The 72,089-nt window shown below is 43.7% G+C and overlaps 2 protein-coding genes across 2 annotated transcripts; both read right to left on the bottom strand.

The window, feature by feature from the left end:
- Nucleotides 1-48,838: 48,838 nt before the first annotated feature.
- Nucleotides 48,839-51,274, bottom strand: KCNA5 (potassium voltage-gated channel subfamily A member 5). Its single transcript, XM_059846171.1, has one exon. It carries the CDS (start codon nt 51,272-51,274, stop codon nt 49,391-49,393), a length of 1,884 nt encoding a protein of 627 aa, XP_059702154.1. The 3' UTR covers nt 48,839-49,390.
- Nucleotides 51,275-58,028: 6,754 nt separating this feature from the next.
- On the bottom strand, nt 58,029-65,892 carry LOC132328082 (elongation of very long chain fatty acids protein 4-like). Its single transcript, XM_059847864.1, has 7 exons — nt 65,835-65,892; nt 64,159-64,346; nt 62,933-63,013; nt 62,160-62,216; nt 60,935-61,049; nt 59,853-59,980; nt 58,029-58,556 (listed from the first exon to the last, which is right to left on the bottom strand). Exons 1-7 carry the CDS (start codon nt 65,890-65,892, stop codon nt 58,386-58,388), a joined length of 798 nt encoding a protein of 265 aa, XP_059703847.1. The 3' UTR covers nt 58,029-58,385.
- Nucleotides 65,893-72,089: the final 6,197 nt, after the last annotated feature.

The following is a 72,089-nucleotide window of genomic DNA, read 5'->3' as shown; positions in this document are numbered from 1 at the left end:
CTTCAAATATTCAGGATAAAAAAAAATGCTCTGGAATGTTCAGCAGTGACTTTCTGATGTTGTATTTAACCTGCTTTACTCAGGTAATTAAGACAAGAAAATGGCATGCAATATAAGAAGAAGAGCAAAGCAAAGAAATTTAACAGTCCACAAACAATCCAGAGGCTGGAAATTATTTAGCTGGAGTATTTGCTGGATGTACATGTTACACTGGAAGAAAATGAGACCCAGAAAAATGTTCTGCGATCAAAAAGGAAGAAATTCAGATAACAAACCTTCAGTTATAGTTTTCAGAGCAGATATCAATTCCTGCCTTTGCAGACTTGTCTGTTAGATTTCCTCCCAATTTTTTTATTCTACCCTCTATGTATGGAGAACACTCCCAGTCATAATGTGTAAATAGCATTCTACGTCTTTCTTGGTATATCTCTTTAAAGCTTACTCTCTGCTTTCTCCTTTCTAGATGAAAGACAGACAGCTGGTGTTCCATGGCTGCTGCTCCTTATACTACTCTCAATCAGTTCACAGCTCCCATGCGGTCCTCCTGGAAGCTCATCTCTCCCTGGACACACAGAGAGCTCTGGGGCAAGCAATATATATTATCATATCAGAGCACCGAGCCTCACGTGATCGAGCTTGGATGTCTGACAAATCTAGGTGCTGTCAGATAAACAAGGAAATAATTTGACACAGCTTTAGTCACTGCCATTTGTTCTGGATTGCAAGGCAGGATGTATTCTATTACCATCTGTATGGCAGTTGTCTAGGTGTTAAGTGGGCAATTTCCCCTTATCTCTCTCCCTGAGAGATCACAATCACTCCTCCCTCAGCAGGGGGCTCCTCCCTCAGCAGGGGGCATCCCGTGATAAGAGGCTATTGAATGTCACTGCATGGCTGATGAGAACTGTAACATCCCATTGTGAGATGCTCTGCCCAGAGGGAGGAGCCGAGCATTGCTATCCAGATATAATCAGGAGATTCTGACACACCAGCACAGCTTCTCCACTGGATTCACCAGAGGAACAGCAGCTGCTTCTACTTCCACGGATCTGCGGAGGAAGAATCACCCTTTTTCTACAGGACCCCCTGCTCCAACAGAACCACACCTGACACCTCAGGAGGACTGCAGCCACTTTTCCAATTGGACTGCTGCCAGCACCCTGACCAACAGGGTGTCAGGTTGAGTTCTGACTCTGTCATTTTAGTGTACTGCATTGTTTTTATTTTATCATTTTATGGTTTTTTCCCCCTTTCCCTATTAAAGAACTGTTATTTCCTGCTCCCGTACTTTTTTGCCTGAGAGCCCCTTAATTTAAAATTCATAGCAATTTGGAGGGGTGGGGAGGGTTTGCATTCTCCATTTCAGGGGAAGCTCCTGCCTTCTTTAGCAGGCACCTGTCTTATCCAAACCAAGACACCATTAAATCATCTGAAGGTGTTTGGTTTTGAAGAGCTCAGCAGCACAGTTCTGCCATTGTCATCTTCTATTTTTATTTGCACAAAGTACTCTGCATTGCTACATCGGAGGCACAGATGTTGTGCTGCTGCTTTTGGTGGAGTCAGCCCCCACAAATCCAAGAGCAGGTACTGGCAAATCTGAGTTTTATTCACTTGTTTGTAGGCTGGGATCTTGAATGGAAGCTTGAAAATACATGCACACAGCAGAAGAAAAAGAGGCAGCCAGTGTTATGAAGGCCAGACTTTGAGCTAGGACCAGGAAATCAAATCCTGGCAGAAAGTATAATGTTTGTAAGTCTTGGTTTAAAAGGTTTTCCTCAAAGCCACCTTTGCAGCATCCTGATTTTGTGGCATGCAGCTTCAGCCTGACCTTTTCCCTTACTTGGCTCAGAATCGTGTTTGCCAAGGGAGCATTTGCCCTGCATCCATTCGTGTTCATTATGAGCCACTCATCAGCTCCTGAGCAGTGGCTGCAATCAGCTAATGGTCTGGCTAGGGGACAACTTGCTCAGAGACAGGAGCATCCCCTTGCCTTAACATTTCTCAAGAGCTCTCTCCAAGTTTCCCACTTGGGAAGAGTACTGCTTCAAAGGAGACCGAGGTTCAGAGGCCCTCATCAGCCAGTTGTCTTTTTGCCTGCTGGCATCAGTGGCCAATTCACTGCTGAGCAAAAGAGCAGTTTCCCAGCTGTTGTGTATGTGTCCTGAGGGAGCAACAGATGCTCCCACTCACCTTACTGGGAACTGAAGGCACCATCCACCAAAAAAGATTTACAGATGTGACTCAGCCTCTCTCCAGGAAAATCCAAAACTGTCTGGTCACACTTAGAGGAGAATCACAGCACACTTCAGAGCATAGTGTCAGACCTCATTTTATACAATGACCCATGATCAGTCTCTAGTCAAAATTCAAACTGTGAACCTCAGAAATTATCCCCTCTCTGTATCTTTGGCTAACTAAGGGGTTAGAGGAAAAGGGCTGCCAGTCTCCAATCCATAACACTGATATTATACTTGGAGCACCTTTTAGTGAGTGCAGGGCATTCAAAACAGCTGTCATTTAGAAATTTACAGTCATGATTCAGTGCAGTGTTTAAAAAAACAGGCCCTTTAACCATTAGGTGCCTATTGAGAAATGGAAAGTATTGGTTCTGTTGGCATTTTGCTCATAAGAAGAACCACTTTGCAGAGTAATGAAATCCCTCCCATGTGCTATTGCCAAGGCTTTTAAAAACACTTCCAGGGCTACTTATTTTTTATATTAAGCAACTTGTGTAACCTTACTGTGGACAAACTGAATCTTACACTGACTCTGTGCAGAGGATGACTTTGTCCCTCAGCAAAAAGCCAAACAAGCACAGAGGGTAGGAATATCGTTGTCATACCTAAGGATTCAGAACACAGGGTTGATGTGGCCATAGGAGATGCAGAAGCACCCACAGTATCACTGGATGGGAGTTCCTAGTAGGATTATTTTTTATTCAAAACCCAGAATTAAACAAGGAAGGCTTTCTGAGAGCACAGAGGACACAAGTGGTAACTCCTCCGACCTGAGAGTAAAATGTGCCATTTGGCTTGAGATGAAATTTGCAGAAAGAGGACTGAGGGACACTGTGCTCACACACCATGTTAGAAACAGAAAATGTTCTCATTTATCATGTCTGTGGTTGGACTTGCTCAATCCTGTGCTGGTTGACAATTTCCAGCTCTTGTAGATTCTCTTAGCAGTGTTTTTCAGCTCAATTCAACACCTTCTCTTTATAGATTATTTTACCATTTTGTCCTCCTTATCTCTTCCTTTTAGATTTCCTTTTCACCCTCTCAAAAGCAGCACATTTATCATGACACTTACATGATTTTTTCTGCCAGTGTACTCTGCTCACTTTCTGTTGCTGCCATTCACACAACCTAGTTTGGGAGCCCAACCTTCCCAGTGTCCTCTGCAGAGACAGGGAGAATAAAGGCACCCCAGAAACATAATTCAAACCCCCTGAGAACAGAACTGCCCCTACATGTACCTGTCTCTCCCAGTAGTGACTGAAGAGGGGTCTAAAGGCACCAGACCTTCTCTAGGGAGCAACAGAAACAGAGCTGCTCTGTGAAGGACAAAAAAATGAGGATGACCACAAGATGGGCAGATGCAGCACCCACCTGGCCAGAGCACTGTCCCCCAGGGCCTGAGGAGAGCAAGCAGAATGGGTGATGGCAACACGCTCATTTGACAGTGCAAACAAATCAAGCCCAAAATCAGCCCTGAAAATTCACTCAGCATGATAGGGCTGGGTGCTGGAGCACCTATAACTTAGCCAAAGCCACAGGTGGGTGCTCAGGCTTGGGCTCAGAAAGGTCCTGGGGCAATGAGCAGAAGGTGCATGTGGGGAGACTGCAGCTCAGGGCAGTGAAAGCCAACGTGGTACTCAGGGCCACAGTAACTGAACAGCACTGTCAGGGGCCCAGAGGTAGGTCCTGTATAAGCCAGCCTCATTTGCTATCTTGTGTGCTGCACTGGAGCTTCCTGGGTAGATGGCACTTGTTCTGAAAGCACACAAGTGCCAGAGCCCAGGAGCATCGCCCTGCAGCCGGGGTTCATCTGGGTGTGGCTGTGTAGTGGCTGTGCCTCTGCTCTGCCTCATGTCCTCGGTGTCCCAGCCACTGTCTGCACCTGCTGCTTTGATCTCAGACCTGCCTTGCTGCTGCAAAGCTGTGGGGGGTCACAGGATCACTAAGATTAGAAAAGAGCTCAAGGATCAATGAGTCCAACCTATCACCAAACACTGTGTCCCCCAGCCCAGAGCACTGAGTGCAATGTAAAGTCATTTCTTGAACACTTCCAGGGATGGGAGCTCCACATCCTCCCTGGACAGCCCATTCCAGTGTCTAACAGCCCTTTCAGGGAAAAAATTCTATCTGATGTCCAGCCTGAAACTCTCCTGGCACAGTTTGAGGCCATTTCCTCTCATCCTGTCCCTGTTCCCTGGGAGCAGAGCCTGACCCCCCCAGCTGTCCCCTCCTGTCAGGGAGTTGTGCAGACCCAGAAGGTTCCCCCTGAGCCTCCTTTTCTCCAGGCTGAGCCCCCCACCTCCATCAAGGTGCTCCAGCCCCTTTCCCAGCTCTGTTCCATTCTCTGGATATGCTCCATCCCCTCAATGTCCATTTTGCAGCAAGGGGTCCAGAAGTGGACACAGGATTTGAGGTGTGGCCCAAGCAGTGCCAGCCCAGGGGACAGTCACTGCCCTGGCCCTGCTGCCACATGGCTTGCACAGCCCAGGTCTCATTGGCCTCTTGGCTATCTGGACATGGCTGGCTTATGTTCAGCTGGTTGTCAACCAGTGCCCAAAATCCAGTGCCAATCAGTGGACTCTTGCCTGACCGAAGAACCTTGGGTCATTCCAGGTCCTCTCTGATGTTTGGATCTCTGGGGCTGTGCACTCAATGAGAGTGCTACTCCCATCTGCCTTACCCTTGCTGCCCACTGATAGAGGGGAGAAAAATAAAAAAGATTTCTGGAATTCTGGAAATACCAAGCAAAGGTAATTTTGCTGGGGTTTTGTCACCCTGTCCCTGATCTTGACATCCATCTGTTCACATGGACACTCACAGACCTGCACACATCATCAACACATTTCCACGACGCTGCACACAATAATGTCAAACAAGTGAGTGTGAGGGTAGGAGCCAGGATCCTGTTTTATGGAAAACAGGAATCCTGGAGGAATAACTGAACTCCTGCATGGGAGAGGTTGTCCTGCTGCTTCACAAGGAGAATCACAGTCTAAAGATAAAATTCATTCCCTCTGCTCTTTCTTTAAAAAATTATGTTTTGCTCACAAACCAAAGAAGTACTTAATGGAGGATAATAGTGTTTCTCTTTTTTTTTTAATTACACAAGCTTAAATTACTACATACCCAGATAGAGTGGGTATTAGAAATGAAAGAACTCAGATTCCAGTAAAGTCTTCATTAAATTTGGCCCTCTCAGCTTCTTTCTGAAATGGATAGCAAAAATTACAGAAGCTAAAAGAGCCCAGGTGATAAAGAGAGGCATTGGCACAGATCATAAACCAACTGAAAATGGTCCCTTCAAACTCACTGAGAGGTGACTGCCAAGGGATAAAAATCAGACCATTGGTCACCCTTTTGTGACATTTTAAATTGGCTACTTGCATCAATTTCATTGACTTTCTTTTTGGGTGCCATCCCCCCTACTGATTCACAAAGTCTCATTAATTCAGGGAATTAAGTTTGGCTGCAAAAAGAGCCACCTCAGAAACAGATTAGTCATGAGAATTGGCAGGAAATAACCACAGAAAGGAACAACCCAATAAAAGGCAAAGGAAAATGACATTGCACACTGACTCTGGGTGTACAAAATGATGAAAATCTAATGGAGTGACTGTTGGCCACATGGGAGCCTTAACTCCCATGTGACCATTAACTTTTGCATGCACATTTGAGAAGGAAAGATTTATTTTTACACAGTTTTAGTCATTGACATTTCTTTAATTTTTATTATAAAAATGAGGAAGAACAGAGAAAAGGCTCCTAATATAGATACTTTTCTATTAAAACCTGTCCATCAAGATCTTCCATCCTGCCAACTGCTACTTTTCTAGAAATTAGTCCTAATGATTTTCCTAGCAGTAAAGGAATTCACTTCAAAATATGTACATACAAAAGCATATGTAGTTAAAATATTTATAATCAATATATTGTCATAATTATTGCATATAATAAATATATACCAATAATATAATGTGTATAAATATATGATATGCAAAATCCCCAGAGAGAATGGATAGAATTATTTTCCTTCGTTTTGAATTCCAAGATTTCACATTTCATAATATAGATATTAGATAATTATGATAAAGAGTTGGTCAAATGCCAACAAATTTCCTTTTCATTTCTTTGGGAAATATTTAAAATCCCAACTAGGACAACAAGCAAAGAAACTTTGCATTAAGTAATGTATTTTAGCTAAAACTAAGATCAACTTTTCAACAGAATCCAGAAATTAAAATAATGTCACCTAAATGATGAAAAACAAATAAAAAGCAAAAAGGCAAAAGAGAAATATGTTTCTTTCCCTTTCAGCTCAGTAAGACCAACCATGGGGTGTTCCAGAACTACACAAGGAGAAGATGAACCCACATGTGTCTTTGCTTTTATTTGAGGAAAACTCAAGAGAAAGTTACTTTCTGTCAGCAGAGGTGATTTTCCCAGGCTTTATTCCTCCACAGACTCTGAAACACCCTAAATCTGGCTGCAAATTCAGAAGAGAATTACACAAGCTTTCTTGGAAAGACCACCAGACTTTGGGACTTGCTAAGAGTGGACACTAGAATTCCAAAAATAAAACCCATTGATAAAACTTCCAAATCCTACCCAGTGTTTGGGTGGGAAATGAAGCTTCTTTGTCATGCTGTTCCACAGGGTGTCGTGCCAAGCTCTTCCATCTTAATACCACTGGCAACTCCAAGGAAAATATGAGGATTACTGAGCAGGAATGACAAGTGGCATTCACAGGGCAGTGCCTCCTACTCCAGACACTGCTCACTTTGACTTTCACAAGTCTACTGGAGTTGTCCTTATCTACAGCAGCTAAGGCCTCTTAGGTGCTATTTAAATAGCAACAAAATCCCTTTTTTCACATTTTTCATTTATCCCAAGGAAAGAAATCACAGATGATTAAAAAAATCCAAAACAACAAAACACCGAAAACCACATGGAAATATGCTAGGAGTTTCCTCATCCTTGAAACTTGACAATAAGCGCATTTGAAACCCTTGAGTTGTTGATGGGAAGGAAAGAGTGGTTTAGCCAATATTTAAAAAAGTGTTTCAAATCTGAACAGAATAAAGAGGGTTTGTAGCCATGGTAACTTCCACAATAATTTATTAAAAAACTATAATATCCCTAAAGAGTTGTGACACGATGCAGCAACCATGTCACATTGTGTGGGCTGATGTTATGTCTTGAAAGCCTGAATGACTTGATGTGACCTGGCATGATGCTATGGATATTTGAAATTTTTCAAGGGAAATTCCAGTTCTAGTGGTAGGTAGAAGGAAACAAAATTTTCCAGGAGGCTGGAAAAGGACATAAACAAATGACAATGGTAGATCATTCCTTAAAATTTGTGCACTTGCAGAGTAATTTCACAGCATGGAAAGTGAAGGATAAAAGAACGTTGTGGCTGCACAGGAAAAACTTCTTATCCAACATGTGGTATCTCCACTGGGACTGCACAGCTCCTGTAGTAAGTAGGCAGTGTCTTATTTTTGGTAAACATAAAGACACCATTACTATAAAAGCATATTACAAATTCAAATGTAACCACTGGAAAGGGATTATACTTTGGATTCTTTTTACTATTTAGACAGTCACATTTGGAACTTTAGAGAACTCATTTAAAATGACAGCAAAAAATCTTTGTGCTTTGACATATTTTTTTCCTATTTTGAATGAAAATTAAGACTTGAAAATAATTTTTTGAGGATCTGATCATGAAAAAAAATATATTTTCTGCCATCGTTAGAGCTTCAGACAGTGGATCAGATTGTTCTATTAATGTTCAGACCAAGCACAATATGTGAGATCAGGTGATTGCCAGTTGAAAAAGCAGATAAAGTGCAGGACTGATCTGATTCCAGTAGGAGAGGGAGACGATTCCACGGGTTATTACACCCATGCATTGCAATGAGACATCTCTGACAGAGATGTAGTATTCCCAAAATAGCATTTGTCACCACATCAGAGCAGGCATTGGCTTGGCGCAGAACACTTTCTTTTATCTTAGTATTTTTTAAGTTGCCTGAGAACTATCCAGGAATGTGAGATAGTTCTCAGGCAACTAGTGAAGCCAGTGTATGTAGCAGGCGCAGGGCCGGCTACGGCTCCGTGGAGGGATGTTTAGAGATAGGTATTTGCTGAGTCATAGGAATTGAACCAGGAGTCCTCACTCTGGTCCTCCAGGCCTGCTTATCTCTCTGTGACCCCATAGGCTAGTTTCCCTAACCCTTACAAATGGTCAGTTTTCAATCCTCCCTAACCCTATAAAAGAGGCTGTCTTGGCCCATTTCTTTAGAAGAGCAGTTTCAAGACCCTTCGCGAGACCCTCAGAATAAACCATCGTGGAACACTCTTGGCCGCCTTCTCCTCTCTCTTTTCGTCTGCCTTCCAGAAGCCATGGCTAGCCACAGCCCCTACGAGCAAGCTAAGAGCTGAAATCACAAAAGAGCTGATTTTCACTAAGAGCTGACAATCACTAAGCTTGCTAGGGGTCACGGCTGTGCCGCAGTCTGGCCTAGGGCACCCCAGCTTCCAGAGGGCTGAGGTATCCAGCCCTAAGACTGCTTGCCTGGGGCGCTTACCCTTCGAGGGATCAGCTATCCGGCTAAGAAGCTAGCCCCGGTGGCTTCATTTTATTTTACACATGGGGAATTAATAAAACAGATTTTGGAAGCAGTCAGGGAGCCGGAAGAAATTTCAGTTGTACATGTGAAAGGTCATCAAGCAGGGATATAGTTTCGGATCCCAGGTAACAATTTGGTGGACAAAGAGGCCAAGAATGCAGCCCTACTAATGGTAAGTACCCTGGAGGTTGAAGAAAATGGAGTTCCGGAGTATCCTCCACAACCTTCCCAGAAAGAAATAGAAGAGTACGAGAAAATTGGGGGTAAATTAGAAGAAGGTAAGTGGAAATTACCGGATAGGAGGGAATTAGTGTCTAAAGGTTATACCAGGAGAATTCTAAGATGGTTGCATCAACAAACACACTGGGGGGCCCAGGCCTTTGCGGAACAATTTTTGAAGTTTTTTGGATGTAGAGTAATTTATGAATTGGCTAAACAAGAGGTACAAGGGTGCCTGATCTGCCAGAAAGTTAACCGAGCCAGGGCACGACAGGCAAATCCTGGGAAGCCAACCCATAGTGTACTGACCTTTTAAAAGAATTCAAGTTGATTTTACGGAGTTACCTGAGGTTGGGAGGTAAAAATTCCTGTTGGTAATAGTAGATAAACTGACCCATTGGGTGGAGGCTTTCCCGAGCTCAAAGGCAACAGCTCAAATGGTATCCAAAATACTTTTAGAAGAAATTGTGCCCAATATGGGGTGGTGAATAACACAGATTCAGCCAGGGAACACATTTTACTTCAAAAATTATTAAGCAATTAGTGGAGGCTTTAGGCATCCAATGGGAATACCACACCCCTTGGCATCCCCAGAGCTTGGGACAGGTTGAAAGGATGAATCAGACACTAAAAGCCCAGTTATCAAAATTGATGTTAGAAACTTGGATGTCCTGGCTGAAGCGCCTCCCTCTAGCCTTACTTAACATCAGGACTATGCCACACTCTGAGACAGGGCTCTCACCCTTTGAAATGCAATATAGAATGCCATATGAACATGATATGCTGGTGGGACACCCCAGGTTAGAGGATAGTCAAATCCATCCTTACTTGATAGCTATAAATAATAATTTACAAGAACTAAGGAAGGGTAGGATAGTAATACAGAGTGCCCCTCTAGGGTTTGCTATCCACAAAATATAACCGGGAGACAAAGTGCTTATAAAAGCTTGGAAAGAAGTTCCCCTCTCCCTTCACTGGGAAGGTCCTTTTTTGTCCTTCTGACATCAGACATGGCCATTTGAACAGTGGAAAAAGGCTGGACTCCCGTGTCTCGGGTCAAAAAGGTCGAACATCAGGAAGAGACTTCTGAGTGCAAGATCACCTCTTCCCCAGGGGACTTAAAGATAAAATTACGCTGACCAAGTAAATGACTGACGGAGATCTGATAAGTTGCATACTGCCTGGCTGTGAATGTTATCTGTTTGTGTACTTTAAACGCGAATACTGTCTTGAAGTTTATGTTATACATTGCAGAAAGGGACATTGGCCTAAAGGGTTGTGTACCAAGTGTCTAGAGGACGACCTCAATCTGACTAACTGCATCTTTATTCTCTCTACAAATTTGGGCATACTAGAATTGGACTCTCAAGATTGGTATTACATATATAAAATGGTACAAGGGGGAAACTAGACTCTAAGGTTGAGATCTTAGAGTTTGAGTGCTGGAAGTTGAACAAAGTACCTTGCAGCGCAGATGCAGTCAAAATATCAAGGTGGGGCACCTTTAAGAAGAGGTATGCGGCTTGGTCCGGGAGCGTGACCCTGCAAGAATACTCTTGCTGCCGAGAAGATAGTCTTCCTCATCACTGGTGGCAACCCAGGGGGCATAGGCAAAGGCAGAGGAGTACGCCTATGGGGAATCCTGATGGGCCTGAGTGTAGTTGTGTGCAGGACAGCCAGTCTGCGCACTGAGATCAGATCCCGTTTCGCACCAAAGTGCAGCACCCTGTGGACGAGTGTGGACAATGCACTCAGGTTGTCCCAGAGGGACAAGGAAAAGAGGGAATCTCAGCATACCCGACCCTAGACAACTGCAACAATGAGCAAAGCATATACTGCATTTTAAATGGCACTCAATTTAAATTATGCAAACTGGGCAGAAAAACAGTATGTTTTGATCCAAAAGCGAGAATTAAGGAAGGGCTGTCAAATGCATTCAAATAAAATGCACAAGATGGATGTGGGATGGCTATTGGTTCCTGTCTGTAACCAATGTAACCAGAGAGTGAGGTCGGGGGGAAAATGGAATCAATTTTTGTGGCATACTACCAGATTAACCAACTGTGTTACGATAATGCTCGGCTGGAAATGTGTGCTGGGCTGGAAATGGATAGAAAGATGTATTGGGTCAGGAAGAATCCAAAATATTAAAATAAGCTCTCCCTTGGTAACGAACCTGTCATCCTGGACCTCCTTGAAGCAAGTGATGACAGGGTCTGTTTGCAGTATGATAAGACTTTCTGTTTCACAAAAACCAAGGAGGGGATAGATCCTGAAAGTAAAATGAAGCAAGTAGCTCAGGAATTGAAGAGACAGAGTCGGAAATGAGGAGAAGGAGGGTAAAGCAAGAAAGACTAAAAACCTTAAGTGAACAACACAAGCAGCTCAAGAGGCAGTATGCCGGCTGGGGATTGCCTGCCCCAAAGCAAAATGTATTCATTGATCTTATCCAAGAAATTGCTACAGAGCTAGGACTGTCTAACTGCTGGATTTGTGGGGGACTGAAATCTGCCAAAAAATGGCCTTGGAATGGTGAGAGTTTAACTCCGGAGAAGCTTTTGAAATGGGATAATGCTCAGGTCTCCAGGACGGTACGGAGACCTGAGGGACGGGTAATGGATCAGACAGTAATTGGAACTATCTGTATCAGTTGAGTGGGAAAAGAATATACCGAAGTGGTATATAGATATACATGGATATACTCCATGTATATCTACCTTAGCGGTAAATTCAAGCAGTAGGAGTAGGGTCTGGCAATATCCTGCAGAGCCTCCTTCAGGATATTGGAGTTAGGGAAAAGGAACGAATTGTGAATGGAATGACAAAATAGGACTTTGTTGGGTCAAAAGCTCTGGAGCTAATCCCTATCAATCCTTGGAAGAATTGAGGGGATATTGGAAAGAACCAGAGAATGCAAGGATCAGATGGAAAGCCCCAAATGGATTTGTGGGAAGAAAGCCTACAGTGAACTACCCCAAAATTGGAAAGGATCCTGCACTTTAGGAATGATTCGGCCTGTATTTTTCACTCTCCCTAGAACTAAGAGCAGTTTGTTGGGGGGCTCCCCTGTACGAGACTCTGAACACGGAAAAGAGAAGCCTGAAAAAGAAACTTCCTGATGTAGGTGGCAGCCAAACATGGGGAGAAGAGGAGTGGCCCACGGAAAGAATAATAGAATATTATGGCCCTGCCACATGGGCCAAGGACAGAAACTGGGGATATAGGACCCCTATTTTTCTACTGAACAGACTGATTAGGTTGCAAGCAGTTGTGGAAATAGTATCAAATCACACCTTGTAGGCCCTTGAGTTATTGAGCAGACAGCATTCTCAAATGTGGGCTTTTGTTTATCAGAACAGAATAGCATTCGACTATTTGTTGGCTGAGGAACGGGGAAGTTTAATTAGTCCGTGTGTTGTATAGAAATTGATGACTATGGGAAAACTATCAGGGGTCTTGCAGCAGAAATCAAGAAGGTGGCTCATGTCCCAGTTCAAAAATGGAACTCTATCCTACAGGCATCTTGGTGGGATTGACTATTCGAAGGTGCCTGTTGGAAAAAGATGGTATTCTTTGTAATGTGTTCAGTAGCGGGGGTCATATTCTTACCCTGCCTAATACCTTGTTATATTAGGCTGATACACTCTGTGGTACAAGGCATGCAAATAGCATGCCTATGGACCCTGAGAGGGCTTCCAAGAACAGCAAGTTTCCAAAATAATGAATTTGGGGGAAGGTGAACAAGAAAGTAGAGCCGCAGAAGTCCTAGAAAAATTTGAAAAACATATAAAGAGTGATGGAATTTTTTACACAATATATCAAGAGGTACCACAATGAGAGTGGGAAGGAAGAAGGGAAGTCGAGGAGGTCTGAATAGGTCCCTCTTCTCCTTGTAGGGAATTCTTAGAGGTTAAAGGTAGTTTTAGCAAGGCATAGATAATAGAATGTATAGAGATTGTAGTGGGAAGCATGAATTAATGTGTTTATATAGAAGGGGAGGGATTGTAATATGTGATGTAGAGTAATTCATGCTTGTGTGGAAAATGTATAAAATAAAAATTGTAAAATAAGTTAAACATGCAACCCAAATCCAAGGAGCCTCAGACCACACACAGCCAAGAGACAGATTACTACACAGAAGTTGCAAAACTCTTGGAGGACAGGAAAGAATGCCTCGTTAGCAAGCAAAAGGACATGGCTGGTGTGGAGATGAGCTTCTCCCAGAACCACCCAGGAACACCTAAGGAAGATCAGCACTTGATAAGTATCATCAATCAAGATAACTGAAGTTGTCAAGAACATACATTGGAATACCTGACTTCTCCTGACATGATCAACACCTGCTACCTCACAAGAAAGAGCAATTGTCCAACCCTGCACAGTATAAAGAAACTTCATGCATATGCAGGGTGACAAAAGAAATGGGGCACCTCTGCCTCAGGCAGAAATAACTGTATTAAACAGCCCCGCCAGAGATGGAATTTGTGAACAGAGGGAGGTTCCATGCGATAGAGGTCAGATCTAGGTTCACCCCTCACCGATCCCGGGCTCAACACCATCTCTTTGACTGTGGCTATTGAGGACCGAATCTTGGTCGCGAAAATAAAATCATTCGCTATTACTATTAATTTGGCTTTCTTCTTGCTCATTTATAACAATGAGAACCTCTGGTATTATGACTTTCACATGTGTTTTCTACCTATTTCACTGAGGAATAAAAACATGACAAGTGAGTCATTCCGGATTTCCTATCATGATGTTATCTGAATATCATGCCTCTTCCTAATAATTTTTTTTATATCCTGTACTGATGCAGATCTTCCTTTCAGTGGCATCCCTGGAGTCTCCGAGAGCAGAGGACAATGTCCCTCATCCTCTTCTTTTTGTCTGCCTTTCTCATTGTATTCTCACAGTTTGCACCCTTGCCAGTTTATCTCATGTACCCATTAGGGTCTATATTCCCTTCTTCCACATTCAGATTAATAATATTTTAATGATTTTTCTCCCAGGATTATACAGAATCTTCCTTCTCCAGCCCACGGCTGCCCTCATGGTGGGCATTTCACCCTCACAGAGGAAACCCAATAGAAAAGCAGGCGTGTTGCCTTTGCCAAGAGCCACTTCTGCAGAGACCATTTGGAGGGCCCTGCTATCCCACAGAACTTAAATTGAGACCTTTCAGCAGCTCATGATTTTACTTGAAAGAGAAGGGAAAAAAAAAAAAAAAAAACAACCCAGAGCTGTTGAGAGAATTTTCCCAAGTGAAACTCAAGTCTCAGAAGGCAAGGAAAGGAGGTTCTTTTTTAAAACATAAACTGCTATAAACTATAGCACTATAACCTGCTGCCCTGGAATTGGGATAAATTTAGTATGGATTCATCACTGAGAAGTAACTTCTCCCGGTATGTGAACTATCTGTGATCTTCTGAAGCTGTATTCACTGGACTCTACAAAGGAATAAACAGGCTGGCAAATCTCACTGTGTACATGCTCTTGCATGGGAAAATACAATTTAATCCCTGGAATTTCAGTTTTTCCTGTTCTGTTCTTAGCCAGGCAGTTGCTTTTAGGAAAATCTTTTATCTTCAAGCAAGACAAGGAGCAAACAGTATGGACTGCATGTGATTAGAAGCAGAATTTCTACTGCAAACACAACTGCTTTGAGCTGTTTCAAACACCTGATTTCTGCTAAAGAGTGTTATGGGAGCAAAGCATAGCAGACAAGACAGAAAGCAATCAGAAATTAGAGGGCTAATTAGAGATCTAATAATAATATTCTATTTTTTTTTTTTTTTTGGTCACAAATTCTTCTAGAACTTATTTCGTGGTTTTTCAGTTTGAAGACCCCGTACAGGACAAAACACATCTCCTTTGGGAAATCAACTCAGTGAGCCAAGAACTTTACATTTGCAATATTTGTTTTCAATCTTTCAGTGCTCTGCTGGCTGTCAAAGCAATGCACATTACATGGAGCATGAAGAGAATCACTGGTGAGAAAGGGGAAAGAGCCACTGAGGTCACTGATGTGAGGGCAGATTTTGGGGTTGTCAGGTTAAGTTTTCATCATATGGTGAGTGGTTCAATCTCTTTGGCCTGGAATCTTCTCCCACTCACCTGATGTGAACTGAGTGAACTTATCTGCAGACCATCACTTAAACTTCTCTAAGTGTGACAAATGAAGAAAAAAGTCCTTTCTTTTGCACTTTGATTGAGTGCAAGTTTGTGGTCCTTCACACTCATCTTGTATTTGCATATCATCAGATAAGTGTTAGGGTGAAGAACAGTCTAAATTTAAATCTTGTGTGGGGAAAAAAAAAAAGAACTGTAAGCACCAGACATTAGTAGGGAACCAGGATCATTCAATCTAACTTTCACAGCCAGAGATGGAAAGATTAATTTCCTAAACTTCTGAGCAGATAAAGAACAATCCACAGAGACAGAGACACTTCATGGAATACAATAACCTGGCAAAGTACTCAATCAGATTAAAAGAAAAAAACAAACAAAAAGCTTTTTCTTATATTTTAAGAAAAAGGGGTAAGTAGTTACAACCAAGAAAAAAAAACATTTTGAAAAAAAATATTTTGAAGGACATTAGGAAGGGTGAGGGCAGAATATCTTACCAAATTTATCAAAGTTCAGAGACTAGGTTTTTGGGAAAGTTGGAGGTTTGGAAGATGGGAGAGCCTTTGCAAAAAATGTTCACTTTAAGAGCTCTGCCCTTGTGCCAGGCTGTTTTAACCTTAAACTACCTAAGGGAATGAGATGCAGTCATACCATTTTATCTTAATTTATCTATAGCAAAGGCATTTCTGTGCCTCATTTTGTGACTAAGATAACTCCTCTGACTTGTTACAACTCCAAATAACATGAGATCCAAACTGGATCAATGCTACTGAAAGAAAATTGTATTATTTCCCTGAGTCATGTTCTTTGGAATCTGAGATATCAAAATAAAATTTCAAGTACTGATAAAAACCCTAATCTCCCTTAAGCTTTTCTGGCAACAAAGAAATAAACACAAGGACTGTACCACCAGGCTGAGGCACAACAGAGCTGTTACCTCAGTAGGGCTGGTATTTCAAAAATCCTATTCATTATTCCTAACTCTCTCACAAGTATCAACTGCTCCATACTTTTCTTCGTTGTATGATTAAATTGACAAACACACTTTGAGATATGGGCTCTAATTTTGGGTATGTGAAAAACAACTGCTCATTTTGAAAATTTAAAAAGGTTTATTAAACCTTGACAAAAATACGACAAAAGGACTACATAAGAAAAAATTCGCAGTGATGGGAACTGCCCTCATGGATACCATGTGGCTGGTTCCTATTCAAGATGGATGCTCAGTCTTTTATACCCCTGGGCATTGCATCAGCCAGCCCTGGCTCCTCCCAAAGTCTGTCAGTCAGCTCTTCTTTGCCATTTATTGGGGAAGACTGCTTTGTTGTAACTTGACTGGAGGTCAGGTTTTGCCATGCTGCACCTCCTAAGCACCCCCTGAGCTTTTCCATTCCCAACTGCCCCATGTAAGGGACACATGTGCAGCCTTCTTTCTACCTGGCCTAGACAACCCAGGTTGTCTAATGGCAACAATACAGAGCTGGGGGGAAAGAGAACTATGGGGAGAACAGAGGACATCTAAACTACAATAACATAACTGTACATCACTAAAGCTTTTCTTAGTATTTACCCAATAGTCATCCCTTAATTGCGACAGCCAATCATCTCATTATCCATCTAGAACAGGTATATCTGGAAGGAATTACGTCATTTCAAGAATGGGGATCAGAAATATAAAACTACCCTCCTCACAGATTATTCTTCATATTTTCACATCACTCTGTCAGCACAGGGTTGTGTTTAGTGCAGGACCTGTTTTTTCACTGTTTCCAATGGATTGCTAGAGGTGTTTTGGGAGTAAAAGGACAGAGACAAGCTCAAAAACAAGCTGATGGGGATCCTGGATGGGAGCCACACATCAGACCAGATCATCCTCCACAGTCAGAAAAGTCACACTTTATTTATTGTCAGTTTCTGTCTTGATCACCAATGTGGTTTTCTTAGCCTTTAACTCCCTGGAAAATGGGAAGTGTCTAATGGATTTTGAGTAAAAATTGAGCTAGTGGATAAAATTATAAGAATATTCTGCTGGATATAATGGTTTAGATGACTGGAAACATCTCATCCAGAGCAATAAATCTTTGTTTCACCTTCTTGTCTGTTTTCTATGACATTTACTACAAATAATATTATTTAGAGGTAACTATAATTTCCTATATGTTCTATTCATGGCACTCTGTGCCATTTCAGCTAGGACAAAAATTGCTGGTTTATAAATGGTCAGTTTGAGCATTAGAAATTTTCAGTTATTTTCATTAAGTACCTTTACTTCCAAGTATATGACAAAATATAAGAGAGAAAAATAGAAAAAAGATAACTAGAAAAAATATAAATTCTTCCTTCAACACTTAAAATTATTTTTTTTAAGTGTTGAAACAAGTGACAATCTATAAACTACTCTAATGCATCAAGCTACATCAGGAGAAAGCCAGAAGTATTTCTGAAAACAGTTTGTGTTTTTTAAGTCCCACACACTTTGGAGTGCACCTTACAATCATAAATTTATGTTGGAACAGAGCTGAGGTCTTTATATTATTTCTAAACTCTTTTAAAAAGTTGTTACACTGCTAATGTGGCTTTGAGTGAAGCTGATTTATTGACATTTCTTTCAAAAGTGTCACAAAAACTGCTCTTGTGCCATAGCTGCCTGAGAGGAAAGATGGATGGAAATTTCCTGTACATCCTGCAGCTTTTTCACTGGAGATATTACCATCAGAATATCGTTTAGAGATATCACCATCACTTTAGTCAGGCCCTTTACTGCAAGGAAAAGGCTGATGAAATCACTTCACCCCATAAAAGAAAGATAATACTGTGCTGGCATCAGTCTATTAAAATTCACTGGGATCAGTGGCCATGGAGTCAACTGGTCACAGAATCCTAGTCGGTGCAGATTTTCCTTCTTTCCCCTTCTTTCCTTCTTTCCTTTTTTCCCCTTCTCTTGTGTGCTGTTGTTCTGTGACTAACAGAGACACATTTCCAGCACAAAGCAGATAGGATAATGGTGAAGAAGCACAAATGGGAGGTGATTTTCACTTCACCCCGTCCTCATATATTGGGAGGTTCAAGCTGGTCACCAAGGGCTGTTCTTACTTGCTGGACTTGAGTACTCTCTTTGGGAGATTCATTTCACTGAATTTTTGGAGCTTCAGGGCTTTTTATTTTTCCTGAGTCATTCCCTATTACTTTCTTCCCTGCTGTACAACCTTCTTTCCCCATGCCTTTCATACCTTCCTTATAAGGCTGTTAGCAGACTATTCCTTTAGGAATTTGGTACATTTATTGGCTAAGATGGATCTTTGGGGCTCACTTGTACACAGAGAAAGGGGAGTTGTGTAGCCTGGGAACAACTTCCATTTAATCAAAGCACCTTCCTCAGAATGGACTCCCTGTGTCCAAGGGGAGAACAAGAGAATATTCTTACCTCATTTTCACATGATTCACCTGCTTATTAGCAATCCCATCTTCTTGGCCTGGTGCCATGGCAAAATAATTTATTATTATTCCATGTCCCATCCATTCTCTTATAGTGTTTCTGCTTTTCCTTGGACTATATCTCTCCAGATGATTTCCCCTCATGCCTATCCTCAAAGTATAGGTACCAGAAAAAAAGATGAACATTCTTTCACCACACAACCACTTGTAAAGACCCTTCTAGGCCTGAGTTTCTTTTTTTTTTTTTTTTTTGAGGGTGGGTCAGGAGATACTTAGCTAGATTTTATTCTTAGAACCTTCTTATATCGTGAATAAAGTAAGTTGTGAGGATAAATTTTTATTCTGATTCATATCAGTGCAAACACAGAGAATGGCAAAGCTCACCATGGAGTTCTTAAGTGCTCATCTCAGGGAAGGGAAGTTTTACCAGCAATTCATATGGACAGAGCCAGGAAAGTCAGAGTTTTAGCTGTCACATTTACTCAGCTGCACTAGTCTGGTGGCCAGTTTTAAAAACTGCCATTAACTGTTGCCTGTCCCTTTCTTTTTCTCATCAACTCTTGCTCATATTCCTTACAGAAAACCTGTTAGATGATCAAAGGTAAGTGATAAAGTCTGCCTTTCTGTTCTGCATTCTGGTGTATCAAAGTGCTTTAAATACACCATGTTACTTTATTGAGAAAAAAGAAAAAAGAAATTATTTTATATTAGAGCTTTTTCTTCCAGAATCTCAAACCTTGCCTAGCAAAACCTCAATTTAAGTGAAGAAAAGTTGGGACAGCTATGGACTCTTGGAGTCATTCTCTTCATAGTTATTTGTACTTTGAAGCTTTTCAGTATGGGCTTTATTTGTCTCAATTTCCCAATGAGGCCGAGCAGGGAGTGCCAGTTTGGCAAAACAGGGCAAAAAATGCTACTGAGGAAAACATGTCCCTCACATTTAAAGATCTGTACTCTTCCCTCTATGTGTGCCTAACAAATATGTGCTGGGAGAAGCCTGGTTTTTTTTTTGTAACACTAATGAAGCACAAAAAGAATGGAAAAATCAAGGAAAGCCAAAGAAACCCAGAAATTCCCCTGAGTGTGGTGCTACGCCTGGGAATTCTCCACCTCTCCACCTGCAGAGTCAGGCAGAGCCAGTGGGGCCCAGGGATGCATGATAGAGGATGGAGAATGGCATTGGAAAGGCTCTGAAAGGAGAATTTTGTTCTCTAGTGCATCATTCTCATAGCGTAAGAGCAAAGTGTACCTGAGCAAAGGTAGCAATTTCTGTAACCAGACAGGAAAGGGTTTGCTCTTACACTCTATTTACCTGTCAGCCTGAGCTGTGCAGGGTCAATGAGAGAAAGAGTTGAAAGAAACTTGCCCAGATATGTTTCTGTGGCTGCCCCATCCCAGGAAATGTCTAAGGCCAGTTAGATGGGGCTCTGAGCAGCCTAGTGGAAAGTGTCCCCCATGGCAGAGGGTTGGAACTGGATGGGCTTTAAGGCTTCCAACCAAAGCCATCCCATGATTCTGTGAAACTCATGGAATACCAGGGTATGAAATTCTAGCAATCAGGAGGTTTTGTGAAAATTCTTCACTGACAGATGGGATTTCTTTTCCCCCTCAGTCTTGTTTGTGACTCTCTGCTGAGGTGCTCACACAGGTATCTTGGCTCCACACTGTTGCAGTGAGTTGTCCTGTTTAAGCCAATCCAAATAATTGGTTATCCTCCAGAGAAGTTTGTAACCTCCAAACAGCTGAAGGATGATAGCTGTGCTCCCTTTATAAAACAGTCCTTAGCCAACACACAAACTGCACAAAGGCTGCTGCTGCCCCTTCAGTCCCCAAAGGCTGCTCTGCTCATTCCTCACTCTCTGACACTTTTTCCCTGAGCATTAGAATCTCTGTTCAGATGTCCTGGAGGATGGCCTGTGGCAGAGAAAGGAGCACTCTGCTGTGCTTCCTGAGCAAGAAGGGAAGCAGTCACTCACACTTCATTAGCTACTGGAGTACACATCTGTTCCCACCTTCCACACTGGCATCCATCTCATTGATGGGCGGGAATGGGGCAGACCCCAGCGTGAGCAGAGGAAAATTAAATTGTGCCTTCGATCCCATCTTCTTCCCAAAAGCTGCTTTGAGCTTTGCTATTTAATGACAGAAACTACTGGCCCTTGACTCAGCCAGGATTCAGCACAGTTTAATAAGGTCACAGAATGGTTTGGATCAGAAGGGACCTTAAAGACCACCTCATTCCAACCCCCTGGCCTGAGCAGGGGCACCTTCCACCAGACCACGTTGCTCAAGATACTTATCCCTTCCTTCCCCTGGTTGGCAGAGAGGGGATAAGGGGACACTTTCCCTAGATGTCCCCTCAGCAGCAGCACTGATCCTGGCAGTGCCAAAGAGACAGATTTTGGCCAGTCATGTGTAAAAAAGCTCCCACCCAGCCACATTCCCCCCAACACATTAACGTAGCCTTGCTCCAAACACCAGGTTAAACTCTGGCCTAAAAGGCACTTTTAAACCAGAAGCACACGAGCACAGAGCTCCTCTGCCCTGGCTTTGTGTGTGAGGCAGGTTCAGGGCTTGGGTGAAAGATTTGACTACACCTGAAGCTGAAGCAGGATGCTCACTGCAGCACCGGACCTGCTAATCTCTGCCACTAGGAAGATCTGCCTGATCCTGTCTAGCATAAATTCAATATTTTCTTCCTTTGCCTTCTGCAAATTACTAACTGGGGAGCCACTTGGAGGCAGAAAAGAGGGGCTGTGGTGGCAGCTGCTGCTTCCTAGGAGGGAAAGAAAAGGGAGCAGTGAGTGGAAAGGGACTGTCACAACCAGAATGGCTTTGCTGCAAGTAAAGGCTCTCCAGCTGGGGCTGCGTGGGACGGAGCAGATTCTGCCAGCAAGCAGAAAGGTGGAGGATGTGTCATGATGTGCTTAGGTTGTTTTTTTTTTTTCAAACACGAGCTACTTTTATTTTTCTTGTGGCCCCTTCCTCATGCAGAGCTCTCAAATGTAAGAGTTCACAGCTCTTGAGACAGACTGGGCAGACAGGGCTTGTATCAACAACCGAGCACTTTAAACCAAGAGCAAATAATCCAACCAAAATTATCCCTTCTCCATTGCCAACAAAACATTTTTGGTCATTATCAGATTTCTCATTTTACAACATCTCTCATGTCCTATCCACAGAGCCAAGCGTGTGTGGGTCCATGCATGAGAGACAGCAAAATGACAGCTGAGATCCTCTGAAAGTTGTCAAAATCCAACATGAACTTCAAAATGATGTTTTGGGGGGAAAGAATAATAAAAATACCCCTAACAAGCGTAACTCTTCAAGCTTCTTTCCCACCCTCAGTTTTTCAGCACTCGGAGCAGGGTGAGAACAGCTCTCTCAGAGCACATAATTAATATTTTCTGCCTGCATCTGCTGTACTCAGGCAAAAACTGCTTCCATCCCTGCCCCAGCCTCATATCTCCCAGTGCAGTTAATGTGCTGAGAGGCACTGTTTTGCCTTAGTAATCTTGTTTACATGTTTCCTCTGCATTTTATTTTCTGAAATCTCATTTGCCAGCCTGAAAAGTAAAAACAAAACAGAACAAGCTACCAAGAACAAAAAAGAAAAGGTAGGAGGCTTGCAGGAATGCCCCTGCTCATCTCACTTAGGGAGGAATGTGCTTTTCCACCGCTGCCACGTGAGGAATGGCACCTCTGTGCTCTGTGTTCCTGGGTCCTGCCTGAATTCCTGAGTGGGCAGCACAAAGTGCAGGGATTTGCGGGCAGTTAATTCAGATAATTGTATTTTCCGACTGCCCGTGTAACGGAAACGCCGGAGCTCCGGGGGCAGAGGATTCCACGTGCGCTCGTCTGCCGTATGTAGTGCACCGAATGCCTGCAGCTGCCCTCCCCTAGTCCCATCTGTTGGAGATTGATGTTGTTTTTGCTCATCTTGCCTCCTGAAAAGCCAGCAATAATAATGAATGAACTCGGCATTCAGCGGAGTGTTGGCAGCTGAATCAGGCTGATGGCAGGCACATGCACTGTAAGGTTCTTTTGCTGCAAATGTGCTCACAAGGGGATGGGACTGGATCCTGGGATTAAGAATCCTGTCCTAGACAGGTCTTTGCACCACCTTCACCTCGGTGGATTTCAGTCCATCACTCTTCTTATCATTAGGAGACTTCTGTTGTGTTTACCTTGGATCTTTTTTCCTGTAACTACAGGCACAAAGTTCAAGCACAGAGTTAGGTGCTGGTAAAGGACAGTCAACTTCTAGGCAAAATCCCCTTTTCAGGTTGAAGATATTTTCATCTAAATTTAATCTTTTATTGCAAATTAACAGCTGATAAATAAAATAAAAATTATTTGATTAGACTAGTCTGAAACTCAAGCTTATTAAACCATTGACTTTCTTCCTATGCTCTAATAATGACAAGGAGAAGCTGAAAAGAAATTAATGAACGTGCTTTTGGCAAAACAGCAGCAGTAGCTCACCGAAATGAAAGAAGATGCCTTATTAATAGATACCTTAATTATAAGCCAGTCCCAGCTGTTTGTTTACAGGAACAAATCTTGTTTCTGATTGAACATGTCTAGATGTGTATACTATGCCTCCAGGATGTAAGAGGAATCAGAAGCTGTCATTCTGGTGGACATGAGAAAATAGAGCTCCACTCAGTTCAGTGATGGAGGTGTAGGTAAGTCAGACAAGCCACCTGTCCCGATCACCACTGTCACCACTCACAATCCTCAGGCTTCTCCCTGGAAGTCCTATTGCCCATTCTCTGTGGTAAATAGCACACAGCTTGAGTTGGTTCAGCCATTATTCTATTTAAATGGGACATTTTGCAATTTGCACAATTTAAAATCCTGAACAGATGCTTGGCATACAGCATTGAATAGACAAGGACTGGAAATGTCCTTCTCTCTTTGCTTTGTAAACAGCTGTATTTGATGGAGTCTTATTGTAGCAAGGACATGTTCCCAACACACTGAAAGGGACAGAAAATTTCCCACTGACTTCACTAAACCTTTGAGACCCAAAGGAATATTACAGCAATAAAAAGCCAGCATTGTACACTGGCCTCAAGTTTCTACTGGCACTGAATATTTTTTCCAAAGAAAAAGCCAAAAAAAGCTGAATCTCCCCAAAGCAGGAGAGGCACGGAATGGTTTCATGCCCTTGCTCTGAGGGACTTCAATGTCCATGAATGCTCAGAGCACTCAGAATTTTGATAAGTTCACTCTAAGATCAAAGCTTGTTTCCAGACTCAGAAATCTCCTCATTAAAGCCTCAGTCCTGCATCCATTTGTGCATCTGTTCACATCAGTCAGGACTATGCCTCAGCACAAAACTGAGCACCTCACTGGATCTATCCAGCAAAAGAAAATCAGGGGAGTTGCAAGGAATGGGAAGATCCACGTGACAAGGATGAAGTTCTCTAGTTAAAGGCCTAAGGCTTCCATCAGCCCACAGATCTCCCAGGTCATGGTACTCTTTTCCTGAGTAGAGAGGGTTACAAAAAAACCCAACCAAATTCCTTTAAAAGGTTTATGATTCACAGAAACAAGCTGCATTTAAATGCAAGTAAATTCTGATGTGTTCAGTGAGTAAAACCAGAAGAGCACCATGAATGTCAAGGAAATTAGGCTGGTTCATGCCGGCTAAGAATCTGCCTAAAGGACTCTCACAAGGCTGGGCCAGGTCCTACAGCATCCAGTTCCAAGAGCTGCACAGATTCCTGGTGAAATGGGTGACACTCCACTGATTCATGTAATATCAGTTCTAAATTTAGCCATGGATGAAAACTGAAATAAAGAACATAAACCTTTATGGAGCAGGAAAATCTACTTTTCAAGTCCAAAAAGGCTTATGAAGAATTATTCCTGAGCTGAGCTTACCACTTGCTGGTAATATTTTCACCATCTCAAATCCCACATAAGAAGAATTTCAGGCTCTGACAGATATAGATATAGAAAGAGATATAAATATAGATTAGGACATTAAAAATTATCAGTTATTAACAATCAGAAACTGTTATCACTGTCACGCACACGGGACATGGTTCTGAAGAATGGGGACATTATTTTATTGAGTTAGAGATGGGGAACAGGCATAAAGAATACAGTTAATGCACATATTGAAATAGCAATATAAACATAAACAGAAAAATGATCAAGTCAAAGTCACATGAAAAATTAGACTAATCTTCAGATGCATTCTAGACTTGTATGTACAGCATTTTTATGGTACAAGTAGAAATACAAACTCCAGAGATGCAGCATGTCTCAAGAATACAAAATAAATAAACAAAGACAAGTGCCAATAAAAGAAAGAGAACAAACACTTGAATCTTCTTCCAGAATTTTGAGAAGGTTTGATATGTAAGAAGCAGGGGATAAGATGCCCAATCTATGACAAGAACTCAATTTATTTCCAAACAAAAGCTCAAATAGTAAAGTCTTGTGCCTGGGAGTGAGCCCCAAAGCATTTAAACTTGTCTCACTCCTGTTGTGAAGCTGAACAATTCTTCTATGAGAGAAACCTTGGAGCAGACCAGTGTTTCAGCAATCCCAGTGAAGGAATCCAATTCTGGGGATGATTGGGACATCACAGTTATTTACCCAGAAGGAAGTTTTTCAGCAGCTTCTAACCCAAGATGACTTGAGAACAAGGAATAGGCTGGTTTGGTTTCAGACTCTGCAGCAGTGTCTTCCTAATGGTCAGTGTCTGCAGGAGGAAGGCAATCATGACAGTGTCATGCAAAAAGCTGCATTAATTAAGGAGGAAAAACCATTAGGCTACACACTGGGCACAAAATTATGGCTTAGAACAAAGTGGAAGGTGTCCTTTCCCATGGCAGGGGGTTGGAACTAGAGGATCTTTAAGGTCCTTTCCCACCCAGGCCATTCTATGATTCTCTGATTTTCTGAAAGAATCACCATTATTTCACTTCCCTTTCAACAACTAATTGAGTGACACTGAGCACCATCAACAGTTTTCCTTCTGGAAGTTTCTCCCTCATCAATTTGTTTGCATAACTAAATATCCTAGAGACAAAAAAAAAAAAAAAAAAAAAAAAACAAAACCAGTCCTGTTTCTACTCTCACAATCCTTGCAAATTAGATTTTTATGGTAGATTTTTCCTCTCCAGAAAAATAGGTCAGTTCCCCTGCAGTAATGCACACAATCTGAGGCCCATGTTTCTGCTTGGAATGAGCACACATGGAATGCAAGTGCCCCCTGGAGCTGGGCATCTGCACATGCCACCCTCTCCTTTAACTGGTCAAGGGACTATTTGCAGATTTCCCCTGCCTTCAGAGCTGAAGCAAGGCCTAAATACTTAAGCCTTTTTCTACTTCCAATCTCCCTCTCTGAAAATATGGACCATAAATATCCTCTCCCAGGAGATTAGTCCTGGAACCTTATTGGGCTTAAAGTTACATTCAAACAATGTCTTAATAAAAACAAATAGTAAATAAAGTGCATTCCAAGGACATCAAATCATGATTACAATGACTTCCATTTTTGTAGAACTTCCAAAATAAGTCTTTCTTTCCTTATGCATTGGAAAATAAAAAAGACTTGGTATAACGGGAATAAGTTAAATAGATGGAAATATAAAAGTAAAAAATAACAGATTGCTTAAGAAGACTATTTAAAACCAGAAAAGTTATTCCCAAGTAGCTTCCCAGGCAGCTTCTGTAAGACAAAATAGAAAAGAAAGAAGCAGAAACAAAGGGATTTTTCAGCTCAGTGAGATGAAAGAAGTTGGTTTCAATGGGGTCTGAAAGGGAGCAAGGAGTACTGTGACCCTAACTGTACACATGAACCACATGATTTTACACACACACATACACACACACACACACACACACACACACACACACACACACACACACACACACACACCCCCCACCCACACGCACACCTTAAATCCATCATAATTGAACAGTGCCTTCTTTCAAGCCTGTGTGCAATGCTTCACTTGATAAAGCAGCCTTGAAAGGGCACAGAGGAGAGAGAAATATTGGTCTTTCACCCTGTGGGTCCTGCAGCATGGGGACCACACAGTCACCTCCCTGCCTGTCTCAGAAAGCTGTTCCCCAGTTTTGGTTAAGTTTTACACAGTCTTGAAGGTGAACTTAAGCCCAAAGGTGACGTACATGAAAACAAAAAAAGAAACAACATAAAAAAGCAGCAAAATTAAATCCTTTGGAAAGGTTTTGAAGATAATCTGTGTGAAATGAAATAAACAGTTCTCACCACTCTGAAATACCAAAGGCAGTTGCTGTCAGAAGAGTTCCCCTCATGTTAATCTACAGTGAAGCCTCAGTGCCAGAGCTGGCACCTTTTGAAGTTAAAGGAAAAGCTCCTGCTGTTTTTATGGTGCCCAGACTCCTGTCTGGATTGAAAAATATCAGAGTAAGAGGTTTCTTAGGCTCCGAAGAGTTCTCTGAAGATCACTGCCCAGTGATTAGAGGAAATGTCAAGGGGACTGGGTTAGAAACATCACAGTGGCTGAGCTGGAAATGCTCCCTAGAAGGGATCCTCATTTGGTTGTGAGTGATGTCAGAACAAGGTTTATCAAATCTGATGTCAGATTTGAGCAGAAAAAAGAGAGATTCACATCTCAAAATAAAACACCTGGTGCTTTCTTTTTTTAAATTTTATTTTACCAATTCCACTTTTCCTACTTTTTTTCCCCTACTGATTTATGTTAGCTAGAATCAAACTTGAGTATTATGTGGGTTTTTCATGGTATTTTCATACTCTTCTCCTTTCTTTTCTCCTTTTGAAGGAAGAAGAAGAGGAAAAAAAAAGGTTGGAAAATTAAAGGGACTTCAATCATTTAAATTTTGAATAAATAAATGTTTTTCAGCTGATGTCAAACTAACTGAAATTGACATTTAATTAACTGAAATTTACATTTCTATGTAAACATCAAAAATACGAATGTAGCATTTTGACACTCTTTGATTACATGTTTTCTACAGCAGCAATGTTGTGATTAAGAATTTTCAGCCAACTTAAGGGTATGAGTATTAGGAATCCCTGCAATCTGGCATCCTGAGCCATAATCTTTCTGAGTAGCACAGAGGGATCTGTTTTGAGCAGCAGAGCATCTACACTACAGCAGAGTGCTGCCTGTAATACAAGTGAGGATAACACAGGGCAGGAGATTAATATTTTGCATCACACTGGGCTCTGTTATTTTTATCCTGCTGTTTCCTTCACTCACCATCTCATGACTCACACCCTCCCCACAATGGAATTTCTGCCTTGGTCTCGTGGCTCACTGATGTGTTAGGGAAGCCATGGAGAGCTGTATGGAGAACATCGCTCCTGCTTGAGATCCAGGTCGCTCTGGAAAACACAGAGAGGCAGCAGAATTTACTGGGTTATACCACACCTCCTCTGGCTGTTGCAAACTGTCTTCAGCACTGGTAAGGGTTGCAGTTCTTCCTTGTTTTTACAGCCTTAGTGACATGTCTGGATGCAAGTCCCAGTTCCAGACAATCTCATGGAAAGCTGGCACTGCACCAGCCTTAAGTAAAAGTACAGGGCTCAACCTGTGAGGGGAGAAAGGGCTCTTGAGAGACAGGTGAATGTAATTCAAGATGAGTAAAAGAGCTGCTCCTTACATGTTTCTTGGTTATCACCTAAGGGATATGGTCCTCCATGCGACACTAGCAGGGTTGATGCTTCCTGAGGTCAAACCACAGTTCCCTGATGTGGGATGGGAAGGCCAGGTCACAGGAGGAATTAGATGTTGAAATCCTTACTAATTGCACATATAGCTACAGTGAGGCCAAATGCAGAATATCAAAAACCCAGTACAGTCTTGTGCTGTAGAATCCCTCTCACTTCCCAGTGGATTAAGTTCCCCAAATGCCCGGACTCTGGCTTCTCTTTAAATCCAGAAGTAACATGGAGTTTTCCAGTTAGGAACCTACATTCTACCTCCTCCCAGAAATGAGGCTGATCAGAGGAAGCATAATTATTTTCTCTTACCTTCTCATGGAGTAGTAACAACCCCTGCTCAAGAATCCCAATTCCCTCCTTTCCCTCTATCTGAACTTCCATCTCCATCTTCCTGAGGGCATTTCCAAACCAGTCAGAAGCTAAGAGCACAGAAGGTTCGCTCCTTATGTGAGCAAGCAAATATTCTCTAGGCTAGAGGGAGTACTTCAAGCAGCAATTGGACACCATATCACTCTTCAAAAAAAAATATTCATACCAGAAAATAACAGATAAACCTCACTCTAGATGTTTCCTCCTGTTTTGCCCTGCCACTTTTAAAAGTGAACTTTATTGAAAGGTGCCAAAGAAGCCTTGTCCACAGAATATTTACAAAAACAAAAAGGCATTTATCTGGGGAAAGGGGAATAAAATCCTAACTCAGCTGTGAGAATTCTACTCAGTAGCAAGATTCCCCTCACACAGGTACTGAAGCAATGGGCTCTCCAGTACCTCTGAGTGTATCTAGCCAAAGTAATGCCCTTTTTTGCTGAGAAGGTAGGTAGCTTGCTTCTAGAGTCAGTTTAGGAGAAGGATCACTTGTGATCCACAGTGTTATTCCAGCATTCCCAGGAAAAGGTAGCAAAGGATGTCAAAGAGCCCTTTCTCACAAGATTTTAAAAGCCCTGGCCTTCTGCTTTTTCTTTTTGCTCCCATCTGGCTCTCCAGGTAACACTGGAAAACATAAAGCATGTTTTATTTATGTGGATGTTTTTTTCTCCAGATTTGTCCTGGGGCAAATTTCCTACCTCCTCACATCAACTCAAGTCCTTCACATGGACTGCTGATGATGACTCAGAACAGTCAGTGAGCCTTTTGCTGGTGACACAGCCTCATCCAGCAGAGACTTTGTTGCTCAGAACCCAAAGACCAGCTCAAGCCACCCGTCACATGCTCTGCCCTCTCCTCTTGTCCCTCCCTTGCACACCCACACCACATCCAAATGCCAGGTCTCCCCCGAATCCAAAGGGCAGAAGCTTCCCTCAGTCTACCCTCAGTCTAGAAATGTGACCTCAACACAACAGTCATGCCCTTCCTCTCAGACAATTCCTTCACCTGGAGGATGATCAATGTGAGAGCCCCAGGAGAGGCTGAGGAGAATGTGATTACTGACCTGAAATAAAGCCTGTGCACACTGCAGGAGAAGCTACCACTAAAATCTCTTCCACTGAAACATAGGAATCAGCACCTCAGGACAACAAATGCTGCTGCAGTTTGAAAGATGATTACTAAAAAAAACAAAAAAACAAAAAAAAACAAACAAAAAAACCCCCACCAAAAAACCCACAAAAAAAACCCCAAACAAAACAACAACAAAAAAACACTCTGAAGACATTCCCAACCTGCCTGGATGTGTTCTTGTGTTACCTGCTCTGGGTGACCCTACCTGGTCAGGGGGGTTGGACTGGATGAGCTCCAGAGGTCCCTTCCAGCCCTAAGGATTCTGTGAAAGCGATCACTCAGAACAGTAAGGAAATGACATGCAAAGATCAGCTTTCCATTCACATGGAGCTGGTCTCTGTACTTCCTCCCAGTCTTTTCAAACACAAGGAAAAGAATATGCAGGGACACTTTTGTAATGGAATAGAGCAAAGCAACGGACTTTCTCCATTAACTGTTTTTTCTGGAGGATATTAGGTGCTTGGAAGATACATTTTTTGTGGAAACATTCCTGATTCAATCCAGAGTTCTCTGGCAAAGGTTTCCTCAGTCATATGGAAGATGAGATCTTTGCCACCCCTCACAGATGGTAACTTGCAGTTCCTACAAGCTAGAGCAGGGTAGTTCATTTTAAACAAGGTTTTTAATATTCCAGAAAAAAAAAATAAAACTAGTGTGATTTCCTTCTAGTGATTCAGAAGAAGGTGTTGCAATCCAGAGGGCAAACTAACTACTAAAATGCATATACTCACTATAATTTCCATAGAGCAATGATCAAAATTGCCTCACATCTGTACACTGCATTCCTGGAACTCAATCGTCATGGCAAATGGATGCCTACCATTGGATAAAAATGTCATCTGGCACTGAAAACAACAAAGAAGAATGGTAGTTCCTCGCTCAGAGCATCACTGAAAAGCACTTAAAATTATTGATGTAAGATTAAAGCCTTAAAAATAAAGCCCACATCATTAGAGAGCAGGAATTTTGCCTTGAACACAAAGTGTCAACAGTTTCAAGACAAGTATAGTTCTATATTTGGAACAAAAATTAATGGGAAAGGAATCTGAAAAACCCAAATATCACTACTTGATATTTTGTCATAAGAAACATGTGAAATATTTCTCCATCTCACAAAGAGTTTCTGTCCTAAGAGGAAAGCTTCACAGTTTGCTTTTTCAAGAAACTACAAATTTTGTACTTTCTAGTATTAACCGATTTATGCAAATTTTATATTTATCCTGTCCATAAATTAATGAGTTGTCAATCTTTCTGTATTTTAAGTCAGATCAGCACCAGATGGAGAAGAGACTTGCTTAATAAGGGATTTTATCAAAAGAGTAATTAAGCAAATATACATCTGAAATCCAGTGTCAATACTGACAAGTCTAACAAACTTTCCTAAGGAACTACCTGATTCTGTGGTGACTGGATTCAGTTTTAAGTTCTTGGCAGAGATCAGTATCCTACACTTGAACCGTGCTGTCCAAAATGTCTAAACTGAGCCCTGAACTCAGTTCTGACCCCCGTGAAGTCAGTCGCACCACACCAAGTGTCTTCCACTGTGTCAGGATTGTGACTTACTGTTTTTGAGTCAGATATTGGCAAATACCTAAAGTGCACCCTTTGGCTGCCATTGGCAAGGCCTAGATTAACTCTTTCACCTCCAGCTTAATTAGACCGGCCTTGGTATGTTCAGCAGCATTAGAGCAATCTTTGTGTGGCATTGCCTTTCCTCTGTTCCTGCTCTCACACAGGCTCTCTGAGCACAGACTTTTGCTCTGTGAACTGGGAATGTAGACCAGGAGCACCTTCCCATCAGAAAAACACAGGCTTTATTGAAGCAACAGCAACTCCCCTCATGAAATGCAGCATATGACAAAGGCAAATTTAGGCTGGCACAAGGCAGTGTTGAGTCTGACAGTGTGTGACTTCCACAGGTGCTGCTAGAGCTTGTGGGAGGTGTTGCTGTGACTCACAGAGGCTGGCAGAACTAACAGGGCAGCATGGTGAGACAGTCCTGTTAATGACTCTGGTGGCTGTAGGAAGAACCAGGCCATCCACAAACCGAAAAGGGACAAAAGATCTTTCAGGAAAGTGCATGGGAGCAGCCACTGCTTCTCTGGGCAACTGTGCCAGGGCCTCACCATCCTCACAGGAAACAATTTCTTCCTAACAGCCAATCTAATCCTGTTCTCTGTCAGTGTGAAGCTGCTTCCCCTTGTTCTGACACTATGTTTGTAAAAAATTTCTCTCCATCTTTGTCCCTTCAGGTACTGGAAGGGATTTGTTCCTGTGAAGCCTGCACCTGCTTCAAGAAAGGCTGAATGTCCCCTCTCAGTGAGGGGTAATCATGGAAGAAGACCAGGCAAGGCTCCCTGGTGCTTTTGTTCCACTGAATACTTTAATTTTCTCTGGAAAGATAGAAAAGAGACAGAGTAGTCTACAAACAATCAATTCATTTACAGTAGTTAGGACAAAAGGAATGTTGAGATTCTTGTTGAAATGGTGAATGCTGAAAGAGGAAAAAGCTGGATGAACACACAGGAAAATGGCCAGTTAAATTTGCAGCTGCATAACGTGTAAGAAAAAATCCTCACCTGTATCACAGAAATCTAAACTTTTGTCTGAGTTCTGAAAAAACACATTCTGGGTATTTATAGTGATGCCAGTTAAAAGAAGCCAGCCCAAATTTAAATCTGAATCAGGCTAAAACTTAACCAACAGTGGATATTCAAGAGACCTGGCTGCCACCACTTAGAATTTAGAGTCACTGCTCTGAATTCCATCTGTGAGAGACCACCAGTGAAGAGGTTCACTATCTGCAAAGTGAAGGCTTGAGTTCACTACAAAGGGTGCAGTCACGGCTGTAATGGTGACAGGGTGCATGAGAAAAAGAGAGTGAAAGTGAAAATATCATCTTTACAGTAATCCATTGATCAGCCCATTTTAGGATTCAGCTTTAGGTGCTGTTGTTTAAAACTGGCTAAGAAGCCTTACAGGAGATGTGTGAATGACCCATAGCAGAAAATTTAAAAGCAGGAAAAGGAATTACATTCTAACAAAAGATGTAATTAGGGTACGCGACTTAGTGACACAGGTAATCAGACAAGCCAAAAACTGAATTCCAAAGGGCCAGGACACTGAAGGAAATATAAAGATTATAAATTACAGAAAATAAGAGCATGGAATAGATTGCTATTCCAGCTATCTTTTCAAATAGTAAGCACTAATCTGGCATGCTGTGAATCTACACAAGGTCTTTACACATCAGTTCAGCGTTTGCAACCCCCAGGTAAGTTTCCTTAAGGAAAGTCCAAAAGTCCTATTTGCCTAGAATTGTTTCCACCTTCTCCAGCTCCATTTTTTCCAGTTTAAGCATTATGGACAGACAGTGATACCCAGCCTTATATAAGAGACCACAGAAACAGACTGATTAATAATTTAGGTTCCAAGCTGATAGTGGGGAATAACTGCCTCATCCTGATCCTTTTCAAAAGTGATTTTTCCCACCAATTCAAAACAGGGCTGAGGCAAACCCCTGCTCCATCCAACCAGCAGCAGGAAAGTTTACCAAAATCAGCACCAGTGCTATTTCATCCTCCCTCTGTCTGCTGAAGCCAGTTGCAAAACATTCATTCAATTCTACAGCAGAATAGGTCTTCAGAGTCGAAACACAATTTGAATCAAGTAAGGGTGGAGTGGGCATCTCTCTGGCCCAAATTCCAGTCACAGAATCACATAATAGTTTGGGTTGGTAAAGATCATCCAGTTCCAACCCCCTGCCATGGGCAGGGACACCTTCCACTATCCCAGGTTGCACCAAACCCCACCCAGCCTGGCCTTGAACACTTCCAGGGATGGGGCAGCCACAGTTTTGTCTCTGGGAAAACTGTGCCAGAGCCTCACCAAAGGGAGATCCCTCACAGGGAGCAATTTCTTCCCAATATCCCATCTAAACCTGCTCTCTGTCGGTGTAAAGCCATTGCCCCTTGTCCTGTTACTCCAGGCCCTTGTCAACAGTCTCTCTCCATCTTTCCTGTGGGCTCCCTTCAGGTCCTGGAAGGACACAATGAGGTCACCCCAATCCTTCTCTTCTCCAGGCTGAACAACCCCAATTCCCTCAGCCTTTTTGTATGGATATTTATCATCCCCATCCTGGATTGATCGCAGGGGTTAATGCTCTGCAGCTAAGAATGGTAAAGGTTTTTTTGTCCCTTCTACGATTAAGTTACTCTTCATTCAATGCCTATGAAATTTGATAACAGCTACAAAACAAGTGGTGTTGTCATCAGCACAGGTCGCCCTCAATGCCACCTGTACTTCACCATGGGTGATACCGATGGCCCTCAACACCCACAGGTGATAAAAGGAATGCAGCACATCAAAAAAATGTTGTCCACACAAGGGAACACTTCAACAAGTTGCTGAGCAACAACATATGGAGATGGAATGTCTGTTTGCAATGTCCTCTCTGACTTCTGAGATGACTTTTAAAAATGGGGACTGTCTACCGAGGAAAAAACTGTTTGTCCTGGTTAGTCCCTGCACAGTCATTCTTCTTTAAAATAACAGAGATATTTGTTTTAGTATTCCAAAGTGGACTCAGTTACGCATAAGTCAGGCCTCACCTTATTCCAGATGTGATTATCCACAAAGGTGTGTGCAACATTTTGAATTATTGTAATTAAGAACTAGTTTTTTCTGATTCCCATTCAGATCACGCTTCCCGAGTGTTCCCATATAGGTGAAGCCTTACAGATTTAGAAAAAACCTCTCTAATCTCTGGTCATTCTCTAGGTAAGAAGAATTACTGTAAATTCTTGCCTGTAAAATCAGAAGAGCCACAGTAATGTCTCTTTTACATGCACTGCATTACCCCCAAACAAATGCAGCAGGAGCAAAATAGGTCAAAATTCTGCAACAGGAACTACAATATGATTTTCAGAACATGCATGTGTTGTGGCAAAGCCCCAGATACATTTCTGTTCCCAAATTTGATTTATTACATAGGGTATAACAAAAGGTAAAGCTCAGATATGGTGGATTTTGCCTTTTCTTTTTTCTTTTTTTTTCAATTTTCTTTTTTTTTTTCCTTTCTCTTTTTGTTTTTTTTTTTTCTGGAAGATATGCTTTTGTAAGACATTTCTTCCTTTTAGCCTGTGTTCTTATAGCATTATTTTGAAAAGCCACTGGGCAGATGGCCCCCAAATGTGAGTTAATAACTTGTAGGTAGCTTTTGGGAAAGCTTTTTGAAATCCCTTCATGCAAAATGATTTCACAAACTGCCTGCATGCAGTTCTTTAGCTATTGAACAGACTATTTCAAAATGGTCAAGAGAAAAAATGGCAGATTACATTCCATTTGTTTTGCAGCAAGCTGCTACACTTATTCTACCATGGTAAAAGAACATAAAGGGAAAATAAAGCACATACATGGCTTTCACTGAAGATTTTTCTAGACCTGGAAGCCATGACAGACTTCAAGGTGAGGATGTTTGGGCCTCTGCTTCTCTTCTGCAGCAGTTCCTACCTGTCAAAATCAGGCTGCTTTTTGAGAGAGGCTGAGTGCTCAACACAGGCTGAGTGTTCAACAGTTATGAGTCAGACTGCACAGCATCGTAAGAATAATGTAAAAATCGGATTTCAAACAGGATGCTCTTCCTCTTCCCCACTGATTTGGTACAGATACCGTGTGCTTTGCATGGCATAAAGTCAGAAGAGTTGATTTAGTCTGGTCTAGTGAGCATTTCATCACTGGTTTTGAACAGATTTCACCAGAAATCCATCACTGACAAAATTCTGCAGCCTTTCTTAACGATGGCAGCATATCAAATGCCTTCTGATCCTCATCCAGATTTGCCTCTGTGTGAACCAATCAAGCATGACTGCCCCTCTCTGCAGGGTGATTCATAGTTTTAGAAAATAGAACAAAAAAATAGATTATTTTCAGTTGGAAAGGGCCAACTGTCCAAGCACTCCTCTCCCAGTGTATATTGCCCAGCATTCCCCTGTTCCAGGTGCAGAATCCAGCATTTGTTATTGTTAAATTTCACCCCATGGCTCACAGACCAATTCTCCAACCTCTCAAGGCCTCCTGGCCCTGTAGAAAGTCAATAGCACCTCCCAGTTTGGTGCCACCAGCAAATTTCTCACAGTGTGTTCGACTGCTGCATCCAGGTCACTGATAAATAACTGAACAGGACTGGCCCTACACTTGAGCCCTGAAGAAACAAGGCCCAAGGTATAAAAAGCCATCAGCTCAGAGCCCTAAGCTGATACTTACAGTAATTGGTATTTTTCCTCAAGCACAGCAAACCCTCCCACCATAAGGGATCAGGAAGTGACACTTCCTTCAGGGGTCAATGTTTTGAGGACAAAAAACAGCTCTGAGATGCACTTCCTTTTCAGAAGTCACACATTGCTAATATATATGCACCTATATTTTCTTTTTTAAAAAACCCAGTTGCATCACTGCTCATAGAGAGCAAATACATGAGGGCTACGAGCCACATTTTATATGGCATCACTGGAAGGGTCTCATCCAGAAACTCCATGATGCGCACAGCCTAAGAATGTAAAGATCTATTCTTGTAAACTCTTCCTTGGTAAACCCTCCATTCTCTTCCACCCGCCCCTCCAAGCTCACCTCTGCAATGCAGCAGAAAAGGGTAAGAGCTTTAAGCAAAAGGTTTTCTTTCCTCGATATTTAAAGGAGGGAGGGAGGGAGGGAGGAAGGAAGGCAGGAAGGAAGCAAGTGGCAGAAGGAAGGAAGTGGAGGAAGGAAGTGGCAGAAGGAAGGAAGTGGCGGAAGGAAGTGGCGGAAGGAAGGAAGTGGCGGAAGGAAGGAAGTGGCGGAAGGAAGTGGCGGAAGGAAGTGGCAGAAGGAAGTGGCGGAAGGAAGTGGCAGAAGGAAGTGGCAGAAGGAAGTGGCAGAAGGAAGTGGCGGAAGTGGCGGAAGTGGCGGAAGTGGCGGAAGTGGCGGAAGGAAGGAAGGAAGGAAGGAAGGAAGGAAGGAAGGAAGGAAGGAAGGAAGGAAGGAAGGAAGGAAGGAAGGAAGGAAGGAAGGAAGGAACTCTGCCTCAAGGTACAAGGCACTGTTTGCCTTATTTCTAAGCACAACTCTGCGTCTTGCTGTTACTCTGTAAATCCCATCTAACTGGCATTTGTATCACTTCAGTGAAGTCTGTGAACATACCACAGTCTCTCTTGTGTTGATAGAGCAACAGTTTAGGATAGGTCATGCCACAGCTTTTGCCTAATAGAAGCAGTTTTAATTCTAGTCTTTCTTCCCCCAAGCAGCCAGCTACCTTTCCAAAAGCTGTAGAAAAAAGAAACCTTATCTTCTTCAAGGCCAGTGTCCTTTTGTCAAAGCTGGTTGCAAATGGCTAACAAGTCCAAAAGCTACTGATGAACAAAAGAGTGACTAAAACACCACCAAAACCCTTCTCTTGACTGAACTCAGCTCAGTCCACTGCTGTCTGCAGAGCTGATGTAAACTTATTTCTGCAGTGCTCAACAGAGCCAACCTTGTGTGAAAATAGGTGTAACTAAACTTCCTGCTAAGGTCTCCACTAAGCCACAGTATCCCTGTATGAGGAACCATCCCCAACACGAGCCAAGCCTGGGAGCCCTGCTGGAGCCAGAACATATACTCCATGGCACATATTGGCATCACCAGCAAGCCTCCTGAAGGGTGCCTTCAACTCCTGCATCCAGGTGGTTGATAAATATATTGAAGACGACTATTCAATAAGGAGCACCAGGCACAGCCCCATCCACTCAGCCTGGAGTATGGAAATCAGCAGGGAGATGATGATGAGGCAGAGCCTGCTGAGCCTGCAGAAGAGAGAGAGGGATGTGTCCTGGGGTGACTTTATGATGTTCGTATCCCCATTTGTCTGTTTAGCCCAGAAATGAGTTTTTCACCTTTTAGACTGGTTTTGAGAGCAAAGGGGGAAGAGAAAATGTGCACAGTTTGTTTTCAAGAACTGCACTTGCTTCCATTCATCCTTCTCCTGGACTGTGTTGTCTGCAGCATGGACAGACAGCAGGACAGAGCTCTCCTTTGCTTTTAGTTAGTGTTTAGAGAAGTTCCCTGGACTCTGGGTTTTCTTTTTCTTGGAACTGTTTAAACCTGCTCTGGACTAAAAACCCAGAAGAGCACTGGCAGATCGCACCTGTGGCCCATGGGCCACGGCCGCACCTGGGCCACAGCATTTCCAGCGTTGGAGGGACTGATAAGAGACTGGGTAAGCTAAGCTACAGCCCACCAAGGGGACTGGCTGAGCTTGTCATCTCTTCAAATTGGCAAGGCATTTTACTGTTTGATTTTGTTCAGTCTTTTTGTGCTGGTGAATTATTTGCCTGTTAAATGAACAGGTTTTTTCCACTTTTCTCCAAGGAAATATTTTCCCGAACTGGTTGGGCAAGGGGCTGCTTGAATTTGTTCTCTAGAGGAACCCCTTTGGATGTTTCCTCCCAAATTTGCCCCAAACCAGGACAGGATGGGAGAAGGCTGTTGTGCACAAAAGCACTCTGTCACTGTCCTGGGATGGCTGATGTGCCCACCAAAGCTGGAGGAGAGCTGTGCTAGCTCTCTGGAGCACCCAGCCAGGGCCAGCCCAGCACATTCTGATCCTGCCAGGCAGCAGGGCAGACTCAGCACGGAGCTGCTCCCTGAGCACCGGTCTCAGAGGAGAGTAGCAGCTCCAGGCTCCCACCAAGACCCAGAGCCAGCAGCTCCAGGCTCCCATCAAGATCCTGAGCCAGCAGCTCCGGGCACCCACCGAGATCCTGATCCAGCAGCTCAGTGGGGGCTGCCTGCAGCCCCCACTGGTTGGAGATGGAGCTGTCTGTCTGCAGCGAGCTGATGCTGTGCCTTTATGCCCGCCCTACACTGCCTTAGCCCCTGTGCCACCCCCTGCTCACTCAGTGTGAGCCTGCCACCTGCCAACAAGGCATTTACTCTGATGACGTAGCAAATGCCAGCCCCCACAAAGCCTATAAAAATTGCTGACATTTGCAGTACCGTGAATCAGCTGCACTCATCCTCCAAATTCCACCAGCTCACCAGGAATTAAAAAGCTGCAGGCTTGGCTCGCTGCAAACCAGCTCAGCACTAAGCTGTCTGGTCTGAGTCATGTCAGTACCAAACTGGAAGGAACAGCCACGGGTCAGGCAGATTTGTCTGCACCACACTACAGTTCAACCTTGGAAAATCCATTTTTTGCCAGAACTTCTCTGGTTGTTGAACTATCATTCTCTTTGGGAAAGATGCTAACTGACTGTTTGTCATCTGATCAGAAAGGGGAATTGAATATTGCCTGGCTGAGTCACAGCCTGCTGAAATTAATTCCTGCCGTGTCTTTAAATTGAGAAGGCATGTCTGGCATACACCTGCGCAAGACACTTTATGAGCAAGGCTTCTTTTCAGTACAGGTACCTGACTCATGGTTCCTCTCCAACAGAGATTAAGACTTTACAAAATCAGCCATTGGCAGCACTCCCAGGATATTTTTCCATTGGCACGTATTTCTAAAAATGTCAACTCCAGTCTAACCATTCTCATCTGGGGAGCCCGACATCAGATGTACATTAGTCCGGGAAAAAAATTACCCAAAATGCAAGCCCCTTCTAAAAAGGAAAACAAATTCCAAATATGTTAGACTGACTCCTGCCTCTGAGCTCTCTGCAAATGAGAGGAGGAAATTTTACAGTGTGATTTTACAGTCATGATGATTCAATTAGAAAATGAGACAAGCGAATGCGGATGGATTTTACAGGGATGAGAAGTGGATGATGAGATATTCCTGTTCAGGCCTGACTTCCTGTTTATTTGGGTTTGCTACCCAACAGCAGACAAAAAAAGTCTTGGCAGGACCTTAAGAGCCACGTGCAGTCCTGGAATGAAATCCAGACTGCTGAACAACACTTCATCTGGCTGTGGGAGAGCTTCCCTGGGGAGAAAGCATTTTGGCTTGAGCATTTTGTTCCAGTCATCAGTCTCTGATTATTTTCTCTTCCAAATTCAGACCCTTCACAATCCTCCCCAGCATCACCTGCCTTGCCTGAGGGACGAGAGCAGCCAGGACATGCCATGCTGCCATTTGGCCACACTGAGGCCAGGCAAGAAGTGATATTGTTCCCACACCGTGCCCACAGCACATGCTGTCAACATTCCCTCACTGCTGAGAGAGATCTCTGTTTAATTTGGGCTGTCAGGAGTCAAAGAAAACAAAGGATGTGACTGCAGAGCTCAAGTCTATCTGAGCAGGATTCCTGGAATGGAATCCAGTTGCCTTCAGTAAGACTAATCTGCAGCTACAGAGTGAAAAGAGTGCAGGGTGTGCTTCTGAGATATTTTAAATATAAATTTCCATGAATGCTTCAAAAACGGCTTTACATCTGCTGTCCCTCTGGGAAATAATTAGAAAGCCCTCCTCTCTTTACTGGCTCTGTTGATGATTGCATCTGCTCACCTTCAGGATGTGTTTGGCACCTGAATTATACTTTTGCTTTCTTGCAAATCTTCATGTTTTCTACATGTGCATTTTCATTATGTGTCCTGTCTCTAAATATTAACACATAAATACAATAAACAGAGTTTTCAGCCTTACTTGATGAAACAGACCTCAAGGAGTGATACCCTGGCACAAAAAGTTCCATCACTTTTTCCCAGGTGGTGTACCTCAGCATTCCAACCTACACATTCTGGTGGTCTTTTCAATACGACACCAACACTAAACCATGTGCCCACTCCTCTGCTGAAGGAAAAATCCCATCAATAGGTGCACTTGTCCTTAGTGGTCCCTTCAGAGTGATTTACTTCTCACCATCTTCTTAGGGTGGTTGACAGCATTGAAATCTTAAACTATTGTAGTTAGAGCTGTCGAGACCCATGGATTCAGGAAAGATTTTAAATGGAAGTTTACTTCTACTTTAGCAGAAGGAAGTAGGAACTTTATTTTTTCTTCTCTCTCTGACTGAATTTAACTCATGTTCCATTCCCTGGGGACTGTAGGCTCATCTTGAAGCCACAGAAGAATTCTAGTGCTGGCCCACTTTCTGCCTGTGCTGGGTGGTCCTTGGTTTCTTCAGCACTAGAATGCAGAGTGTCCCCACCCCTTCCTTGTTTTATTGTTGGGGTGTTTTTTTGTTTGTTTGTTTTGGTTTTTTTGTCTTTTTTATGGTGCATCCTGCTGGACAGCAAGAACAGGGGATATGCATGGCTACCAGGGCCTCAACTGGAATTCTAAGCAGCGTTAGAATATGCAGTATACAACCTACGCTAGGGCCAGGCAAACAGGAAAATCTGTCTGGTCTGAGTCATGTCAGTACCAAACTGGAAGGAACAGCCACGGGTCAGGCAGATTTGTCTGCACCACACTACAGTTCAACCTTGGAAAATCCATTTTTTGCCAGAACTTCTCTGGTTATTGAACTGTCTCTACAAAAACCAAAGCAACAGTATCCCATTCCCACTGTCAGATCCACTTGTGCTCCTCTGTGTGCAGCTGGAAGAGTGCAGTGATTTTTACTTAAAGTTGCATATAGACGAGTGCAGGTGGAAGCAGAATTAGATGAGAACAGATTTTGGCAGGAATAACTGTTCTCAGTGAATAAAGAACTGATTATTTTTTAAGAATGTGCCAACAGGGGGAAATGTGTAAAACTTTTAAGATACCCCAAAAATTACCTGAGGGCAAGAGGCATCAAAGCAGGGCTATATCTATACCTGCCACCTCAAGAGTTTGAGGGAATGTTCCCAAGCAATTAAACACAATCTACTACACTTCAAGGCTCCTGGTCACACTGGTAAGTCTGTACCCAAGCACTCTCTCCCAAAATACTTCCTAGGCACAATGTGGGCATGAGCAGAGGCCAGGAAGGGAGCCCAGCAGGCTGAGTGCTGAACACCTTGTTTCAGAGCGAGGCTCTGGTAGCAGGAGCTCAGGCTATCTCCTGCCAGCTGGCCTCAGTGCCACGGAATGGTCCTGGGCACATTTTGTTTTCTAATATAGATGCAGTCAGGATGTCTATGAGAATTTGTATCTCCCCCTCAGTGGAATATCCAGCTTCCTTTTTAAGAACAGAGCTACCCCGTTTTCCACTACCAAGAAGCAGAGCAAATGCTACTTTGAAACACCCAGCATTTCCAACACTTCCAGAGACTTCTCTCTTGTGCTCCAAAATTCTGCACTTCTCAGTCTCTGCTCCATTGTAAGTATGCATCACTGAGATGGAGATACTCTGGGAGACAAGTGGGAAAGGGGAATCTGACCCAAATTTTGTTCATTACTGGAACTTACTCCACCAGGCCTGCAGGAAGATGCCAGTGCCTGCCTTAGATCCACACTTCAGCACATTCTCCTAAAGGCAGGTACCTGCATCCTTTCAATGAATGGGCAGACTTTTAGAACATGATCCTGAGAGATACTGTGCAGGTATTTTGCCCAGTGGCTGAAATCTCTCCCCCAGAGACAACTGTGGGAGCCACCATCCCTTTCTCAGTCAATTGTTCGTACATCTCAGCTGCAGATTCCTGTTCTTCCCTTTGCTTCCTCTGTGGCTCAGGGAATGCCCTCTCCTTCAGAGCACAGAGGATAAGTTTAAGCTAGACGGCATTCCTTCCCAGAACAAGCTTTGTCTCCCTCCAGACTCCTTGCTTCTTTGCACCATTCTCTTGCATAATAAAACACCATGTATTTTCACAATAGCCTTTCTTTTAACAGCCCCCTTGTGCAGCACTGCCTTGAAAGTTACTGTGTTTTCTGAACTGAGAAACTCATACAATTTGCTTTGCAAATTCCTGTTAAATGAATCACATTCAATCACACCCATTAGATTTTCTAATCATTTTTAACAAGACAGAACAAAGAATTATAAGTTTATGTTGCTTAAATAATTCAAATAATTTTTCACCTTTCCAATCATAGGCATTCCTACCTATACTTAAGCAGGGAGGAGGGAGAGGGAGAATTTTTAAATGTGTTGAACTTGCTTGAGAGAATTGAGTATGGCATAATGTAACCAATCTCTACTAACTGAAGAGAGCAAAGTAAGCCCTGGTATGGATTTTGTGATATTTTGTAGGGGAATTACTGTGTGCTAGGACACCACCACTGGAGTGAAATCATGCAAAGGAAGAAATTCTACCTGCTCCTTGTACACACCAGACCCTTAGACGAATGTAGTCCATTTAAATCCCATCTTTTCCTCCAGCATCTTCATGGAAACATCACCCCTGACATGAATATTTATTATGCAGCTGTACTGTCATGAGAAGAGCTGCATTGCAGAAGGTTCCATTGCATTCCTTGCCCACAGGAGTGAGGAAACCACCATTCCTAGACAGGGTTGGATATGGGATTTGAGAGAAGAGACCTTATATTTTAACATTTATGTCCTAACTGGCTTTGTCAGAAAACTGGAGAAGTTCAGAGTAATCACTGTCTTGAGAGGGAAATAATTACTTGTTCTCATCCAAGGTGATTCTCCAGCAACATTCTTTCCAATGGCAATTTTAAGACAACCACAGTTTTCCAGAATATTGCAAATGACAATCTCCATGGCACACCACAGTTGAAGCACAGAAATAAGATACATCTTTCTTTTCTCTCTTCTTCCTGTCAATCAAGTGTTAAAACAGATTTATTTGGAAAAATCCCACTAATTACTGTGAATTATTTATACAGAAGACAACTTGGAGATGACTTTTGGTAAATTTTAAATTCTATCTGGAAAATTATTAATTCTGCAGTAACCATAAAGACTGTGGTATAGGAAGCCCAAGTTTTAATGAAAACACTTTGTTGCCATCTAGGAAGGATAGTAATTTTGCTATTAGATCAGGTAATTTCTGGGGCATCCATGGCTTCTCTGGGCAACATATGCCAGGGCCTCACCACCCTCATAGGGAAAAAATTCTGCCCAATATCCAATCTAAACCTACTTTCTGTCTGTTTGAAGCCTTCTTTTTATTTAAACAAGTTGTTATTTCTCTTCAAAACTTCTAATTCCAATTAATCCCTTAGTCATATCATTATCAGCTTTATTTTTTTCCTATTCCAATCAACACAGAAGTTTTTATTTCATATTTTCTCAATGGCTGCTATAACCTCATTTTTCACAATATTTCATCATACAAATATTAGGTATGTTCTGGTCAATGGGCCCACAGAGTTACTGGAGAAATTCTGTGTAATGAGCTGACACACTGATGTCAGGTGGCATGACCAAGGTCCACTGTAGAGTGCCAGCACCCTGAGGTCCCAAATCTAGGTCAGAGAAACAGAACTTTAACAAGCTGATCAGAAGAACTGGGGACCAGTTAATGCATACAGAAAGAAAGTAAAAAAAAAAAAAAAAAAAACCAAAACAAACAAACTCCAAACAAAGCAACCAAAACCCAAACATTACAGAACCTGTAAAAACACTAAATGGTACAAACTAAAAAAATATTTAGTGGCGCTGTATATAGCAAAAGTCATGGCAGAATTATTTTGGACCAATGATTTTAATTGTTCATAGGCTAGATTATTATAAAGACCTTTTCTATTTCATTTTTTGGACATTTGTAGCTGTAGAGTGTGGCTGGTAGTCATGCAGTGACATGGCTAAAGCTAAACCAAAGGCAGGCAGATGCTGTAAGAGCTTCATCTCCCTGTTTCCCTGCTGCCCCTCTGTCCTGCAGGGGATCAGCCCCATTATTCCTGAGCCTACCCCCACACCCTGCCTGCCACACAACATTCTGATCCCACTGCTGGCCAAGTGGCAAGGCCAAAGTCTTGATGCAGAGCTTAAAGCCCTCCTTCTGTCATTCCCTAAATATGGCAGCAACCACCCTGAGGCCCCTGCCAAACTCCAGGCAGCAACCACCCTGAGGCCCCTGCCAAATTCCACTCCTGTTCATGGCATCTTGCTAAACGGCTGATCAGACGTCAGCGAGGCAGCTCGTCCCTCACCACGGCTCAGTGGCACTGTCACATGCCACTAAACACTCTTCTCATTTGACCTCAGCACCAGCTTCTCTAACACTGACCAGGAAGAAAAATTTCTTCACAGAAAAGGTTGTCAGGCATTGGAATGAACTGCCCAGGGAGGTGGTGTAGTCACCATTCTCAAAGGTGCTCAAGAAGCAACTAGACGTGGCACTCAGTGCTCCGGTTCAGTTGACAAAGTGGTGATCTGTCACAGGTTGGACTTACTGAACTTTGAGGTCTTTTCCAACCTCGGTGATTCTGGGATAGGTTTCAGAAGAGCCAGACTTTTTGTGCACACACGTCTCCCTCTGAGAGTGCTCTGACATGTGCTTTGCTCCCTAACGAGAGGTGAAGGGCAGTGCCTGGAGAATGTCTCAGCACCACCTCCACCAGACCAGCAGTGTCCACAGCTGGAGAGGCCAGGGAACAGCCAGTTGGAGTGCCATGTTCACCTTACAGAGCCCAAATGAAGAGAGCACACAAAAGAGGTATTTGTTCATGCTGCTCAGAGCAGCATTAAGTCCCCTCTGTGTTCAGTGACCCCACCAGATGGATCTTGGTGCACAGCTGCTGGCATCCAGTCCTTGCCTGCAGAACCACCCAGAGTCATGAAGAGACCACAGGGGGAATCTCTTATCCCTGAGATCCACATTTTAGACGTCTCAGTCCAGCCAAACCCACTCCCATTTGTGCCTCTCTGAGCCCTGACCCCCTCTGAAAGGCTTGGTCTTCCACAGCCTTTTCTTTACCCTGCCTGTACACAGAGCGTGGTGCAATTGTTCATAGAGCTCTGGGAGATGAATGGTGTTATATAACTGCTTGGTACTGTTTTACCGTTTTTTAGGATGATGGAAAAGTAAAAGGGAAATGTGGACTCCCCTTGGGATCAGGCTAAGCAAATTAAACTTACATTACTGGTGACCCAAATGAACATTCGCTTCAGCACCCCCAAGAATGAATTTTAGTGCACAGTGTCTCACATGAGAGGACAAGCAATTAATAACTGCAGCATATGTGGGGTGAGGGACCTTTTCTGTCACAGCTCCTAGCCAAAAAAGTTTACAAAAAAAGTGTTGGTTTGTTGTTTGGGGTTTTGATGTCTGCAATGATTTGCTATTCACAAAGTTCTGATATCTTGATGCCTTTGATATGGCAAAGAGGTCTGATTCAGCCTGCTGTTCACTGCAAGTCAGCTAACATAAAATCAATGGTGGTTAGGGTGTATTTCCTTCTTGTGATGGGCCTGGAAGATAAAACTCTCTTCCTGTCTCACATTTCCAGGAGTCTTCTTAGAGGGATTCAGTTCTCACTCTCATACTCTTCTGCAGCACAAATCTGCATCGGCACATTACGTGACTGTACCATGTACCCACATATTTACCCCAAAATCCAAGGGGAACCCATGGCTACAAGGTTTCACCCTGTGTATAACTTATCTTTAAATAACCATCAAAGAATCAAAGAATACCTGGACCTGGAAGGGACCCACAAGGAACATCCAAGTCCAACTCGTGATTTCAAACCTCAAAATCATAAAAATCAGTGCATCTAAAACACCTGCTGAAAATTGTGTTGGTTTAAGCATGTGTCTGTGCTAAATGCTCTGCTGAATTAAGTTCTGACCATATTCCTTGTCACATTACTCAGTGCTTGGCAGCAGTACCTGTCATTAGAAAGCGAATCCTTTACTGCCCTATAAGCCAATAGAAATTATGTATTTATTTGTAAAGGTGTCAATACCAAATTTGCCTGAACTGAGCTTAACAAGTGCTTAGAAACCCAAGCCAAGCAAATATTTTTAACCACACTTTGAGAATGATTTGTTTTCTTTCTATTGGAAAGTTCTGATGTTTTGTTATGGAAAAACACAGCATATTCAAACAGAAGGCTGTATTTAATTTCCTGTCAGATGAGTGAGCTCAGGCAGCTCCAGGAAGAGAAGGCGGAACTTGAACTTGTACTTCCACGAGGAGAGAACCAGTTCAGTAAAAGCAACAAAAAGACACATAGTGGGAAGAAGAAAAGTAAAAAAGAAGGGAGAAGACCAGGCCTTCTTGGTTTGTGCCACCAAGATCAGCTTGACCCATGCCCCATAGCCCTGATCTACTTTCACCTTTATCAGCTTACTGCACTTTGGAGATGTAATCCAGATCCCTAAAATCCTTACACAGGATTCCAAACTAGTGGCTGTGTGGACACAGTGCCCGTCCTCCAAGGAGCCAACAGCCCAATCCAACACAACACACAGTTGCAAGACCAAACTCTGGTGGTCAGGCAGGTGAGGGCAGTAGTTCCAGAAAGACCACCCCAAAACTTTATCCTGAAAGACTCACTGCAGTTGTTTGGTGCTTACTCAGGCCAGTCAGATGGATGTGATCACCAAGAGCAAAGCAAAGCACTTGTCTGCGCAAAAAGCCTTTCTCTAAGTCCATCAGTGACCTAGGTCTCAGCATGTGCAGCAGAATTACACCCCTTCTTTGTTTCATCTGAGATTCAGCTTCACCAAAGAGCTGATTCTGCACTTCCCTCTGGTGCAACAACTCCCACCAAGGCAAACTGGAGATCTCCCCGAGTCTGGAGTGCAGCTGCACTGAGTGCTTTTCTGTCAGTCTTCTTTCAGACAGCTCCTCAGCACATTACAGCCTCATTCCACATCTAAATAAACAAGCAAACCAACCAAGAAACCAACACCTAAATTCTAAAATTAATGTGAAAGATGCTGTTCTCTATTATAAGATTCAAATTCCTTCCCCTCAGCCCTGGGTTTTGGGCTGAGCACTCTGTTCATGAAAAGTATGACTTGCTTGGCAGTTATTTTACTGACTGGGAGAGAAAAAAATTATCATGCATTTGGGCATTATCAATAAAGAGCATGGTCAGGGACAGGAAAGCAGCATTCGTGTTTGAGGGAGAGAATGTCAGAGCGCTGCTCTGCAAAGTTGATCTCAATTTATCTCAGAACATAGATGAGGTACTTGAATAAATTAAAATCCGAACTGAGCACTTATTTATATTAGAAAATTTGTAAGACAAACCTTGAGCGATGTTGACAATCAAGCCTTCTCTTCTCTGCTACTCCTGCTGTGCCACAGGATGTGGGAAAGGCATGTAACATCCTTCAGCAATACAATAGAAGCTGGAGGGGGAAACAGAGATGTCCTTTGCAAGAGAAATTGTCAGAAAGCTCTTTGAGCTAAAGGAACAACTTTGTGTCGGTCTTCAGAGTTAGTTGTGATTCTGATGAAGGCAAAAAAAAAAAAAAAAAAAAAAAACCAAAAAAAAACTCGTCTCTCAACAACACCTCAATTGTAAAATCCACAGCACTGAGAAGGTTTTGTTTGGAAGTACAAGAAACCAGGGGTGTATTTTGATGAAAAGATGATGCTTTCCAACTGTGTCCAAGGTTGTTGAAGCAGCAGAGCACACCATGTTTGACTCCTGAAGTGCCATCCACTCCCGGTATGAGAGAACTAAAACCAGAGAACTGTGTACACAAATGGTGTGTGCATACATAAAGGCGACTGATACATACGCTCAAAGAATCTGGAGTGTACAATGAAAACAGTTCTGCAGATATTGTACTCAATATTCTACTTTCTCATTATGCCTATCCACTCCCTTATGTTTCTGATCTGTTGTGCACTTGAAAATCTGTTCAGATCACTTTTGATCTGTTGTGCACTGGATTTAAACCAGTAATAGCAGACAGTGTATTTTTTCCTTTAGGTCTCAAAAACATAACAAAGATATAAAACTGTAAAAAATAATTAAAAAAAAAAAAGCTGCACGTACATTTTGAGTGGGGCCAGTAAGCACATGACCGAATTACTTAGAAATTCTGAAACAGGAACGTAACTAATCAAATTATTTATAAAGAAGTATATCTACAATATTTAATAATTTAAGGTTCACAAGAAACTAACATATCAATGACAACAGAAGTTTTCTGCTCTAGGGTTCAAAGCACCAAATTCACTTCACATACAAGATAACCAGATCTGTACAGATAACTAGTGGAAAACTCAGAAAGTGCTGATTTGCTAATGTTCCTCGTGCTTTAATGACATCATATTTCACAGGAATAAGGAATCGCCTTTCAACCATAAATACAGTCATACAGATACAAAATGTATTTGAATAATTTCAATTTGAAACTATAATGAAAAACCCCTCAATCTCCTCCCTCCCATCCCCAATCCATTCATTCTCCACACACATATCCCCCCAGTTCTTTACACTAAACTCAGAGCAACTGAATTGGTTACAAATGACCCATTCAAAACCAATGACTGTTTGCTAAAATAAGTTTCTACAAATTAGATTTTTCACTGTCATAATTTACCAGCTCCTGCATTATGGAGTGTAGCTTATTCTTAGTCTATTTTAAAAATAGATGACCCTTTGTGTCATGGAAAAAGGACATAAAAATATGTATTCCTGGAGGACTGCTCAGGACAGTGATCAATTTGTAAAACACAGCCTGACTTAAAAAACTAATTGGTACTAAAAGAATAATTATAGTAGCAAGTTTTTGACACCGGAAAATCCTTCTGCCCCTCTGAACTCTAACCGTCTCCTCTCCTCACAGGTCTGTTTCCCTATTGGTGTCCAGACAGAGAGCATAGAGGGATTTTCTGAGATCTACATTACTTTTTGCTTTGATATTTGCTTTCTCTAAGGACCTGGTGCCATTGTTGAACTCCTCACTGTTTTCCAAGTGCACAACAGATTTGTTCAGAGAGTTTTTACTGGGTCTTCTCTTCACTTCTCCCCCCGCAGTGCTGTCCTGAGCACTACTGTGCTCATCTTTGAGGATAGCCTGCTCTTCATGGTCAGTCTCTCGGTGGTAGAAGTAGTTGAAGTTGGACACGATGACAGGGACAGGGAGGGCAATGGTGAGCACACCAGCGATGGCACACAAGGAGCCCACAATCTTGCCCCCCACAGTGACAGGTCTCATGTCCCCATAGCCCACAGTAGTCATGGTTACCACAGCCCACCAGAAAGCATCAGGGATGCTGGAGAAATGAGACTCGGGGTCATCAGCCTCAGCAAAGTAGACGGCGCTGGAGAAGAGGATCACCCCAATGAAGAGGAAGAAGATGAGGAGGCCCAGCTCCCTCATGCTGGCTTTCAAAGTCTGTCCTAAGATCTGCAGCCCCTTGGAGTGCCTGGAGAGCTTGAAGATCCTGAAGACTCTGACCAGGCGGATGACTCTGAGGATGGCCAGGGACATGGCTTGCTGCTGGCCCCCACCCCCATTGCTACTGCCAGCTCCAGGCTGCTGCTGCTCGTGGGCCAGCTCGGTGCCCAGGGTGATGAAGTAGGGGATGATGGCCACGATGTCGATGATGTTCATGATGTTGCGGGAGAACTCGGGCTTGCTGGGGCAGGCAAAGAAGCGCACGAGGAGCTCAAAGGTGAACCAGATCACACAGGTGGTCTCGATAATGAAGAAGGGGTCAGCCAGGCTACTGGGTGGCTGCATGGGTGGAGAGTCCCCGGGCGTGCCATTCAAACCTCCACCTTGTGGAGGCAGAGGTACGGGCATCTCCCTCTCGTCCCTGAACTCGGGCAGGGTCTCCAGGCAGAAGGTGATGATGGAGATGAGGATGACCAGCACGGAGACGATGGCGATGGCCCGGGCTGAGCTGGAGCTCTCGGGGTACTCAAAAATGAGCCAGACCTGGCGCTGGAACTCATTACGGGGCAGGGGCTTCTCCTCCTCTTTGATGAAGCCCTCGTCCTCCCGGAAGCGCTCCATGGCCTCCTCACCCAGCTGGTAGAAGCGGATCTCGTCGGCGAAGACGTCGATGGAGACATTGACAGGCCGGCGGAGCTTGCCCCCGGACTGGTAGAAGTAGAGGATGCCGTCGAAGCTGGGCCGGTTGCGGTCGAAAAAGTACTCGTTGCGGAGCGGGTCGAAGTAGCGAATGCGCTTGTCGGGGTCCCCCAGCAGCGTGTCGGGGAACTGGTTGAGAGTGCCCAGCTGCGTCTCGAAGCGCAGCCCCGAGATGTTGATCAGCACCCGCTGGTGGTGCATGGCGCCTGGGTTGGCCGCCGCCGCCTCTTCCTCCTCCTCGTCGCCCGCCGCAGCCATGGCCATGCCCCGGCGGTGTCCCCCTTCCTCGGACGTCCCCACGTCCGCGGTGGGGCGCGGGGCGCGGGGCGGCGGCCGCGGCGGCGGCGCGGGGGCTGCGCGCAGCTCCGCCGGCCGCTCGTCGGGGTCGCCCGCGCCGCCGCTGCCTCCCGCGCGGGGACCCGGCGGGGGCCGCTCCCGCTCCTCGTCCCCCGCGGGCGGCGGCGGCGGCGGGGCGCTCTCCTTGCCGTCGCTCAGCTGCGGCGAGCCGGCGAGGTGCAGCAAGTTGCCCCGCCAGCGCTCCCGGCCGCCGGCGGCCGCGGCATCGTCGCCGCCCGCGATGGCCGTGGTGCCGCCGTTCTCCAAAGTCACCAGCGCGATTTCCATGGGCAGCAGCAGCAGCGGCGGCGGCGGCGGCGGCGGCGGCGGCTGCGGGAGGCAGGCGCGTCTGAGGCGGCGGGCATGCTGCGCTCGCCGCGCCGGTGCCGCGGCCGCCGCCGGCCACCTCCGGGCGGCCGCGCTGCCCTGCCCTGCCCTGCCCTGGCCGACCCGCCTCCCCTCACTGCGCCGCCGAGCGCGGCCGAGCGCGGCCCGGGTGAGACGCCCGGGGACCCGGATATGAACGAGCGATCATTATATTATGGTCGCTTGACGTCAAAGAGGATCCCTCCTGCTCCGCGCTCCCGCAGCATCCCCCCGCGCCCCGCCCCGCCGAGGGGCTGCGCGTCGGGGTGCGGACGCGCTGGGGCACCGGGGCCTGGCCGTGGGGATACCCACAGGTGCCCGGGCGGGGGATGCGCGAGGGGGGCACCTCTCCGGTGGTGCGGGAGGCCGGACGCCGGCGGTACGTGCGCCCGGGCAGGAGGCTGGAGCTGCCCTCCAGGCCGGGGGCGCGGGGCACAGCGCTGTCCGCTCCGCAGCCCGCGACCCCGCCGCGCCAGGGATTACGGAGCGGCCCCCACGCGTGGATTTGCTCGCAGCGAGCGCTTCTGGCTGCAAACTGCCGCTCACCTCTAATGAAAATCAGAACTGAAAGCCCCGGGGATTCCGGGCTCCTCTTGGCGTGTGTCCCCGCCTCCCCATTCCCCTGCGGAATAAGAACAAAGGAAGGGACTGCTTTGCGTTTGCTCTCCCTATTTCTGCTCCCTCGAGTTTCTCGCTGAATTGTGCAGTTCCAAAAGGTTCTTCCCAAGCCAGCAAACGACATTTCTGCCGTGCTATTTTCATGTTAACATTTGCAAACACTTTCCCATTGATGCATTTTTAACCCCATATCCAAGGCTAAAACATTTAAGTAGATGCACATTTTATTAGAGAGAAGCGAGCAGCTTTACACAATGACTTCAATTACAGTTCAGTAATACCGTCAATGCTAAGATCTTACTTGCTATATTCAAGCCATGAACTCATCTATTCTTCTTAAGGTCTGCAGAGAAATACACTAAATATCTATATAAATACTGTAGGATTAGAACCTATATGTATATATACACCACTCCAATCTTGTGGAGTTTCTGGTTTTCTAACAAAATTTATTGCGACCATTTTGCCTTCCAGTTGGAATCACAGTGACATTTTTTCCTAAATCCTTATGTTACCACTCGTAGCTCCATCAAACACTTCACCTAGATTCACTGTGACTAGTGGCTTTCCCCTAATTTAAAACATTACCCCTGTGTATGGAATCTGCCCAAAGATATTAAAAGCAGTGCCAAAATAAAAAGCCATAATTGTATTAAATGGTTTCTGTAAGTGGTGGCTTGCACTTTATCTCTAAAAACTGAGCACAGAACTGCCAACCTTTTTTGCCACTGTGCCAATGAATAAAGGACAGCTTTACTCACACCAGTAATTTCTAGAAGCAAAATTATGTAGAAGATAAGTTCTTCTTTCAAAATAACAGCCCTTTGATTTACAGTTATTTATTGGGATAACATGTTAAACCTGCAAAATGTAGGCTAACACCCTCTGGAACTAGCAAATACATGATAAATACAGACACACCACAGACACAGCTGTGCACCCCAATAAGGAGTGGGTGATCTGCTACCAGTGCATATCAGGGATTACAACCAGAGTAGGGTTTGCACACTTGAAAACTATTCACACTTGAAAACAGCACTGCCAGCAAGGCATTCTCCCTCCAAACTTTCCTCATGAATAACCATTTATTAGTTCAGGAGAAAACATCCTCAGACATCTGTGATGGTGGGCACCACTCAGAGCAGAATAAAGTGTACAGAAGAGCAGTATCCATTCTGCCATTCCTTCATCAATAGCAGGGAATGCCTGGGAGGTACCACACCAAATTTAAGTTCTGGTTCAAGTTTCTAGCTTTTCTAAGTATCAAGTTGCAGTGTTCACATCCTGAATTTGAAGGCAGATGGGATTATGCTAAAGTGCAAAGAAAAATAAAGACTTGCCCAAATTCACTTTGATTAAAGCCTTGCAGAAAACCCCATAAAGAAAATGTCCATTATTAATGTGCAGATCAGAAAAAATGCAGCTGCTTGTACAGCATTTGAGTAACTTGTAGCTACTTTGCAGCTTTAAAAGGTCTGAGAATCTATTATGGTGTCTGTATGTATGGGTACAAAAGAAGAGCAGAGAAAAGAGAAAGTGGGAGGATGGTGTTAAAGGGAAAGGAACATCTACTCCAAGCAGGGAATTTTAAAGGACAATTTTTATTTAATAGCCTTCATTTTTTCAGCTCAGTGTAAAGAAATGCTCTTGAAGAGCAGCAGAAGTCAAGGTACTGGAGAGAAAGGATGACGTGCAGACTAGGGAAGAATAGTGCTGAGATGTGCTGCTAATGTTTTAACCAGGCAGTCCCTGAATAGAATTTATTTGTCCACGTACTTGTGATTTAGCCAGAAGTTGAACACAGGAAATCAGTCCTTTACAGTACTGCACATCCACAACAAAACCTAGCATTCACTGCAGCTCCCACTGTACTATTCCATAGGAGGTGTGGCTGCTGGGAGCTGTCCTTCAGTGTCCCACAGCGAGATGAAGTACCCATCCCATGGAGAGGTCCCACATGTTGAGAAATGAGCTGTGGGGACTGTCTGCAGGGGCTGCATTCACCTACCCCCACCCAAACTCACTCATGCACACACTAAACTCTCTGGTACCCTGACCAAGGACACCTTGGGGACATCAAGTCTTCTCACAAATACTACCTCTTGGGCCATCCCTGTCACTGACAGGGAACAGTGAAGAGGGGCACACCATGCTCTTGAAGCTGCCCACAGCCCTCCTCCTCCTCAGTGCTGATGGGACTCCATGTGTCTCCCTCGGCACACTTTGTGGGTACAGGGACCCCGGGGTGACATGGGTGACTCCTTTTTTTTCCTTTTCCATGTGTTGACTAAATAACGGCGAGGTTGTGGCAGATGGTGAGGAAATCATCTGAAGCTGAGAGGAAACCGACAGGGTTAAAGGCAAATCCATGCCTCTGCCACTTGGTTAATTCCTCGGCAGCCTGATCTCCTGCTGAGACAATTCAGGCCAGAGAGAGGCACTGCCAGTCCCCAGGGGAGACCCTATAGAAAAGACTCCTATTTCCTGTCCAGGAGGATTAAGTACCAGGCCATTGACAAATCACAGTAAACATCTGGATGGAGCACTCCATCTATCAAGCCCTAATCCATGAAGCTATTTATTAATGAATTCAGCACATTCACACTTTTCTATATATAGGGCTGGCTGATCTTTCTAAACGTTTGGCTTCTAGATGGTTTACATCTGTATCAACAGATTTTTTTTTTTTTTGGGTGAAGCAATCTACTGTATTCTGCTTTTGCTTGTTTAATTGTTTAGAGTAATTCTTTTGCCTTTTTAAAAAAACAAACAACACAGCCATGTTTTCTGATAGTACATAAAAAAAAATACAATAGCTTAAATCCAACCATGTCCCTGCATTTTATATTGCTTTGCAATTTTAAGCCCAAGTTCCTCTGGAAGCTTTCCATCACACAGGGATGGAAAAAACATTATATAGTAATTGATTTTCTTTTCTGTATTTTGTTTTGATTAAAATGAGAATCCCTCTCATTTATCTTCAGAGGCAAAGTAAGCACTGAGTAAATGGTCTGGTTAATTCAAAAGTAATTTGATCAGAACATCCATAACTCACATTGACTGGAACAGCAGGAAAGATGCTGAGCACTACCAGATATCAAGCTTATTCATTTTAGCAGCCTACTTGCACTATGCTTTACATCTTGTTCATGTAAACTGCTCAATGAACATCTATTGACACACAGTCTGTAAGAGGAAGATTTACACACCACTGTACCCACAAAAGTCATCTGTTTGTAGGATTGAATAACACTCCTGCTCCCAGCAAACACGGCTGTGGAGCTGAGCGTGCTGCTTTCCACACAGCTGTGCCAGCCTCGTTCCAGAGGAACTCCAGCCTTTGTCACTCATATTGGTAGAACCAGCATTTGGCCCAGAGGTTTTTCACAAATCCAGCTGTGACAGGGTATTTTCAACCCATCCTCAAAGGTTTGGACTCTACTAGACAGTATGAGCTCTCCAAGCTTGCAATTTATAATTTCCCTCCCCTTTTGACTTCCATTGCTTTGCTGTGGTGTAATCTTTAATTCCAGGGACTTGATTTTAGAGGGAAAATCCCATTTGGTGCCTTTATTCTCTGTTAAATTCCAGGAGCACATAGCTGTGCTCTCAGGTTCTTTGTTATCACAGGGTTGCCCAGGTGGACAATTCCAACTGGAGCAACCCAATTTTAAAACAGGAGAATGAAGACAAACAAGGGCAATCTGAAGGAGTAACCTGCAGAGCCACTCAGCTATACCACTGTGGTTTTTTCTTCATTGCCAGTGCAAATACCCTCACAAGTGAATTCTGCTTACATCAATGCTTCTGTAACAGCTGTGCTCTATGCCAGTGTCTGTTTCTGTATGAAAAGCATGGTGTTTCTGGGCAAACTCAATCCCTCCTTACCATTCAAGTGGAAAAGCTTCATTTTCATCTTGTGCCATCAAAGTCACACCAACACAAAGCTCTTACTCATTCAAGATCAGGCTACTCACTCAGGCTGTGAGGAAGAGGGACAGGAATAAATCAAAGGTTTTATGTCTAGAACAAGTGATGACAGTGATGTCTGATTTAGGTGATCAGTCACTTCAAGCTGTCAGGTGACAGCTTTGTACTTTCATGTTTTGTTACCACCTATGTGACCAGTGACACTCCAGTATCCATTGCTTTGTCATACACAGACACAAATTAAGCTGCATAGGCTGCCTTAAAAAAAGGTAAATGGCATGTTTACAAATTCATGTATTTAAAGAGTAAAAAAGCAAGGAGTAACCTCATTCAGATTTCATGCTCATTTCCAATTTTTAAGCAGTCATGACTCAAGGAAAATCAAAATACATGATGCTTAGTTTGGTATAAAATTATGAGTGAACTTAGTTACTATATTCTGAAAACACTGAAGTGAGGGGAAACTGAGGTTGAAACCTACTCATGTATAGGAAAAAGAGCATTAGATTGCTTTGTGAGCACAGATAATTTAGCCAGCTGCAGGAAATGCTCTACCACAAAACTAGGGGGCCAAAGGTACTAATGGTTTAAGCAGGAGAGGGCCATAAATGAATCATTAGGTGGACTGGAGTAATGAAACAGCTTTACTTGCACTGAGTTTTCAGCTCTGGAGAGCCTCCAGGGGAAACCCTCCACATGAATATGTTAGATACACAGCAGATCCCGTTTTCCTGTCTTTCCAAACAAAGGGAGGAATGAAGGACCCACCCAGGGATTTTCTAGTTAAAATTCTGGCAGAAGAAGAACTCCAGTATTTTAATGTGTCACTATTTATTAATTTATTAGCATGGAAAAATAGTTGACAGAAGAAAACCAACTAGCACGGATGCAGTGATTCTCATACTCACCAGTGACAACCAGACAAGAGACTGCTCAAATCAAAGGACACTGATGATGTGACCTTGTGACAGTGTGAACTAGTCCTTAGTGGCTGTGTGTGAAGGGGAGGAGGGTGAGGAATGGCAGAATATTGTTTTATCTTCTGTGTGTGTGTGGAGAGACTGAAGGAAGGGGTTGGGGTACGAACACAGAGCAGTGAGGAACAAATTAAATTTATTTTTTGTAGCCACTCAACTCCAGATTGGTGTAGGGCACACAGGTCTTTTGGGGTACATCTATTTGCTAGGCACAGGCCAGCTCTAGTCCTCTGGACATTCCCAGTGGAGTTGGACTTTCTTATATTTGAGGTGGATTTAGCTTGGCAATGGCAACGCATTGTGCCACAAATTTCAATCCTCTCCTTCAACACCTTTGTGTTTCACAAAATACCACTACTCTGTAGTACCAGCTCAGAATCAGCTGAGCAGGATTCAATCAATAATTACCACTTTGTAGTTTAATTAGGATCTTCAAAGTCCTATCACATCAGCACTTTAACAGTATTTAACAGTCTGCAGATGAATATAAGTGCCAAATTCTAGTTGTAGTTGATTTAGGAGCAAAAAAAGAAGCCAATTAGTGGTATCTTAAAATCAACGGAGCTATGCAGCTTTGCACTACCCAATGAATTTATTTTATACATTTTGTATTAATTCTTATACAATTGGGTAGTGGAGGTGGTTGCTTATGGTATTGTTAAACTCCTTCTGTTTGACAAGAAGCAAAATTTTAAAATAACAGTATTAAAAATAATATCAAATTGGAGAAAAAAGTTATGAATAGGGAACATCAGTCTATTAATTCAAGTTCAATTATGGCATCTACAAGGAGCAATACGAAGTATCTTCATGCATTAAAATCCTCTATTGGTATGAGAGCAACCAAAGGGAAACAAGCATTCCAGAAAATGGGACATTACTGCACTGGTTTTTTATTAGGATGAATGTGCTAATAATGCCTTATTTAGCTTCAGGACAGTGAAGACACCTGTCCAGCCAGACAACCTAATGTCCAATTTACTTACTGATAAAAGTTAAATCATCAGGACCACTCCAGGCCTAGTAGGAGCTTGCTTAGCAAGCAGTCCCTGTGGATTCCTGGCTGCTGCTGCTACCTGGACATTGATTTCCAGACTGGAGGCACATGACCCTGCCTGATCTACAACACCAAGCTGAGATAGTTCTGTGGATGCAAAGAAACCCTCTACAGCCTAAGAAATGAGGCAGGGAGTTGTAGCTGGCTACTAGACCTTGGACACCGAGTTAAAGATGGAAGGGAAAAAGACCTTACCTTGCAAATGTTCCAGAGCCTGCTATGCTGGTGACTACCTGTCTTAGCTTGGCCTCAGCTTAATTAAGTGTGCTCCTCAGTTCCTTAATCCCTGAGTTTACATCATTCCTTTCTTCTCCCTAACCTGGGATATTTGAAGGCAAGGCACAAGCCTCACACACACTCTCCAGATACATTTTCTTCCTGAAGCCATGTCACAAGCAGCAGAGAACGCTCATGTTCATCAAGCTGTGCTCTCTGTCCTCTTTGATTTCCTTCAAGTCAGCTTTTCCTGCTTTCCCCTGACATAGGTCCGATAGTAGAAGCGTAGGAAGAGAGCCAGGAGGCTGAGGATGTAGAGGAAGACTGCGGTGTTGAAGCCATCAGGGAACGGGCACTCTGTGAACAAGTTGTAGGAAGAATGAGCAGCAATGGCCATAAACTGGCACTGGAAGAGGTGGAAAAAAGTAGCAGCCAGATTAGGGAACGTACATGAGATACACCTCAGCTGGCCATTGAGACCACTGCAGCTATCACAACATCCTAGTAGTGTCCTCAACCCACAGGATTACCTGCTTGCCTCTCCTGACATCCCTGGGAACCTTCCTTTCAAGTTTAACAGTGTTTTCCCACCAGGAAAGATGACCATCAAACCTGAAAGTTTAACCAATCCTGTCCTTAGCCCATTTCTCTGCCATCGTGCAGTAACTGAGATGCTGGAATATGGAAACTGAAGGTAGGAGATTCCTCTTCCCCAGTGGTAATCAGGTTGTAATACTCATAATTATTTTGATTTGTATTTTAACTTTCAGAGAGGAACTACAGATACGACCTTTATTAGTTCACAAATACTACCTTTATTCGTTAAAACATTCAACTTTTTTTTTTTGTATTTTACTAAGTCACCTGTCTCAATACCCTGAAGCAATGAGTTCTACCTACCAAAGAGCCATTAAACATTTTTTTCCCTGTGCTATAATTTGCATTAGAAATCCCTTTTTATTTCTTACAATGCTTTCTTGTTCTGCTTTGCCATGCAGGCTAAGTGAGAATACTGGAGCAGTCTTCACTGCACCACTGTTTTACACATATCCTCTTCCTCTTCCCTTGTAACTGCATTCTTTTGGTTTGCAAAGCCTCTCTTTGAGTGTAAAAATCTCTCCTACAACCATTGTCCTTGTCTGGACCATTGCATTTATGTATCTCAAAAAAAAACCACAGGGTTTTCCAGATTTGTAACTTCATCAGAGGTGAGGGAAAGAAAATCCAAAGGGATTTTCTAGAGAAAGAGTAAAATTCAGATATTTAACTTGCCTGTTTGCCTGCAGCTAGAGACCCCCTTCCTTTCTGAAGGAACTGAATCAAGGCTCCTCAGTCTGTTGCCTTATTGAGAATCCAAAGTTTCCCTGAATCAATGTCCCCACCTCTCCACATCAAGCTCTGTTTTCAGTGCTCCTTATACAACATAAAAAGGAAGAATCCAATTGTTAATTTTTCTCTTCCCTTCCCATTACAAAGCTATGGATAATTAGTTTGAGATGGTCACTGAAGGCTTCTGATAGTCTTGGAAAAGTAGCATTTGGAGCAGGTCATCCATGGCTTCGCCTCTCAGAGTGGCTCACAAGGACACCTGGGGACCTGCTGCCCACCATGGGCAACAAGCAGATGGAGGCAGTGAGGTGACAGCAAGGGCCATCACACCTGAGCTGTGGAAGGGCAGGGATGAACACCTGGAGCTAATTACCAGCTGCAGGATGGTCAGGTAACGCTTCCACCACAGGTGCTGGCGCATCCACGGTCCCAGGCTGGCTAGGGCATAGTAGCCGTACATGAAGATGTGGACAAAGGAGTTCAGCATCCCAACAAAGAAGGCTGAGGAGTGAAGAAGTGAAGGTGAACAATGCACATGACCCATTCCAGGCTAGCCCTGTGAAGGGCTCACAGCCACTATGATGATGCTTCCAAAACACACCACACCTATATCTGTGCATGAACATTCCATCTGGGATCTCATACTTCCCATGCAAAACCAGGACACCATGGAAGCACGTCAGCTTCTCCCTTCCTTCAGCATCCAGAATCATTGGATGGGTTGGGTCGGAATGGACCTTAAAGGCTGTCAGCTCCAACCCCCAGGGCACATTTCCTATTAGAGTTGCCCCAAAGCCCCATCTCATCTGGCCTTGAACACAACACTAGGGTTGGGACATCCATGATATACCCATCCCGTATCAAGTGTTCAGAGGCAGAGAAGGGCTTCAAAGCCAGAGGAGAGACTTTGATCGTCTGACCTAAGCATTTCACACCATTCTGGTGTCAAGGCTGTGTAGCCAAAATGATTTCCCAAAAAAAAGAATGCCCCAGCATCTTGTATAGGGCCTACCTAGAGTGGCTTGGTACCCAGATGCTTCTCTTCCAGTTGAGCAAAAAGGGGCAGCGTTCTGGATACAGCTCAGAAATGGGCACAGCCAGAGCAGGAAACAGAGCCAGAATCTGGGCTGCTGCTCCAGGGCCTTCGAGTGGGGGGGGGGGGGGGGGGGGTGGGGAGAAATACATTGAACTTCTGTGGGATGTTATTTTTTTCTGTTTGGACCCACTCTGATGGCACACTCTTATTCTGGGTGAGGCAGTGAACAGGGCAGCCTAAATAGCCCCAAAAGCTGAGCAGATGGGATCATCTGAGATGCACACGTTTTTCTCACCTTTGGAAGTAGGTGAGCTTCCTACCTGCCAGTCAGCCGATCTACACTGTAATGCTACCTCCATGGCCCAAAAAGCCATGAGAAACACAAAGTTTTCTTGCAGCAGCATTTCTTACAAGCATACCTTGTCCTCCAGGCACATATTTGACCCCTGACCACCAGTTGAAGAGCATAGAGCCATGATGGTACACGTGCAGAAAAGTCACCTGCTCTTGTTTCTTGCGCAGAATTAAGAAAACCTGAAAGAAGCCAGGCAAAGGAAAACCTTGAGTCGATGTGTTGAGACAAAAATTCCACAGTAAAAAGTTATAAAAATAGCTAATGATGAGTCTGAATCTCCCAAACCTATTTCCTTTGCTGTTGACAAAAACTGGTGAAATGCAATAGAATTTATAGGGCGATCTGGAAGACAGAATTTCTTCCACAAAGCCCCAAATATTTTTATGTCTGGATTCAGGGCCCAAAGTCCAAAGAGGACACATCTGAGACTCTGACTGAGCTTCCATACAATTCACAGCTGCTTCGATCTGCTCCTTTTCAGGACATAGGTTGTATATTTACTGCTACCAGACAAAACCCACAGAAAATCCACTGTGTTGAATGGCCAAACCCTCCTGGAATCTGCATTAGTAAAGAGAATGGTTTTGCCAGATGAATGCGTGTTAGGTCACTGCATTTCACCATGCACATTCATAAACACACACAACAAAAAGTGCATCTGCTTTTCAGGCACTCAGGACTGGCAAAAAGCTGCTTTTGTTGCTGATGCAAACAGAGAGGGGATTGGCCAAAACCCTGGCAATAGGCCTAGGAAGGATCCATGTTTATTCACATTTCAGTGGGTTGTCAACTTACACCCCAGAGAGCTGTGAAATTTCAGGCTAGGACACAGCTGTCATCTGCTGGCCAAGCAAAGGCCTTGTCCAGTCACTTAGTTAATTTACAGTGCAGAAGGACACCTGTTAAGAGGGGAACTTTGAATTCCCCCAGGACACAAACCTTTAGTGCAGAGCTCTGGGAAAATCCATGGCAGCAGAGATGCCAGGACTTGTCCAGCTCCTTTTCAGCCCCACTGATAATCAGGCAGCCAGGCAATAGCAGAACCTGTGTGGCACCAGCAGCTACAATTTTGCGGACCCAGCTGGCAGCAACCAGGGGAAAGCCTCTCCCCTAGCATTGTGCCCAGCCTCAGGAAGGGTTCTGGGGAGGGAGTGTGTGCAGCCAAGGGATGGAGACAGGCAGCGAATCAATACAGGATCGATCCAGGACATCAGTTCTGGCACGCTGCCCCTTTCTGACAAAGTATTGTGTCCAGCCCCGGTCCCACTGAGGAGCTGAGCCCTCCTTACCGTATCCAGCAGCTCGATGACTTTGGAGAAGAAGAACCACCAACACACTCTTGCCATCTGCTGGGCAGCACAAGACATGGTGGTTAGAGCTTTACCCAAAATCAACACATTTTCAACCATGCTGTATCCCTGCCCACCCAGTGTCTGCAGCAAGGGGGGAAAATTAAGAGGTCCCTTTTTTTTTTTTTCCCCCAGATGGCAAGACTCTGAGAAACTGAAAAGATAATGTGATGCTTGCATCTGTTCAAAGCAAGGCATCGTAACTCCAAATTCAAAGAGAAAAAACTCATGCAGCATTTTTGGAAAGCTGACACTGGTGGGACCCAAACCCCTGTGATGACCAAGAAACAGTTTTAGCTAAACCCTCCTGCTAAAAGAAGGGTTGAGTGAGATTTCTGTCATACAAGGCAGAGAATATAAAACTCAGTTTTCTTGTTGGAAGAGATCACCCAGAATCATTATAATCCATGCGAAGAATCACATCTATTTCAATAATCAATTTGTAATATTGATACTTCAGCTGGTAAGATCACCTTCTCTGCAGTGGTCAAAGAGCAAACTTAGATGGCTGGGTTGACTGAGATGATTAATTTTAGAGAACTAAAGCAAAGCGCAACAACTGTTGAAGGAGACAATTTAGTGGAATAGATTTACAGGCAACAACAAACTGGAGTCAAAGCCTTCTTAGCCATGCAAATTGCTATTTATGACCAAAAGAATATGCCTAGCCATGGGAGGGCAGGGCCTAAAGCAAGCTTTCTCCAGAGCTGTACCCTCATTCCCAGCTCACTCCGGCTGTAATCCACTGGCTGGCACAGATAGCTGTAGTTGGCCAAGACTGAAGTGACCAGAAACTGAAACAGACAAAAAGCAAATAGAAATAAATTTTCTGTTCAATGGCATCTGTTCCAAAAAAGATGAGCATATTAATGCTAAGGTAGTGAAGTCTCAGTCTTATAGTTACAGAAAATCCATGGACAAATAGTAAAAATGTAAAACAAAGTACTTCACATCCTGGTTGAAATCTCAAAAAATGCAAATTGGGCCTGGGAGGTTTTGTAACTCTTTGTGTAATCACTGGAGGGCTCAAAACTACTTCAGCAGGAATACTGAATTCTAAGCTTCTGAATGTCTCTGAGAGACTCTGTTCTCCTTTGCAAGGATCCCAGGCTGTTCTGTTTTGGTAGGTTGCATTTGCCTGTTCATTGGAAAGCCAAAAACTGGACCAAGTAACCAGTACAACTAAACAATCAAGCACAGAAAAGCAATTTGTACACCTGTCCTCAGATGGAGCATCAATTGTTAAAAAAACCAAAAGCAATTAGTGTTAATGTAACACTTGTGATACAAATTAAAAGGGCATATTTGTTGAAACCTATTTGGCCATGTTCCCTCAAAGAATTTTCAGTGGCCTACATGAACTTAGGGGAAGAGGCTTGTAGAAAGGCTTATGCATTAAGAACAAGCAGAAAAAAAAGTTCTTAACACTCTCAGCAGCAGGAAGACAGAGAGTGCTTGGCACTCCTGGAGAGAACTTCCAACTTTGGAAAATCATAGAATGTTAAGGGGTTGGAAGGGACCTTGAAGATCACCTAATCCCAACCCCCTGCCTTTGGCAGGGACACCTTCCACTAGTCCAGCGGTTCTCATCCTCAGAGATGGATTCATCACCAGCCAGACTTGAGGCAAAATGAGGCCATTCCACATCCTCCACACAATCTGTGCCTAATGGGGAATTCTCAACTTGCAATTCATTCATTCAGGATGAATGAAATTACGTGTTAATTTCATGAATGGCAGGGGGATTGAGAACTGGGAGGAAATCAAGCACAGCAGGACAATACTCTCCTCTTGTGGCAAAACATGGACATGTCCAAGCCAGCTCCCACTCCCTTCAGAAGAGTCCATCAGCAAAAGCTGTTCAAACCATGGAATCTGGAGGCTCTGGAATTCAAACCCTTCTCAGGTGCTTACCTAGGAGCCAATCCTGCCTCCTCACCTCGTAGAACATGTAGCTGGATAATGCCACCATGGCCAGGTTGTAGGTGAGTAGTGGAGCCCGCAGCTCCAGCTGCCGCCGCTGCCGCATGCAGGATGGTCCCAGTGCCACCAGGAAGAGGTAGGACGTGAAGACCAGGGTGACTGGAAGTGGGGAGTAAACCAGTGGCCACTGGTCTGTCCTTGGATCTGAGAAGCAAAACACAAAGCCACAGCTGGCACCTCCACACAGCATGGGGCAAATACATTTAATTGTATTTAAATACTTCCCTTTGGTGCACTCGCTGCAGAAAGAAAATTGGTATCTTTGTGTCTTTGCAAAACTGCACTTCAGTCCTTCTGCTCTGACTCTGCCAAAAGGATTTAGCACAAAGGTTTTAGTCCAATTTTTGGGTATGGACTGCAGTACTGGAAGGCAGATCTTTCTTGGGATGAGCTGAAGCCCTCCCTGGGTGAAAAGAGTGATCCCAAACACTGTGCGGGGAGGCACAGGAGCAGCCAAAGCAACAGTGGCTCCTCAGGAGTGTAAATTTACAGCTTTGTAATAAAAGTGTTTTAACCACTGGTGTTACTTCCTTACAATCCTCAGGATATCTGAAATTCTCCACTCCTTCATTTTTATGTCTGTTCATACAGTGGGCTCTCTTAAGAAGCATGAATTCATTGGGAAATGCCAAAACACTTATCCCTGCTGAAACAGCTCTTCAGTCCTACAGCAAAGGGACACTGAAGAGATTTTCTGTCATGTGACCTCCTCCCAATCCTGCTATCATCCATGATATATTATATCAGCAAAAACATCCCAGTACCATTCATGCTTTCCTTTCCTGTGTGATCCTCTGTCAAAGCCCTTCATTTTTTTATAAATACAGTACAGTATGGACAATCCCCCTCCCTTCTAAACTTTCCAGTTAATCCCCCTCCCTGTTAATCCCCTTCCCTTTTAAACCTTCCAGTTCTTTATGGTGGCTGTTATGGGCTGTGTCAGGAGCTCTTTGATATTCCATTTCTAGACTTAGTATCAGAAATCCTGAATCACAATTTACACTCTCTTGTGACATTCAAGTCCTGAAACATTTACTGAGCATTATGTAAAGTCTGAGCATTATGCCTCTTGTCTTCCTCCTGCAAGCCTGCATGGCATTTTGTGGCTTTTCTTTACATCCAGAGATACATCACAGCCCCTTGGGACCAAACTGAGCCTTTAACGACTGAAAATCTGATGTCTCCTCACTGCAAGCTGTCAAATCTCAAGCACTGAGGAGTGGTTAGTGCCAATATTTCATTTGATAACAGGTTTTCCTGTCACCACAAAGAGTTTAAATTCCAAAGTATTAACAATTTGGTCAACTAAGCTTTCCCATGACACATGAATATGCAGTTAAAACAATCACTTCCATTAGTACTCCAGACTCAACAGAGAATCCCAGGCATTTATTGATCCTCGCCCACTGGGAAATTCCCCGTTCTTTCATTCCTCACTGTGATCCAACTGGAGGGTCAATGAGATATATTTCAAGACTTAAGGGAAGTTTGTGATCATGGAGAAGGAAAAGTGGAAATCTGCTTAGTGAAGAAAATGTGGGTTAGTGTAAGGATTGCATTCCTTCTAGGTTTGGTTTTCATGATCATGCTGTTTATGCAGAAATCCCCATTTTAGACAGCATCTCTACCTACCTCCACTTTCAAGAATCCAGTTGTAGAATTCCTGAGTTTTCTGCCAAGTTGAAGGCATCCCAAGTTCTGGAAAGAAATTAACTTGACTGAGTGAGGAATGAGGAGGCTCTTTAGACAAAGGCTCAGAACTACAGCTAATGAAAGGATAATAGTTAGCTTTCAAAAAATTTAACTTTTAGACCAGGATTAAAGTCCTCTTTAAAAAAGGAAGAAAGAGAACCCACTCTACCCCCCCCCCCCCCACCTGCAATGATTAGCTACTTAACTTCCAGATTTTATTTATTTATAAATTTAAATAACTTATTATTTAATTTCCAGATTTTGATATTTCATGGAGTTTTCACCTCTAAAAAATGCTCTGAGCAGCTGCATGGGATCTGCCAGATCTAGGAAGGAACTGCCAGTACCACTGGGAAATCAGTCACATGGCATTTTTTCTTAAAGCAGTGTGGGCACAACATTCACATGAGGACACACACCAAGTGTCATAACTGCATCTTTCCACAGGTAGTTTTCGATATTCCCAGTGCTGGAAGGCAGCTAGGGATTCATTCAGCACTGCTGCAGCTCCAGAAGTGTTAACAGAGCTGCTTAGTTGGTTTTCTGAGGCCTCAGTTTATACATTAATTTTGTTTTATCTTGTATAAATTCTGTTATATAGTATATAAAGTAGAATACCCATACATATTATGATGGTTCTCCTCTTCCTTTCTTTCCGTTAGTAGGGAGATGTTTTCAAAGGCACTTGGAAGTTCTCCTAGAAAACACTTTTCTGCAGTTAGTTTCAACAGCTTGAGCTACCTGATCCAGTTCTCTCAATTAGCAAATACACACGAGCAGCTTCCTCCCAGTTTCATCTCCTGGTGGCATTGAGAAAAGCACATTTTCTCCTTTGACCCCTCCTCACAGACTGTGACACTCACACCCAACATGGTCTCGGTGACAGACACCCCCAAATTTCTCTCCTGCAGTTAATCCTTACAGTCAACCTCCTTTTTGGGGTGTTTCTCTGACACAAAACCGGAGACCCCCGGGAGGTGTCGCACCCATCCTGATCCAGAGCCACATGCCCTTGTTATCCGGGTGGACTCTGCCAGCAGCCAAATTAGTCGGCGATTATCAGCAGGCTCAGAGTCAATCCCGCAAGGATTCCACATGGTTACAAGTCCCCAAAAAATCCACACGCACTCCAGCTCACTCCACTTCCTTTCCTTTCCCCCAAACCCGTCAGGAAAAGGCTGGAAAGAGTAGCAGACTCACCGCAGCAGCGCAGCCGACTCCGATCATTCCTTTCTCCAGCGCTGTCCTCAGCCGCTCGCGGCGCAGGTGGAGCCGGCAAGACAAGGAGCTGCAGACAGCGCCCAGCCTTCCTCTCCAAAAGGGAGGTGAGTGTATCCCTTGCGATGAGTGTATCCCACAGCTGTGGTGGATCTTCAGGCCATCTTCTTCAGTCTCCTAGCGGCGGACACCAAAACCCCACCGCGAGCCGCAGGCACCGTGGGGTTGTCGCACAACTTTGCCAGAATAAGAGGTTACATCACATACTCCTCCCCCCCACCCCCCCCCGCCTTGCCTCTCCCCACACGGTTTAGCTGATTAAGGGACTGGAAAGAAAAGGGAAATGAATGAAAAAGATTCCTGTGATTCCACAGGAGTGAATCGTTGGCCTTTAGTGCCATGCTCAGGAGCCCGGCCCGGCCAAGTGAGAACCGGGCCACCATTTCTTCTGCAGGTTTCTTCAGGACATGCCACAACAGCTTTGCAGACAGTAAAAGACAAGGGATCGTGGCTGGAAAGCAGTCTGTTTGGAGCACTCCTTCAGACCAGCAAAAGGGGCTGAGACCAAGTGTTTTGTGTGCTCAAAACAGGTCCAGAACACCAAATGAGGGGGCAGAGAACTCACTCACTCACTCACTCACTCACTCACACTCACACTCACTCGCTCACTCTCACTCACTCTCACTCACACTCTCACTCTCACTCACTCACACTCTCACTCTCTCACTCTCACTCTCACTCTCACTCTCACTCTCACTCTCACTCTCACTCTCACTCTCACTCACTCAAGGCAGGGAAAACTCATCTGGAGTCATCCCTCATATCCAGCCTGTGGCCCTGGGGGAGTCACTATTTTTAATGACAGGAGAATATTTGGAGGGGTGTGACAGAGGTACCAAGTGATCTCCAGCAACTGCATCAAGGGAAAATGCGGAGGGTTGCAGTGATTCAGTCCCACGTGGGGGGACCAATGCAGAACCAGGACCCTGGACCCCCACCCTCCAAGAAACAGCCCAAAGCCAAGAGATAGGGTTCAGCTTGGTCACCTGGGGCCACCTGGGGTGTGGATACGTCCTCTTCTTTTCCCAGTGGGCACAGATCATTAGCAAACTCCAAATAAGCTAGAGGGTAGCACCATTTCTCATAGCACTGCATTGTGTCTGTCACCAGATCCATAACAAACCTTTTTGAAGGGCAAAGCACCAAAGATTAGCTTTCCAAAGCAGCTTTAGGAATTAGGCAGATCATGTGCTGGGAGTTTTTCATTCAAAGACATCATGTGCTGATGCTGTTGGACAGCTACTGCATTTCTATGATTTATGGAAACCATGGAAGAATTTAAACAAATATTTTTGGGAAAGTGATTTAGGATGAAGATTTTGAATTTGGGAAGTCAGGGCAATCCAGTCTAGAAGAGGGTTTGACTGACCTTTGGTAGCATACTGTGTTTTTGCTGACTCAGGGTCAGGGAGACAATTATTGTGGACTTTACAATTATGGTGAACTTTAAAATCATAGTGAACTTTACACACTTTTTTCTTGGGGTTTTTTTGGGGTTTTTTTTTGTTTTATTTTGTTTTTGGTTTTTTTTTTTCTTTCTTGCAGAGCTTTCTGTAAAGACCTTTCCTTGAAGTTTTTTAATTGCTCATGAACCAGCAGGTTTCATTTCTATATTTTTGGTGCCCCAGTCCTAAAAAGGGTTCAATGATTTATCTGTGTGAATCAGTGGAAGTGATTAATCAGACGCTTTCTATCTGTCACATGTAGATGGGACTGTATTTTATTATATCCATCTGGTAGTTTAAGTAATGTTTGTGGAGTTATTTATATTGATGTATAAGACTCAGAACTACAGACACAAAACTTTTCCATCAAATGTTTTCTACCCTGGTGAAAAAATAATCACCTGCAGTGAATTTTCACAAATTTCATTTGGGGCAAACTATTTAATTGTTCACAAAAACTGGGGGGGGGGTGTTCGTTTTTAATATCATGAAACATATTTTATTTTTTTAAAACCTTCCTTCTTCCTGAAGTATTCCCAGTGGTGCTGTTGCAGATGTTCACTAGCACGGCTAGCAGATGGAGAGATGTTCTCAGCAATGTGGTACTTTTACACTCCAGGAATGGGTGTCCTTTGATGATGTCAGCACAACTGTGAGGGCAGCTCTGCAGAGACTGCACACAAAAGCCTCAGGGCTTTTAATTTCAGCAAGAACTCAGTAGAAAAATAACCCCCAATATTGCTCCTTCATTGAAATAGTATTAGGGGAGCTCTTAGTGCCAAAGTGAATTGGGTTTTTCATTCAGTGACTTGGCAAGAAAAAAGGGGATTGCAGGGACATGAATGATAGGCACAGTAATAAGGAACTCAATTGTGTAGAATGTGTGACAGCTCAGACAACTCCATCAGAGATCGAAAAATATATTAACCAGTGAAAAACCTGGCTATCTGCAGTATAGTTTAGAGGTGATTGCCATAAAATCATTATCAATAGCAAGTATTAGCAGGAAAACAATCCTGAGGGCCTCTAGACTGTGCAGCTTTGCTCTTTGGTCCTGTGATTGCTGTTGCTTCCAACCAGAGCTGTACTAAGAGCTGTATGGGTATTCTACTTTATATACTATACTTTATAGTATATAAAGTAGAATACCCATACATATTATGATGGTTCTCCTCTTCCCTTCTTTCCATTAGTAGGGAGACAAATTACCAAAGGAGACCTGTTCTAATGCTTGAGAAAGGTAAGGAGAAGGAGGCCATTCTCATCTGGATACACAGGCTATGTCATGGTGCTGCTCTGAACCCCACAGCAGAGACCTAGCAGATTACAGAACCACAAAATGGTTTGGGTTGGAAGAGACCTTAAAAATCAGCCAGTTCCACCCCCTGCCGTGGGCAGGGACACCTTCCACTATCCCAGGTTGCTCTGAGCCCCATCCAGCCTTGTCTTGGACACTTCCAAGAATGGGGCAGCCACAACTGCTCTGGGAAATCTGTGCCAGGGCCTCACCACCCTCACAGGGAACAATTTCTTCCCAATATCTCATCTAAACCTGCTCTCTGTCAGTGTGAATCCATTGCCCCTTGTCCTGTCACTCCAGGCCCCTGTCAAGACTCTCTCTCCATCTTCCCTGTAGGCTCCCTACAAGGACAAGAAGGCAACAATGAGGTCACCCCAAAGCCTTCTCTTCTCCAGGGAGAAGAACAAGATGATCTTTAAGGTTCCTTCCAACCCCAAACCATTCTGTGATTCTCTGATCCCTTCTGCAGCAGAACACACCTTCAAATGATATCACCAACCTGCTCAAATCAACAAAACACCAAATAATAGCAGCAGGAATTTCAAGCTGGGTCAAAGAATATCTAACCACTTAAGGCGCGACAACTCTAGCTACCAGCACACACTTAAAGATTTTATGTGGCCAGATACCTTCTCAAAATTTGCACATACCTGGCCCTTGGAACTCCTGAATGGCATAAAATTCGCTTCCTATGCAATTCAAGTGGATCAAGCTGCTCAAGTGTTTGATGCAGATATTCAGATGTAGTGTTTTCTATGCAGATAATAAAAAATACTGGTAATTTATGTATGGAACTGGCTTCAATGAGAGGTAGATATTAGAGTTGAGGATGCCACAGAACAGGAAGGAAGGTGACAAACCCACAGATCTCTTCCTCAGCTCATATCTACATCTGCACTTTTGCTAAACTGCTTATGGGATAACAAATTTACGAGTAAGGAGAAGTTCAAGGATCGTATTGTCAGCACTTCCAGGAGATGAAGCACGACCTCGCTCCTTGGCAAATGTGCTCCAGAGCAAGCTCTGAACTCCTGAAATGGTATCTTTGTGAATGTATTGCCAAGGGAGGTTCATGTCATCTACCCTAATTCATGCTTTTTAACAACCACCTCAGCTCTCAATTGCTTGCAACAGAAATAAATGACAGCTGGTTTTATCAGTACTCTCTCAACAATGGGGAAAATAATAATAGATGTTTTCACAACAATAAAATTTCCCACAGAATAATAATTGAATGACTGAGTTAGTTTTGCTAATATGTAATTACCAGTTTATTTATGTTTCTGGGGAAATACAGTAGTTTCAGGTGACAATCAGCCACCACTAAAACACTGTGAAGACCACACCAAACTTTCCAGTACATCTGGGTCTAATCCACAAAGCTCTTGTACATGAAAAATCCAAACTTACAGCAAAAAGAAGCCCTTAAGAGGCCCAGTGAAGCAGCTGAAGATGCTTCTGGCACAGGGATTCTGTTTCTTGATTGCCTTGCTTATGCACCATGCAACCAACTGCACAGACCTTGAAAGGTTTAGACAAGATTACAGGAAGGGATTTTTGGCAGAGGTACTGAGAAGACTGTCTCTGTGCATAGGACTGGGAGATTGCATCAACTCTTGTGTAAATTACGTTCTCAAACCTCAGTGTTTTAATTTTACCAGCATAGATTTTTCAGTTTAATTAACCCATGGGGGGGTCTCAGAAAAGTCATTTCAGTCTCTCTGTCCCTCAGTTCCCAGAGCTGTGGAGGAGAAGGAAACCTTGTCTCTCCAACAGGAATGTGGTGAAGGTGACCTGCAGTGAGTGGAGAGCCAAATCTGCCAGGTTCCACCCATCTGGGTGCAAACTAGGGTACTTCTGGCTCTGTGGCTGCTGTCTTTGTGACTTTCTGCCATTAATTTCAAGTGTGAACCATCTAATAAAAGCCCTAAATGTAGGTGTCTACACCTAATGAACTTCTGCAAGGTTAAAGGGAGTTTTAAAGGCTGATCCAGCTGTCTACACAGAGGAATGTGCTGACATTCAGGGTTCCACCCATCTGGGTGCAAACTAGGTTACTTCTGGCTCTGTGGCTGATGTCTTTGTGACTTTCTGCCATTAATTTCAAGTGTGAACCATCTAATAAAAGCCCTAAATGTAGGTGTCTACACCTAATGAACTTCTGCAAGGTTA

This window comes from Haemorhous mexicanus, chromosome 5 (genome assembly GCF_027477595.1).
Source record: "Haemorhous mexicanus isolate bHaeMex1 chromosome 5, bHaeMex1.pri, whole genome shotgun sequence".
In the NCBI taxonomy this organism is placed as follows: Eukaryota; Metazoa; Chordata; class Aves; order Passeriformes; family Fringillidae; genus Haemorhous; species Haemorhous mexicanus.
Note: the sequence above shows the minus strand (reverse complement) of the source record. Positions and strands in the feature narration are given on the sequence as shown.

What these genes read in the sequence shown, in the direction of transcription:
- KCNA5 (XM_059846171.1), bottom strand. Translation starts at nt 51,274, where the DNA reads ATGGAAATCGCGCTGGTGACTTTGGAGAACGGCGGCACCACGGCCATC.
- LOC132328082 (XM_059847864.1), bottom strand. Translation starts at nt 65,892, where the DNA reads ATGCCTTCAACTTGGCAGAAAACTCAGGAATTCTACAACTGGATTCTT. An exon ending in GGAGTGAGCTGGGAATGAGG is followed by an intron (nt 62,217 to 62,932) that starts GTACAGCTCTGG and finishes GCTGCCCAGCAG; the next exon opens with ATGGCAAGAGTGTGTTGGTG. An exon ending in ACCTGACCATCCTGCAGCTG is followed by an intron (nt 58,557 to 59,852) that starts GTAATTAGCTCC and finishes CACCTCTTCCAG; the next exon opens with TGCCAGTTTATGGCCATTGC.